The following is a 60820-nucleotide window of genomic DNA, read 5'->3' as shown; positions in this document are numbered from 1 at the left end:
CATATTGATGCTGTGTGTGGTATTTGGCCAGGACCGGGTTTAGGTTCCTTTCGTGCAAGAACAATACTAAAAGGGGTCGCCGGAGCTCGGTAACACTCTTAGCACATGGAGGACAGTGTCTGGGGAAGCTGACAGTGTGCACGCTGGGTCTCCAGTACACTGCATGCATTCAGGGCTATCAGACCTTCACATCAGCTCCAGTGTGGGGTGAAATTAAAAATATATATATTTGTCTAATTTAAAAAGAAAAATTCCTCATTGCTTTCATAGGACTTGAGAGTAAGATTTTTCCTTATTTAATGTATCTGGTATATAGACTTGAGAGCTTGTAGGGTTAATTAACATTTAATCTGAGTCTTACATCTGACAGAGGCTAAAGAATTTCAGTTATACTAGGTGGACAATACAATAGGAAAGCAAATTCTTCAAAAAAGGTTCAGATATTGTACACTGTGTTCATGAGAGCAACAAAATGATTTTTTTTTTAAATATATATTGGAGCTTCGAGAAGAGGACATACTGCTGAACACATGCATAGCATGCCTTGAATGAACTGCTTCCAAAGCTAAGTGCTGCAAATGTTGAAAGGTAATTTTCCCTGAATTATCAATAAATTATAGATTTTATTCTCATGACTTAGACTCTTTAGGTGTATTAATAATCTAAGAAGAAGTAATACACACAAATGTATTTGCTTAGACTCTTATAACATACATATTATATGTATGAAAATATGTAACATTTAATTTCTATATATTTCAAGTTTGGGGCAATCTTCTAGAATTACAATAGAATTATTCAAGAAACTCCGATTATGAGGAACTGTTTGAATACTAAACCTGATTCACCATCTGCACTGACAATATGAAGTGTCTGAATAATTGAAAGGAAAAAGAAAAAAGACAATATCCTTAACAAACATGCATTGTAATGGTATCATAGTATTAAAACTAACCCAAAAATCATTCAGCCCATGATGACAAAATGTAATTAATTGTTGTACAATTTATCAGATTATTTATGAAAGGAATCTTAAAAAAATCTCTAACAGTAATTCTTTTCATCCTGAGAATATTTTGTTTTATGCATGAGTGGAAGGTATGGCTGTGAGATATTTTGATGACAGTGTTATTGCAGAAGACTGAGCATTTAACAAACTTACCAAAAGGAACAGAATTGGAAAATGTGTCATTTGCTGAGTCTGTGTTAACGCACAGGATTTTTTCAGTCTATGGTATTCTATCAACAATATTTGACAATTTGCCTTTCTGATAGAGAAACTGGTTAACTTACTTCTCAAAGATATTAGGTATTTCCTACTGCACTGTTTCTGTGGCTTAGGACCTAGTTTTATAAGTCAAAGACTTAACCTTCCCCAGTGCTTCCAGGCTGAATGAGTGAGAAGTCCCAGAGTTGATATTTCAGTTTGGGAAGAATTTGCTGTTTTTCCCATAAGCACAGTTTTAAGCATTTTGTCAGTAAGTAGACCACAATAGTAAGTAGACCAAGTAAGCATGATCTATATCAATATATTTTGCAGGAAATCTGTGATGCTTTGAGAAATCCCTGGAAAAACTCTCCTTGCCTTTAGCAAATTGATGTAGTCATATTTGAATGGGATTCTAGAGATGCATCTGTCTACAAAGTTTATTATTATTATTGTCTGAGTAAATTTGAAAAAAGTTCTTGAGGACTCCATGTTTCATATGCACTTTACTCAATAGAAACGTTTCACTCGGCAAAACACAAAAGAGAACTTACTCTGGAGGTGTAGGGAAGAGAAACTCATCTTCTCTGAGGAGGGTTTGTTGCTGCCTCTTTGTGCTGAGGAGTTCTGCTGGAATCAGGCTTTACAAAGGAAGAGGTGACTTAGCACATTACGCAGCAGTTATGAATTTATTTGAATGTTTGGCACTTGGAAATGACACCAAAGACCGTATTACTAAATCACAGCCAAATACACAGGTGAAAATGTCAGTTTTGCTATCAGAATCAATCAAAACTTGTGAAAAACCTTCATTGGGAAAGAATCATACCATAGAACCATCATAGAATGGCCTGGGTTGAAAAGGATCTCAAAGATCATCTAGTTTCAACCCCCTAGCCGTGGGCAGGATTGCCAACCACTAGACCAGGCTGCCCAGAGCCACATCCAGCCTGGCCTTGAATGCCTCCAGGGATGGGGCATTTACAACCTCCTTGGGCAACCTGTTCCAGTGCGTCACTACCCCCTGTGTGAAAAACTTCCTTCTAATATCTAACTTAAATCTCCCCTATCCTAGTTTAAAACTATTCCCCCTTGTCCTATCACTATCAACCCATGTAAACAGTTGTTCCCCCTCCTGTTTATACGCTGCCTTCAAGTACTGGAAGGCCATAGTGACATCTCCCCAGAGCCTTCTCTTCTGTAAGCTAAACAAGCCCAGTTCCCTCAACCTTTCTTCATAGGAGAGGTGCTCCAGCCCTCTGATCATCTTCATGATCCTCCTCTGGACCCATTCCAGGAGCTCCATGTCTTTCTTGTGCTGGGGGCCCCAGGCCTGGACGCAGTACTCCAGATGGGGCCTAACAAGAGCTGAGCAGGGAGGGACAATCACCTCCCTCTCCCTGCTGACCACTCCTCTTAATGCAGCCCAGAACATAGTTGGCCTTCCAGGCAGCCAGCACACACTGCTGGCTCATGTCCAGCTTCTCATCCACCAGGACCCCCAAGTCCTTCTCTGCAGGGCTGCTCGCAAGGAGTTCTTCCCCCAGCCTGTATAAATACCTGGGATTGCCCCGGCCCAAGTGCAGCGCCTTGCACTTGGCCTTGTTGAACCTCATTAGGTTCTCATGGGCCCACTTGTCCAGCCTGTCCAGGTCCCTCTGGATGGCTTCCCTTCCCTCCAATGTATTGACTGCACCACTCAGCTTGGTGTTGTCTGCAAACTTGCTGAGGGTGCACTCGATGCCATCATCTATGTCATTGATGAAGAAGTTGAAGAGCACCGGTCCCAAGACCAACTCTTGGGCAACATCACTTGTGACCACCCTCCACCCTGACATAGAACCACTGATCACAACCCTTTGGCTGCCACCAGCCAATCCATCGAACAGTCCACCCTTCAAATCCATACCTCTCCAATTTAGAAAGAAGGATGTGGTGAGGTACCATGTCAAAGGCTTTGGAGAAGTCCAGGTAGATGACATCTGTTGCCCTTCCCCTGTCCACCAATGCTGTCACTCCATCATAGAAGGCAACCAGATTGGTCAGGCAAGATCTGCCCTTGGTGAAGCCATGCTGGCTGTCTCAGATCACCTCTTTGTCTCATATGTGCCTTAACATGGTAACCAGGAGAATCTGCTCCATGATCTTCCTAGGCACAGAGGTGAGGCTCACCAGCCTGTAGTTTCCCAGGTCATCCTTTCTCCCTTTCTTAAAAATGGGAGTAATGTTTCCCTTTTTCCAGTAACCGGGATTTCACTCAACAGCCATGATTTTTCAAATATGATGGAGAGTGGCTTGGCAACCACATCAGCCATCTCTCTCAGAACCCTGGGATGCATATCATCCAGTCCCACAGAGGTATATACATTCCATTTCATGAGGAGGTCTCAGACTTGTTCCACTGTTACAGTGGGACAGAATGCGCTCCTCTCACTCACACCAGGAGTTTCAGGGTCCCGGCAGACATGGGGAGCCTGACCACCAGTGAAGACTGAGGCAAATGTACCTATGTACCTGTAGAATCCATTCTTGTTATTTTTCACATCCCTTTCCAAGTTCAGCTCCATCTGTGCCTTGGCTTTCCTGATCCTATCTCTACACATGCGGACAACAGCTCTGCATTCTTTCCAGGCTACTCAACCCTGCTTCCACTTTCTGTGCATTTCTCTCCGTTCCCTCAGTTTAAGCTGCAGGTCCTTGCTCAGCCATATCGGTTGCCCTCCTCCTCTGCTCCATTTCTTCTACTGGGGAATGGAGAGCTCTTGTGCTCTCAGAAGGGTGTCCTTAAAGAGCTGCCAGCTGTGTTCTGTTCTTATGCCCTTAAGGACAGTTTACCAGAGGATCCTGTCCAGCAGTTCCTTGAACAGCCAGAATTTTGGTCTCCTGAAGCACAGGGTCCTGACTCTGCTTTCTGCCAGGCCTGCATCCCTCAAGATCACAAACTCCAGCAGGGCATAGTCACTACAGCCCAGGCTGCCTCCAATCTTAACCTCTCTAATGCTCTCCTCAGCACTGGTGAGCACCAGGTCTAGGTGGTTGAAATCCTCCATCAGGACAAGTGCTTGCAAGCGAGACACTTCCTGTAGCTGAAGCAAGAACGCCTCGTCAACAGGCTCCCCCTGGATCAGGTGGCCTGTTGTAGACCCCAGCCACTAGATGTTCTTTACTGGACCAGACCTTGATTGGTAAGCTTTCAACCTGATCATGGCTGTTGCTCATAGACAGCTCTTCGGAATCTATCCAATTCCTAACATAGAGGGCAGCACCCCCTCCCCACCTACCCTGTCTATCCCTTCTGAAGAGCCTGTAGCCCTCAATCACAGTATTCCAGTCATGAGATTTGTCCCACCATGTTTCCATAATAGCAATTAGTCATACTTGTCCAATTGCACCACAGTTTCTAACTCCTCCTGTTTATTTCCCATGCTGCATGCACTGGTATAGAGGCACTACTGCTGGGCCATTGGCCTTGTTGCCATCTTGGAGGAGCCCTCCCTAATACCTTCCGGACAAATCTGGGGCTTTCCCACTGTTTCCCAAGGTGACAGTGTTCCCTCGCTTTTCTCTGTCACCCAGTCATCCCCTTCCCCCATCATATCTAGTCTAAAGCCCTGCTAACCATCCCAGCCAGCTTGCTGCCCAGAATATTCTTGGCCTTTCTAGTCAGTCACATTCCGTCTGACATCAGCATTCCCCAGTTCTCAAAGCTAAGTCCCAAGTCATAGTGTCCAAACGCCTGAGTGCAACACCATTCGCAAAGCCATTCATTCAACCTGTCCGCCCTCCTCCTTTTATCTGGATCTCAGTCTCCAACTGAGAGGACAGAAGACCACACTACTTGAGCTCCTGATCCTTTCAGCAATTTCCCCAGAGCCCTTAAGTGCCTTTTGATCACCCTAGGTCTTCTTTTGCCTACCTCATCATTGCCAATGTGAAAAACTAGTAATGGGTAATAATCAGAGGGTCTTACCAGGCGAGTGATGTTCCTAGTAACATCTCTCAACTAGGCCCCAGGCGGGGAACACATCTCCCTATGGGATGGATCCAAGCGGCATATTGGGCCCTTGGTTCCCCACAGAAGGGGGTCCCCTATGATGACAGCTCTTTTTTTTTTTCCTGTTTAATGATGTGGTGATACGGGGGGCAGTCCAACTTGCCCTGGGCAACCCCTCAGTTGTGGAGAGACCTTCATCCACATACTCATCCCCCTGTCCCTCCAGCTCGAGAGCCTCATACCTGTTACGCAAGGGCACCTGGAAAGGCGGGACAGGCTGAGAGGCCATCTGCTTGCTGCCCTGAACAGGGACTTCTTCCCATCCCTCTCAGTCCCTAAGGTCCCCTCCTCCGGTCCAACTGCTAGAGGGTAGATGATCCACCACTTCTTGTAGAGTGTCCCCCCGGTGCCTTTCCTGCAGGGATGGCAGAGGGTGACTCCACCAATCTATCTCCCTCTCACAGTTCCGGATGCTCCTCAACCTTTCCACCTCCTCCTCGAGCTCTGCCACCAGGCTGAGCAGATCATCCACTTGCTCTCAGCGCGCACAGGCGGTATCTCTGCTGCCCTCTTGAAGCAGTGACAGGCTCAGGCACTCTCTGCAGCCTGAGATCTGAACTTCTGCATGGACATACGTTCTTTCTGTCTGAGCCTCCGTGTTCCTCTTCGCAACAGCTTGCTGCTATGTGGAGACCATGGCAGCGTCTCGGTGCAACAAAAGAGCTATGACCTGTTAAGTGATCTGCCCTTCTCGAGTGTGGCAAGGTGCCACGCCCTGCCTACACCAACTGCCGCGCCATGCCCTTCTGATGAGCTACGTCCTTCTGATGCTCCACACCCTATTTGCCCATCCTGTTTGCCACGCGCCCTGGCTCCCGCCTTTGTACACACTGGCGGGTGCCGGCACTCCTCGCTCTGCCCACCTGCGTCAGAGCCACTGTGCTGCCGGGGGCGGGGCGGCTGGGAGGGCTGCCTCCTTTGTCGTGGAGCTCTTTTGTCGTGTTTTTTTTGCCGCAATTCAGACCCTCTAGGAATGGTCCCTTGGCGTGAGCCTCTGCTGTAAAGCTGATTGACTTGAGGTCAGGGAACTATTTTTGCATATTTGTTAAAAGAAAAGCAAGTTCCCTTTGCATATGTGTTATCTGTGGGGATGTTAAGTCTTTGAGAAAATGGATCTTGATAAATCCTTACGTTTCTGCTGTTAAGCAAATGCAAACAAAACTCAAAGATTTTAAGCTGTGTGGTTGCAGTACAGTATTTTGTAGAGGGTTAGACGTGCTGAAGCTGTTAGGAGTGATTTTGTACACACACTCAAAATCACATAGAAACAGAGACATGAGGTCTTGTGGCAGTGGCTTAAGGATCTTTGCCCAGTACAGTGGGAATACAAGAAAGAATATTCAGAGCAGAAGCTGCAGAGCAAGATAACCAGCATGAGAAGGGAAGGCTGAGATCTGTGGACATTTCCAGAAGAGGAAAAAACAAAGTAAAGTAAGCTGTGTGATGGCCATGTGATGACGACCCTGATTGGAGGAAGAGCACATGGCTAGGAACGACTGATGGCTCTGACTGGATAAGCGCCTGAGTGCACGGTTAAGAAGTGTTTGTGGAATGTTCTGTTGATGTGTAAAGGTGGGTGGGAAAGTTAAGTTAAAAGAGAAAACTTGTGAATGCGTATAAGAGATGTTAGAACCGATAATAAACGATTTGGATCGTTCACATCTGAGTCCGTGCCTCAGACGCCACACAGTACAGAGTCAACTTTACTGAAAAGAGAAATCAGGCAGAGTTTTAGTGTCCAAATTCACAAGTGAACTTGAAAACCACTGCTCAGGTGCTGCTTTAATTGCAACAACCCCTTACAGTCTTCCTTGAGCATTCACCAGCTTCATGCCTGCTTACTATCAGGATGTCTGTCTTGTAGGAGGTTGTCCTTGTGTCCCTCACATCCTCAATTCATGAACATTTGTGTTTTACATTAAACAATCATTAAGAAAAATAGAGGACTAGGGATAAAAGTGCACAACCAGCTCTGCAGAGAAAAAGTAGGAGAGAATATATATCATGAAAGAGCCGTTTTATTGGCAACACACTAGACCTCATTTAAAACTCTGGTATGAATCATCTCAGTGACCACATAATAGCTTTTATTGCCATCACAACTCAGATCTGGAAAACAAAGACTGGCATTTCCAAAACAAGTGTCCAACATCAGGTTTTTAAACTTACACTAGACAGAAGTGGCCTGACATTCAGCAGTTCCCTAAATCCCACTAAATTATGTTCTAGATTCAAATGCTACCCTTATTTTAGAGAAGCATCTTATTTGATTTCTATTCATGGATCCTTCTTTTTACTTTACATCTCTTTAGAGCTCCTTTTCTTCAGACCATCAGGCAACCAAACTCTTTGCCTTTTTCCTGCTGTAATGCTGTGCCAGCATTACATACTTTGTTATTCAAATTCTCTATGTCTCTCTGATTTAACTTCTGGTAGAGGATATAGTCTTTATAACAGGAAATACCTGCAGCAAAATTCATTTATATGAGGAAAATAACCAGAGCTCATACCTACTCAAAAATTCCGTACTTATTCAGACAGGCTTTTATGTGCTGAACTTATATTCTCTGGCACTAATGTTAATATTTAGGAGCTATTTAAATGCCTGCTATTAGTTGGAAATGGTGAGATTATTGGTGAAATAACAATGTGGAACAGCACAGTCCTTTTCCAGTTCCCAAACTTCTTGCTTTGGATTGTAGGCAGAGAAGTGCTAAATTAGTGGAACTAAAATTGGGCTAAATGTGAGAATAGTTTTTTGTTTTGCTTTAAATATATCATTAAGCATTCACATAATGGCACAGCACTCAGTGGAGTTCTCCATTGCCACTGCAGTCCATAACTTGCAGTTTTTGTCCTTAAGTGGAATGCAGAAGTCGAGAAGTTTATCTGATCCTTCTGTTGTTTTCTTCTTTAGCATCAGTGTGTGATTCACCCATCATATATAAAACAAATTTTTGTGATTTAATCCAATGTTTGTAAATAGTTTGGTTAAACTTGTACGCACTGACTACAGTAAGGTTTGCCTACAATGTTTCTGGAGTAGACTGTTCCTTTTTCAGCTTTATGCCTTGCTTTCTTCAATAAATCTTGCTGTGCGACATAGCCAGCTGCCCTGCTAGAAGCTGAACTCATGTCTTTGCAAAATGACAGAGGGAGCCATGCAGAGATATAGCCCCATGGCAGTTCCCACTCCCACTGCTGAGGCCAGGGGCCTTGTGCACGGGCACTGCTGCAGCGAGGTTTGCTGATCCCCTTTACCACCTCTCCTGATGGTGCTTATATCCCTTCAGCTTACACATGTTGAGTAGTGCAATGGTTAAAAATACTTTTTCTAGCTTTCTCCAAGCCTCAGATTACTGTTATTTTATGTTTTGCCCAGACTACAGGAACATGACTGTTTATTATCTTCAGATCATGGTTTCAAATTGATCTGTAACTCCAATAACCATTTTCCTTCGTACATTTGAAAGTTTGACTTTCTGCAGCAAGGCATGGCTTCTACAAATTCAGAGATGTGAATTGAGTCAGATGACCATGTGCTTTAGAAACATGTGCAGACCATGTAGGACCCTCCTTGTTCCACTTGAAGGGAGAGATGGGCAAATTAGAACCCCCCTTTGGTACCTGACATGGTGATGTAGCCACAGATATCAGGCCTAAGGCTCTCATTTCTAGTCTAGTGTTCAACAGAAAGAGCATGCTGGCAGCTGCCATGGACAACTTCCCAGCTCTGTGCATAGCAGAGGTCTGGGTAAGTGAAGGTGCCTGGCTGCCTCCCAGCGCAGATCATACCCTTGCAACATGGAGGTCAAGGCAGCCCATCTGGCTATGCTGGGACACATGAGCAGCAGAGGGAGGAACAAGAATGATTAAACATTGAAACATGAGGTCACACAACAGAGCAAGGTGTAAAAATAATAGAGATCCAAGTCTCATCAGTTCCCTCATGTATGGCAGAATGGATCCAATGAAGCAAACTAAGCAGTGGGAAAACAGAGGGACAGGCAGCTGTGTGAGATGTTGAGATCATGATCTGCTTACATGTATGAACCAAACTCATTAATTTCATCATTTTCAGCTGCTTGCTAGTGACAATCTAACATCTTCACCAGGGCTAGTAGCAGTGCAACCAGCGCTAACCTCCATTCTACAGCACCACTTCACTCTGGGAAAGACAGTGAAATACGGACCCAACATGGTGCTGTGGCAGAGGAATGGCAAGAGTACTGGGAAATTGTTTGTTATCTGAGGAAACATGATACTGTCATCCCACTTTGAAGCAGGCATTCATTCCCTAGACTTAATGAGCAAGTAGACTGCCATTCATGAACTGCAAAAGGAATTTTATTGATTGAAGAGTCTGACTGTGAGATCACAGTAACTCCATATAATTGTTTTGTTCAACCTAAGCTGCTTGTCTTGGATGTTGCTGTGGAATTACCACGTCACAGCTAGAATCAAGGTTTGAGCACCAGGTGAGAAGGTGTGGCTAAACACCTTAAACTGCTAAAACTGTCTTAGGAATTGTCACTGCCTTTCAGTTTTGACTTTGGATTCTATTTCAGACTTTTCCTGTTTACGATGATCACCCTGTAACTGGGTTCTTGCTGGCTATGTATAGCTATAATAAAAAGTTTTCACAGCTTAGACTGTACAGCTGAGTGAAGTATGAGGGGGTCACCCATATCCACTGAGGAACCCATTTTGTCCATAACAGTAAACCTACTAATTCAGAAAGAAAAAGCGTGATAGTTAGGAATGGACACTGTGAGCCAGAAATTAAGTTTTGTTCATATCATCTTTGCTCACCGCAGGATGAGTAATATAATAGTATTCTTGACAAAATGTTTATCTGCAGTTCTCTTGAGACTGTCACTGGTTGTTGGAAGGTGGGAGCCAATTTTCCTTCTTTATTTCCTGTTATTGCTTTATTGTGCCTGTACCCCAATTGAAGGTGATATAGATGGCCAGTCAGCTCTCAGGAGGCAAGGAGAATAGACCCAGTCTAGGTCTAAAATATGCAGTTTCTGTCCTTTCTTCTGATCAGTTCCCGTGTCGCTGTGAGCCAGCATGGGCTCATGAAAGGCAGGTGCTGCTTGACCAACCCGGTCTCCTTCTATGATCAAGTGACCTTCCTGGTGGATGAAGGAAAGGCTGTTGATGTTGTCTACCTTGATTTCAGCAAAGCCTTTGACACTGTCTCCCACAGTATTCTCCTGGAGAAGCTGGCAGCCCGTGGCTTGGATGGGAACAATCTTTGCTGGGTAAAGAACTGGCTGGAGGGCTAGGACCAGAGAGCAGTGTTAAAATGGAATCACATCCAGCTGGCGACTGGTCACGAGTGGTGTTCCCCAGGGGTCGGTGCTGGGGCCTGTCCTATTCAATATCTTTATTGATGCCCTGGATGAGGGGATTGAGTGCACCCTTGGTAAGTTTGCAGATGACACCAAGTTGGCAGGAAGTGTCAATTTGCCCGGGGGTAGCAAGGCCCTATAGAGAGATCTGAACAGGCTGGATCACTGGGCTGAAGCCAGTGGGATGAAATTCAACAAGACCAAGTGCTGGGTCCTGCACTTTGGCTGCAACAACTCCAGGCAATGCTACAGGCTTGGGGCAGAGTGGCTGGAAGACTGTGTAAAGGAAACAGACCTCGGGGTATTGGTCAATGTTTGGCTGAACGTGAGGCAGCAGTGTGCCCAGGTGGCCAAGAACGCCAATGGCATCCTGGCTTGTATCAGAAATAGTGTTGCCAACAGGAGCAGGGAAGTCACCATCCTTCTGTACTCAACCTTGGTGAGGCCACACCTTGAGTACTGTGTTCAGTTTTGGGCCCCTACAAGAAAGACACTGAGGCTCTGGAGGGTGTTCAGAGAATGGCAATGAAGCTGGTGAGGGGTCTGGAGCACAAACCTTATGCGGAGTGGCTGCAGGAGCTGGGACTGTTTGGCCTGCAGAAGAGGAGGCCTAGGGGAGACCTTACTGCTTGCTACAACTAAATGCAAGAAGACTGTAGTGAGGTGGGGTTTGGCCTCTTCTCCCATGTAACTAGCAGTAGGACTAGAGGGAATGGCCTCAAGTTGCACCAGGGGAGATTCAGGTTGGACGTTAGGAAAAACTTGGTCTCCGTAAGAGCGTTCAGGTGCTGGAACAGGTTGTCCACAGAGGTAGTGGAGTCACTGTCCCTGGAGGTGGCCAAGAAGTGTTTAGATGTTGTACTGAGGGATGTGGCTTAGTAGGAAATGTTGGTGGTAGGTGGATGCTTGGACTAGATGATCTTAGAGGCCTTTTCCAACCTTGGTGATTCTATGATTTGACCTTGCAGAAAGCTGGGCTTGATGTGAGCACAGGTGGAAACGTTTAGTGGTAAGATCTTTCACATGGTTAACCAATCTAGTATTTCCAGGCATTACTGGTCTAGGACTGACGTTAGGAGTGGGAATAAGATTTGGTATAAGGAAAGCTGATAAACCAGGTGGAGGCAGGTCCAGAAGCAGCTGCTGGGATAAATGATAGTTCGGCTGAATTTAAGTTTTAAACTAAATTTGGAGCCCGAGGGATATGAATAACTATGGTTGGTGCTAGGTCTGGGAGGGGGCCTAGTGCTAATCTGACTGGTGATAACAGGGCCCAGATGGCCAGCCTTCATGCTTTGGAATAAATAGATCACTTCATACCACATAAATGTCAGTTTTGGGTTAAAATTCAGACAGCTACGACGTGGTTCAGGTAATGCAGAGGCTATCGGCTACGTGGAAACTTGGTGCTTGAGAACATTAAAACCTGAAATCGGACAACATTAAGTCTCATGCCAGTTCTGCCTATTCAAGCTTGCCCCAAATAGCCCTTTACTCTACCATGGCAAAGGCAACAGATGCCTCATCTCTACCTGTGGACCTGGTGCTTGCAGAAGATGAGGGGTAAGTGTTATAAGAGCTGGATTTAGAGAGGGCTTAAGAGTTGGAACTCAAGGACTTTTGTCTTGATTGCTCAAACTTCTGGCTGAAAATTCCACCTATAATTTTTATGGGTCAGTTGAATTTGACCCCAGGGAGGCACTTTCTGTGGAGAAGTCATTCTGCATGATTAAAAAAAAACTGGAAGAGGGGCAAGGACAGCTCAAATGTATCCTATGAATTATTCTTGATTTTCAGGAAGTCTAGGCAGTTTGTCATTAAATGCGTTTTCTCATTCTAATTATTCTATATTATTACCTTGCCACCAGTTTAGTTAGAAAATGAGGTCAAACATGAACATTTTCAAGTTTAGGAGTTGAAGATCATATTACACAAAAATACTACTGAGAAAACAGGAAAAGTATGGTTCTTATACAGGGCTAAAAAGTAATTTAAAAGATAGAGTTAGCACTGGGGAAACCATAATTCTGCCATGAGATTTTCAGTTATTGTGAGCATCTGCATTCACAAAGCAATGCTGGTTCCTGTTCTAAAGTGCTGGCATAAAATTTTGCTTCCGTCTTTGCTCCACTGTTAGCCTGTCCTCATCCCTTCCCTTCTTTCCTTCTTTTTTTACTCTTCTTCCCTGCTCAGTATCTGTATTTTTTAAATTTTACCTAATGCTTTTGTTTCAAAAAGCACATCCCCATCAAATTTCAATTTGAAGCATTGCCCAAAATGCTATTAAAAAACATTTGCATGAATCTGTCATAATGCACAACTTTTTGTCCTTCAGAACCTGTATAATTTGCTGTGTGCATTCTCGGGAGCTAATCAGCCTTTAGATGCTAGACTTACAACAGTTCTTTAAGTCCTATTTACCTATAAACACTTATAGCCATCCACTTATATAAAGCAGGTTAAATGGATGCTTCAGGCTCTATTTGCCCTCTTGGGAAAGGGAGAGATCTTATATCCTGTGTAAATCAGAACAGAAGCATCCTTTGTCCTCGATATGTTGCAGTGGTTATGAGACCTCACAGCTTTTGTTTCTAGATGGTGGTCTCTGAAGCAGGGTGTGTGTACTCCAGAGAGTGCTGCAGATAATCCACTGTGGTATTGGAGGAAACGTTTTTGTTTTTGTTTTTACCATTCATGAACATTAAAATGTCATCCTTCTTTAATTTCTATTTTTCCTTGTGCTTTTATATATAATTATTATAATATGTAAGTATAGTACAGCATGTATACAACCTATAAATAAATATGGTGAGATTGTTTACTCATAAAATTGTTAATAAATTGGGGTATATGATCAATGTATGTTTTGAGAACCCTGCTCTAGAGCACTTAGTTCATTTTGAGCACTATGTGAATGTTTCTTTTGTTATCAGTAACATGCACATATAACCCTCTATGTAGGTCTAAATCTGTGGCATAAAATAGGAATCCAATCAGCTTTTTCTAGCAGTGCCTTGTTGTACAGCACTTGCATCATCCTTTGCAATTAAGACACAGTGGAAGCTGTGGGTTGGATGTTGTGACTCCTGCTGTCTCATAAGGATTTTCACAAAATACGCACAGAGCCTATTTGGTTTTGGTATTCAGCCTGTAAGTGGCTGAAGCAGCGACCTGGTCTTACACATGGTAGTGCTGAATGTGCAAGGACAGCTTCCCATCTTTTCTTTACATAATGCATCCCTAATGCTTCAACTTTGTGGCAACCTTAACCAGTTTCAGCACTGAAAATGAACTTTCCCAATTCAGTATATGTTACTCCTACAAGTTGCTTGTTTGTTTGTATGTTTGTTTCAAATTCTCATGGGAGACTTTTTCTGAAGGTGATGTGCTAGCACACATTAGCAAAATGCCGCAAGATGCAATGGCCATGAATAACATGCAGAATGCAGATGAAAAAGGTGGCAGTGGAGTTCTGAATGACAGTGGAAGATTTGTCCTTACAAGAGTTGCAGCAGCTCGTTTGAAAACAAGACACATTCACATCTTCCTGTTTTTATCTCTTTTCTCTTGTTCTCCGATGGCGGTCTGCATGGGACAAACTCTGTACTTCTGTTGCCTGTCTGCACAGTGCCAGCAACTCCATTCATTGCTGCAAAATTATGTTCTTCCCCTAACGCGCCCCAGCCCTACTTCAGCGGGGCTTGTTCCAGAGGAGCACTGCCACCTGACGGCCCTGCTTTGGTGCTGCACGGCGGTCCCTGCTGCTACCAAGCTTTTTCTCGAAGGAAGTGCCTAAGACTAAACATTTGCCTAGGGAGGTGGTAGTGCGTTTAGATGTTGCGTAGAGGGACATGGTTTAGTGAGAAATATTGGTGATAGGCAGGCAGTTGGACTGGATGATCTTGTAGGTCTTTTCCAACCTTGGTGATTCTATGATTAGACTTCATTTTTTCCTACATTCTTACGATTATGTTCTTCTGATGAATATCCTGTTTTTCTGAGCAGATGGCAGGAGAGTGGTCATTTGAATATCGGCAACATGAAAAACCCTTTTCATCCCTAATTGCTGTATTTCTAGCTTCTCCTTGGAGACAGGATGCTGGAATCATTTGCTCTGCTCTTGCTTCTTCCTTCTCTGGGCCTTCTGCAGTGTCACTCAGTCATTCAGAGAGGTACAGGGTGGCAGCATTAAGCCTCTCAGCACTTGTGCCAAGTTTTTTGGATGGCTGTTGACAATTACCAAATGCCACACTGTTGTTTCAGGTGGCGGATTGGACAGATACTACTTACAAAGGCTGCAGTCATGTATTTCATCTGTCAAGAGCATGCTGTTAGACTGCGTGCTTCCAACAGTGGTTTGAGTAACTCTGTCTCAGCCTCCCCACTGGAAGCTGTGGATTCCAACACTTCCAGCACCCTGACTGGCGCAGGAGGCTGCCCTTCCACTCAGGACTCTGCTGCCACTTGAAACTCAATGGCCATCAAAGAAAATGTAACAGATAAACAGAGCTAGACTGAAACAATGTTGGGCTTGAGACCTGTAGAAGGTAATTCTCAAGTTTTGCATACCTGTATCTTGCAAAACCATACGGAAATGTTTGTACTGGTTTTAAACTTGCTAGGTATGAAGCTCTGCAAAACTCGTGGTCCTTTGAAAAGTGGAACATATCTATCTTGTTTGATCCTTTTAAAACTTGAGTTTAATAAACTTTTCAGTGTCTCATGGGATAAGGGCATCGAGCTCACACCTCTTCCTAGGTCTAGAGTGTAAGGGGAGCAGGGAAACACTGCTATTTGCAATGGGAAGGTGCCACCTCCATTTAAAAAGAAGAGGTCCTAGCTAAGGACCACTGCAGAGTTCACAGCTCAGCTAGAGACAACGTCTCACATGGATGCAAGATCTTGGCTGGGCATCACAGGGTCTTCGAGCCAGTCAAGGCTCCTCTGATATGCTCAGAGAAGCAGGGGCCTACAGCTCCTGCTGAGTTTGAGCTGTGACTGTGTGTTTTTTCTCTTCTTCAAGCACTGACTACTAATTTGTTGCTTTACAAAAAGAATATAGTAACATTTTGTTTCCTTAAAAAAAACAGGAATGAGACCACAGGACAGTGTGGAAAGTATTTGATGGACAGTGGGCATATTTATTAGAACACGCTCGAGTAATCCCTGGAGTGTCCTTGGAGGCCTGAGATGAGGAACAGCTGCTGTGTTGCAAGGTCAAACATCTACACCTCCAGGTTGTGCTTTACAGGACTGCTAACCACTATCTAACTGCAAGAATGCCTATGTGATGATATCCGCTGTCCAATTAGCAGTGTTGTAGCGCGCGACGCCTACCTGATGCTCTATAAATGTTGTAGTCGAATTGCAATAAATTAAGCACTACGCGATAACCATATTGGTACAGCGGGTGACTTCAGCGTGTGCGTTGCAACAGGACAGCTCCTTTACTTCTTGTTCAGATTTGTCTCGGACAGTAAGAGATTGCAATACGAGGGCTATTTTGTCAGAGTCAGTGTTGCCTTCATTTGTGTCCATACTACTATCCTCAGCCTTGCAGAAATGGGTTCAACCAGCAGCCTCTGCCATTCTTATCAGGTTCCTAGGGTGACAGCATCATACTCCCCCAGGGTTTGGGCCATGGCTTCCTGTTAAGTTGCCTAAAAAACAGAGATGTATTTGAATATTCACTAATTCAGCTGGAGGAGCAGGCAGTGCTTATGGAATAAGTTTGCACTGAGCCCAGCATAAATATTTGAAACTAGATGATCTTTGAAGTCCTTTTCAACCCAGGCCATTCTATGATTCTATGATTATGACTGTATATATATGAACATATATAACAAGTGGTGCACAAGCAATTACTCATCACTCTCAACCAATGCCCAACTAGCCCCCTGAGCAGCAGAAGAAACGATGAACTCCCACCACCTTCAAAATTCCTTCTGCTTGATGTTCCGTCCCAGCTCCTTGGGCCTTTTGCTGCAATGGCCTTGGCTCTGTGCAACATTGCTTAGCAACAACTATAAGTAGTGGTGTGCTATCAACATTGTTTTTCTCCTAGAACCAAAACATAGCATCATACCAGGAACTCTAAAGAAAACAATTCAATCCCAGCTGACATTAAAACAGCATTCCTAATCCAGTCACAGATGGCAGGGAGCAGGAGGGGAATGGAGTGGAGAAGGAGGCCTGCCTCACAGTTGCAGCTGCCCCTGCGGAGCTGAATCCAGGGTGAAACATGTGCGTCACTGTGGGAATATAAGAAAGACTATTCAGAGCAGAAGCTGTGGAGCAAGATAAACAGCATGAGAAAGCAAGGCTGAGAACGAAGGACATCTCTGGAATACACGGGAGAAAGTAACTACAGCTTAGCAACAATTGTCAGGGATTGTAACCATTTATGTCCAACATGATTGTGAACTGCTTGATCTGCATATGTATCTTCAGGGTATAGAGAACAGTGGGAAATGACCCAGTTAAGCCAGCGCAGGTATAAAAGCCTGTAGACATGGATAATAAATGATTTTGCTATACAACTTCATCAGAGTCCATGACCTGATTGCCAGACCTCACTCCATTCCTCGTACTCTAAAGCAAATGAGGATCCAGCATGTCTGGAAACTGGAGGATTAGCAAGTTGAAATATACTTCCCAAAGAGAGTGAGCAATCAAAAGCTTGACTCTAGCATTGCCACCTGTGCCAGTTTCCCACCACCCTCGACACATACTGCATTTTTATTATCGACCTTATGCTGTGTGAAGAACTGGCACTGAGAACTGCACCAGCAGATTTGAAAAGCAAATGCTGCTGTTTAGCCTACACCCATTCATGCTGACATGAGTCATGAAACTAAATTCTAAAGCAGGCTGAAAAATTACCCTTCCCATTTCAACCGTATGTATGTACTCATGCACAGGTGAATTTAGTATTAACACACATTGTTTGATCAGAACAAAAGCATGCAAGGTGAGGAAGAAGTTATACAGTATGTTCATCAGTCCGGCCTGATGACGTCTTTTCTGTGTTGCGCTGCTGCATGTGAGCTCCAGCTGTAGATCAGACCAGGTCCCTGTGTACAAAGACAGAACACAATGGCGACACATCCAAGACTGTATTCTCAAAGGAAAGGTTTTTGCTACTACTGCCACTGGTAAAGTGAGGCTACTTGCAGCAATGATGGGAAACTGAGAAAAAAATCTAACTATAGATCGGGACTTCATCACTATCCATAGCTATATATATCTACTGCTATGTATGAGTTAACTGAAAAAGATTAAGCTGCTGTTTATTCACCTTATCACCAAATGGATTCTGAATAGTGATCTGAAGAGGAGGTTTCTTTCTACTTCCCTCTCACTCCCATTTCAAAGTCATACCACCTCACAGTGGAGATCAAGCTGCGTGGGCTGAACTTTCTTGCTATTTATCCGGAGCTGACCCAGTGTGTGCTTGGCATCTCCCCTCTCTCCCCTGTGTAGTCTGCAGTTGTGTCATCAAAGAAGTATCAAGTAAGCAGCACGAGAGGGAAAATACAGAGAAGGTTATAAGGGCAGTTACTTGTTTTGAAAGTGCTTCTTTTTCCTATTTGCTCCTTCTGTCTCAGACTGTGTAAATTCCTGACATAATCAGCCAGCGGGAAACACAGGTTTCCTTTCTGGACCAGGATAATCTCTTTTCCTCAATCTTCTCTGCTTGCCTCTTTATATCACAAAACAACTATACTGATTAGCTGATGCTTAATCAGAATTTAGAAGCTGTGGCAAATGATGCAAGCTATGGATAGAATTAATTTTAAAAATGTAGAGGTTAGAAGTCATTTTAAATATCTTTGCTGCCTGTACTTTTTTCATGTAACAGAATACAGTTTGTAAAGAACAACAGAGAATAACTGTCAACAATCAATCTCCTTTATTGGCCACATATTTCATAGGCTTACACGATAGAAGACTCTTGTGAACATCGTGCTGCATTTCTCTATCATTCTCTACAGTCTATATCTCACCAACAATAGTTTCTGATCAGATCCCCTCACACTGCAAATAAAGCTGGAAAGGCCAACCACTGTAATTTCATAAAAGACTGGTTATTGTGATGGTAAACACCTGTGATTATATGGAAACTCTGTACAAAAGTAAAATTACTAAAGCCAAACAAATGCTCAAGTCAGACCCTCACAGCTGATCCTTCTGTGCTACCATTCATATAAATTGTGCAACAGGATCTGAAAAAACTGAGCAGATTTCTCTTTGGGGTGAAGTGACATAACTAGTTATTTAACCTGGCAATGAGAGATGCAAGGACACTAATGATACAGAGTCTGCCCTAGGACCAGGGTCTGAGCAGAGAATTTGACCTTTTCCAACGTGTTCTACCTCTGGCAATTCCTCTTGTATTTTTAGGTTGCCTGTTTAAATATAGAAAGGCTACTTTTTTCCATTTGATTGTTGTACTGAGAAATCATATCATGTAACCATGGCATTATGTTGATAAAAACTCTTCCTGCAAAATGAAAAGTGAAAATACTATCTCTACCATTTGATTACCTTGGTACGGAGTGCACTGAAACTTCTTCTGGTTTTCAGCAGTTTTTGAATCTTGTAAATGTAGACTTGCAATGATTATTTAACATATTTCTACCTTATACATTTTATAAGATGGGAAGTGATAGCATGAGTAGTTGAAGTTAGCATACTCTTTACTCCATTTAGAAGGTAGAATCTTGTGGATAAATAACAAAGTTTTAAAAATGAGAATAAGAATTACAATTCAACATTTATTTTTCAGATGCATGTATACTTTCTTTTCAGCACCTACTGTCTCCATGTTACATGCTTTGTCAGCTTACAGAGAAGTCCAAATGGGCTCTCGGAAGAGCCAGCCTCACAGTACAACACTGAGAGTGCTCTCTCACTGCTTCCACGGGAGGGCAGTGTACAAGCACCGCTTGGAAATCCCTCACAGCAGCGTTTATATTGATATCGGCTTTCCATTTCAACTGGCAAAGTAATTTAACACATGATATCAAGTTAATCCCATTGTGTAGCTAATATACTAGGCATTAATTTTTATTTGATTTGTACTCATAATTACATTCCTTTTAAGCTTATGCCTTCTGGTATATTTCACCTGTGTCCACAGATGTGATGTGCTTTGCTACTGCAGTCATAATAAATACTCTGGGATGCTGGCCCAGCATGCCAAATTCAAGTAAGAGAAAAGAACTGAAGCAAAAAAAGAAGAAAGATTGATTGCCTGGATATAAATCCACCTGGGAATTCCCTGCATGACACTCTCCCTTGCCTGAAGCTCTGTACGTACTGCTGTAGTTTCTCTGGTCCACTTCTTGCAGCAAATGATGACCAGCCTTATGCATCCCCTTCACAGTGTCCCAGTCCCACTCACCATGGCATAGTGAGATAGACGCACCATTTGTTAGCTATCACCCTGTGACTGTTAGATCTGACTCTCATACCACCCACATGAAAAGAAATTTCCACGTCTGCCAGACTTCTGCACAAGTGTCTGTGTCTCCCTTTCCCAGGTGGACACTCTTACTTCAGGGGAAAAAAAAGCCTTTCTGAAAGCCCTTTATTCCCATTGCCCTTTCGGCTGTCACTTGAAACTACAAGAGGCAAACTTGGTAATAAAGGACCAGGGAATTACTGTATGTCTTATTCTCAACATAATAATAATATGTTTAAAAATGTTGTGGATTTGCACAATTACAGCTCTAGATCAGCTGTGAGCCATGCCTAGTTGGATGTCATTGTTCACAAATAAGACCATGTTTTCTTCCATACAGAACTGACAGTTTCAGCAATGTTTAATCAACCAGCACTGACCTTTCTTCCCAAATGACAAAAATTCGTTTTCAATAAATGTTTAACTACTGATTTCTAGAGGAAAAGTTCAAAACACGTACAGACTACTTTTAATCCTATACTAGTTTTTTAGTTACCACAGAGTATGGTTGCTGCAGGAATTATCATGTGTTTTAGGATATAAAAATAATTGTTCTGCAGTCCAACAGTCTTCTGACACTTGCATTCTCTCTTTTTTTTTTTTTTTTTTTCCCACTTTGCTTCTGTTATTTACACTGGGTTCTGAGGGAACTGGTGGATGAAGTTGCCAAGCCACTGTCCATCATATTTGAAAGGTCATGGCAGTCTGGTGAAGTTCCCACTGACTGGAAAAGGGGAAACATAGCCCCCATTTTCAAGAAGGGGAAAAAAAAGATGATCTATGGAAATACAGCCAGTCAGTGTCACCTCTGTGCCTGGCAAGATCATGGAGCAGATTCTCCTGAAAGGCCTTTACGGAAACATTGTACGGAATTCCATTACACAGAAAATAAAGATGATGTCATCAGTGGTAACCAACATAGCTTCACCAAGGGCAAGTAATGCCTGACAAAGTTGGTGGCCTTTTATGACGGAGTTACAGCATTAGTGGATAAAGGAAGAGCAACTGACATCCTCTACCTGGACTTGTGCAAAGCATTTGACACTGTCCTGCATGACATCCTGATCAACAAATTGGAGAAAAATATATTTGATGGATGGACCACTCAGTGCATAAGGAATTGGCTGGATGGTCACACTCAGAGAGTTGTGGTCAATGGCTCAGTGTCCAAGTGGAAACCAGTGATGAGTGGCGTTCCTCAGGGATCAGTATTGGGACCGGTGTTATTTAACATCTTTTTAGCCGACATGGACAGTGGGATCAAGTGCACCCTCAGCAAGTTTGCAGACAACACCAAGCTGAGTGGTGCAGTTGACATACTAGAGGGAAAGGATACTATCCAGAGCTTGAGAGGTGGGCCCATGTCAACCTCATGAAGTTCAACAAGGCTAAGTGCCAGGTCCAGCATCTGGGTTGGGGCAATCTCAAGCACAGATACACGTTGAGCAGAGAATGGCTTGAGAGCAGCCCTGAGGAGAAGGATTTGGAGGTGTCAATTGATGAGAGATTCAACATGAGCCATCAATGTGCACTTGCAGCCCAGAAAGCCAACCGTATCCTGGGTTGCATCAGGAGAAGTGTGACCAGCAGGTCAAGGGAGGTGATTCTCCCCCTCTACTCTGCTCTTGTGAGACCCCACCTGGAGTATTGCGTCCAGTTCTGAGGCTCCCAACACAAGAAGGACATCAAGCTGTTGGAGAGGGTCCAGAGGAGGGCCATGAAGATGATCAGAGGGCTGGAGCAAGACCCCTATGAGGACAGGCTGAGAGAGCTGGGGTTCTTCAGCCTGGAGAAGAGAGGGCTCCAAGGAGACCTTATTGCGGCCTTCCTGTATCTGAAGGGGGCCTACAGGAAAGCTGGGGAGGGACTTTTTATAAGGGCAGGTAGCGACAGGATGAGGGGAAAAGGTTTTAAACTGGAAGAGGGCAGATTTAGACTAGATATTAGGAAGAAATTATTTACTGTGAGGGTGGTTTGAGCAACCTGGTCTAGAGGGAGGTATCCCTGACTATAGCAGGGGGGTTGGAATCAGATGATCTTAAAGGTCCCTTACAACTCAAACCATTCTATGATTCTATGATCTTTTGGCATTGCATTAAGATGTCTGAAAATACTGACAAAGAGGCAAGAATTATGCCCATACTACGGCACTAGTAAAATTACTAAGTTCTCTTTTACCAAGTGCATATTTGAGAATTGATCAGAATCATCTCAGGATATATTCATGTTGTTGTCTAGGTGGTGCAGAAAAACTGAGCCATATGTCTTCTCTAGATAGCCAGTTCTCATAGAAGGGAACAAACTGTACAGAGCAGATTCTGTCTGAAAAGTTGTGTGAATGTTAGACTTACAGTGCTTTACATTAACACTAACTTTACATTCTCACAACTAGTCTCTCCTTGACTACTAGATATTAGTTATTTAACAAGAATTCCACTTTCTACATGATAAAGAATCCCAGAAATGACCCATGTATGGGCATACTCTAGGACCATGGACATGAAAACATGTTCCCTTGATTTCATAGATCATAGAATCAGTGAATGGCTTAGGTTGGAAGGGATCTTAAATATCGTTGATAGCTCTAACCCCCCGGCATGGGCAGGGCTGCCACCTACCAGATCAGGCTGCCCAGGAACCCCTCCAGCCTGCCCTTGGATATCTCCAGGGATGAGGCATCCACAGCTTCTCTGGGCAGACTGCGCCAATGCCTCACTTCAAAAAATTATGAACATGATATAACTGCAAAAAATAATTAAGTTACCTCTCCACAGTGGAAATGCACGTCTGGATGGACCACTATGAAACCAGCACTCTTTCAAATGACTCTCTCAATTCACAGTTTGCTTGTTTCTACCTGACTTCCATGGTAGGAATGGAAGAGAAAACTCTTGTCACAGTCACCTCACCACCACCAACAGGGCAAAGGTTTCTCTCAGAACTAGAAGAGATCTTCCTGAGAACTGTAAAGATGGTGAAACCATAGGTTGCAACTGTTCTGATCAGACCACTGCTATTTTATACAGAAGTATAGCTCTTCTTACTGGTTAGGTTAGGTTAGGTTACTGGTATATTTGTTAGGGTCTTCACAATTAAGGTCACAGATCAACACTTCTCCGTTTTGTTTCCTATTTCCACGCTCTTCTGGCCTACTTGTTTCTACACAGTTTAAGTCCTCTCATCCAAACTTTGCAGGATGCTTGCTATTAATTGTTCTCAAACATCTGGACAGATGGATGTAAAGAGCTAATAATAATGTTTTATAAAACTTCCAAAATCCACCAGCATCTCCAAGAAACATCTTTGTGATTCTAGTCTGGAATGTGAAGTACTGAATCATCCCATTCTGAAGAGAACAACACCTTTGTAAATCTATGGCTTTTAGGCCTGCCTGTAATGCTGGGCATGTCTGAATTAGGCCAAAGCTGTGCGCACCTAAAGTAATAGATGTTTATGCATACCGCTGGTGTAGGAAAGGTATAGATAGAAGAAAGCATACATGCACGTGAAGATGTGCCCTGCCTTTTGTAGTACCTGGAATTATTTCATCCTGTGGCTTCAGTTTTACCATCTAAGTCTGTGCCCTTCCAAATCATGGATAATCATAACTAGTGTAAGTAATCACAATTTCTTGGACTCATCTCTTTAGATAATGTAAATATCAAATTATGGGCAATAGAGGAACTCTACGCTGCAACAAGTGGATCACTCACATCAATGTTTGTATTTTTCAGATTAAATGTGAGAAAGGTTGTGCCTGGGCTCAACTGTTGAGCAAGCTGGGTTTAGTGTGTGCATTTTTCTGATCAAATAAGCAGCGAAATGTATTGTTTGGTTTTACTGCACAGTTCAGAAGGCTGTAACCAGAAGCAGTGAGATTCAGGAGGGTCTCAGTTCCTGGGGTTGTTTTGCAACAATACTTCATAGAATCACAGCACGCCCCGAGTTGGAAGGGACCCACACAGATCATCAAGACCAACTCCTGGTCCCACACAGGACCACCCAAAATCCAAACCTTATGTCTGAGAGCGGTGACCAAACGCCCCCTGAGCTCCTGCAGCCTGGGGCCGCTACTCCCGCGGGGCTGCCCCGCTAACAGCAGCTCACTCTGACGTGCAGCACTTACCCCAGAACACGACGGGCCGCGGTCGGCCCCGGGGGGCGGAGCGGGGGGTGGGCGGAGCGGGGGGCGGGCGGAGGGGCGCGGTCTCGAGCTCGGGTGTAGATGCAGAGACGGTGGCGGGATCGCGGTGCTTCTCGACCTGCGTGGGCAGCATGACGGACCGCTCGGCCTTCGACACCAATGTCATCACCATGACCCGCTTCGTGATGGAGGAGGGCCGGCGGGCGAAAGGCACCGGGGAGTTCACGCAGCTCCTCAACTCTCTTTGCACCGCCGTCAAGGCCATTTCCACTGCCGTGCGCAAGGCGGGCATCGCCAACCTGTGAGTGACACCGCCTGCCCCGAGCAGGGGTCGGGGCTGCCGGCCGGGCTGTGCGGGAGGTGGGATGGCCTTAAAACATCGGGATGCACTGCCGTCCCGCAGGCTCTTCCCGCCTTCCTCCAGGGACTGCGGCAGCATCTCGGACAGCATCTCCTCCCAGGAGGAGTGGGCTGTGTTACTTGCTTCTCGGTCCCTTTAGCAGATCCTGCTGCTGATGGAGGCACGCAGACCTTCACCAACCAGGCGTGGGTGTCTTGAACCGGAAAACCAAAGGAGCAGGCTGAAAGGCAAAGTCTAGTGAAGTAGAAGCGGGATTGTTGCTCACTGTAGTCAGCCACTCAGTATCAGAGCACTGCTTTGTGCTATGTGGCGCCTCATCAAGCTGTGTTAATTTTTTTTTCCCCATCGCATTGTAGCAATGTGAGTTTGTGAGGATTTGAAAGCCTTCCTCAGGAGCAGGCTGTGGCAGCCAGCAGAGCTGACACCAAGGAGCGTTGCTCCAAGAGCGTTGAGAGGAAATCAGAGCTCACAAGGTGTTAAAAGAAAAGCAAAACTATTGTAGATAACTACTCCTCTCACTGATATAAATCACTGTATTGTCGATATAAACTGCTTCAGTGATTAATGAAAGATGTAGCAGTACCGTGCTACATACACACTATGTAGTGGAAAACATATTACAGATGCAGGTAATGCAGAGTAGTATTTATTACAAAACATATTTTTACTGTCAGAGAGCTGAAAAGTCTGGTGAAGTTAATAAAATAGAAGCAATGCCAGGAGACAATGAGGATATTCCACTTTACACATTTTTGAACTATTTTGCTCTGTTTTGACTTCTGCTTTTATATGATTGCCATGGCTTTCTCACTGTTACATGCTATCCCCTTCCAGCACCTGCTCTGCTGACCACTGAGGACCAGCATTTCCCACCTGTGCCCTCGTTTGTTATGGCAGAGGTCCCATTCCTCATGTCTCCCTTTGCTGCTGTGCTGAGTTGCCACAGGCTCCATGTTTGTGCCCTGCGTCCCCTGCAGGCTGCACGCTGGGCACATCCTCTCCCAGCCCCCAGAACTTTGGTTACTTTCTGTAGCTGCTGTGAATACATGGAGTGTACTCCCTGCCTTCCTCTCCCAAGTTAGAATCGGAAGTACAACACTGTCTAGAAACACTTTCACATTCGCCAAAAAAACATTCAAGGTGCCGTAGCAGAAACAGGTGTGGACAGACACATGGAGAGACATGGCATGTCTTTTTCTTTGTCTCCTGCATACAGCACATTGCTGCATTCCGAAGTTCAGAATTATTGCAAAAAAACTGAATTACCAGTATTCAAACCTATCAGTATAAGATGGCTGAAGTACATAAGAGAAATCTCAGTGTGTGCAGAGCTGGGTCTTGTTTTTCTCTGCTGAGAGCTGAACTTCCTGTTCTCTCTTCTGAACGCTTTCAATATCGCCTATCACAAGGTCACCCAGTACTTCCTGATTCCAGACAGGGTAGTTCAGATTAGCTGTCAGGGCTTTATTTGTGTTGTGCCTGTGTTTCTCAGTTTTATTCCCAAAGAAATATTTGTTACTTAGAGTGAAAAGCTGAAAACATTGAACCGTAAAATTGTTGATTTGTGTGTTAGCAAAGTGTTTGTTTCGGAATTTGCACATGGAACTGCTAACCAAGAGCAAACTACATTGAGAAGTTGTAACGTAAGTAGCACAGTCAGATTTACTTGTTAAGTATAAAGTTTCTAGCAAAATCTTAGCTTTTACAGTAAGCGGCTGTGACAGTGGAAATAGGATGGAGGGTCAACATTTAGGTTTTATAGTTAATATAAAGGAATGCAGTTTTGTAATTCAGCCTTCACAGCCTGCTCTGGCTATATTTGTCTATAATTCAGGGACTACTGAAAGATGATTCCCTATTTTGTGTACGTCAGTGCCTTCTAGTTTTTTCATGATACAAGTAATATTAGCAGGTCTCAGCAAGGATCCATCGGACAGCAAAAAAAAACAGGTGCAAAAACCTGAGAGATCACCTGTCAGTACTGTTTGCTCTGCGGGATCTTGTACAAACACAATCTTGTCAGAAAAGGGGTGCTTTGGAAGCTGCAGTGCCCTCCTCTGACTGGACGCTCTCTCCTTGCCTTGCTTTAGGTATGGGATCGCTGGTTCTACCAATGTGACAGGAGATCAGGTGAAGAAGCTGGACATCCTTTCCAATGATTTGGTGATTAACATGCTCAAGTCATCCTTCAGCACATGTGTTATTGTGTCAGAAGAAAACAAGGATGCTGTAATAGTGGAAGCTGACAGAAGGGTTGGTAGCTTTAAAAATTTTCAGTACTCAATTTCAGGTCAATCTTTACAATTGTATCTTTTCAAATGTGGGAAATCGAAACTGAGTTAAAAATTTCAGAGAACATGTACTTTTCCATATATACAAATACAATCAGTTTTCAGTTAATTTGTTTTGTAGGTGCGTGTGTTCTTCTGTCCCGCATTTGTCCTGTCTGCTATTTCTGTTCCCAAGATTGGATTTTTATGTTTGTTTTCTCCATTGTTCCCCTCCACCTTCTTTCTTCCCCCACTTTTTCCTAATTGCGGAGGAAGTGATATTCATGTTTATTCCTCCTGATCTCTGGAGCTGTGCTCTGAGTCCATCCAGCGCTTCTGTAAAGGAGCTTTATCAGTAAAGCACTGAGTACCTGCTTCTTGCAGATCAGATCTTGAATTCTCCAGGTTAGGCAAATTCTCTCAGAGGCCCTGAAAATAAGATGTTGCAATGACACAAAAAATCATTTTGACTTTTTGGTCTTACTTATGTTTCCTAGTCTGCATATACTTCTTGAATGATGGTAATTCCTTTTTTTGCTGGCCGATATTCCCGTGTACAAAAAAAAAAAATCTGAGCAAAAAGTTTAGAGAAAAGAAACAATAAATATAATTTAGAAAGTAGGACATTTGTTTTGTCGAAGCAGTTGTCTCTTTCCTTCTTTGCTGAGAATCTTTTGAAATTGATTGTGTTGGCATTGGGTGAATTTTAGATCTGCTTTAGATCTGAATAAATGTGATTACAGAGCCTCACAGATCACAGAGCAAGGCCCAATGTTAGTGCCTTTTTTAAACAAAATGTGATCTAATACGGTGCTTTTATCAGAATTCCTACCCATGTGATAGCATAGTATAGCATTTCTGGGTTTAAAAAGGTTTCTGGCATACAGGATTGAATTGAATGAAAAGCAAATATGCCAACACAGTTAATACGCATGATTATTAGTGATTGTGGAGAGGATAAGGGAAAAATGAACTATATAAAAAGTACAGTGGAATCAGCTGTTTTCCCTGTCCTGGCAGATTCCTTTGTCTGCAAGAATCCTTAATACAGCCATAGGCAGAAACCACTTCTTTATGAAGGAACGAGCACCCAGCCCACAGGGTAAAACCAGGAACTGGCTGCAGTAATTTCTGAGGTCCTGTCCATTTCTGAGCAGAGGACTTTCTTAAGCTGTTTAAAGTGGAATATACAGTAAAATATATACTTTCTGAATGTCAGTTGTTAAAGTAATTTTTGATCCCTCTAATTTTAGCTCTTAATAAAAAAAAATAGATCTTGTCTTTTTCCTTAAAATTCGGCATGCAGTCTCATTAGAGATGAGAAAATGTAGCCCAAATAGTAGATATTAGAGGATGTCTATCAAAATGGATGAGCATTAACTTGATATATGAAGCTAAACTAATCACGTAGCTTTTAAATTAAAAAAAAAATTAAATACAAAAACCAGCTTTGCTGTTTCATCTTCTGTTACTTACTTCAAGGATTCCCCAGATTCTACTGTGGCACAAATCACAGTTGTAATCAAGATTGAAATCCAAGTCAGAGTTCTTCCAGTTACAGAATTCCTTCATAATCTATAAAAGCATTATAATTTATATCAATTTGGAAATGTCTGAGAACACTTATCTACTGAATACTTTCATTTGTAGGAGGTAGGCAAATAATGTCACTAATCTTACTGCTCCCCGTTTTATATTTTTAGGGTAAATACATAGTCTGCATAGATCCTCTGGATGGATCATCTAACATTGACTGTCTTGTTTCCATTGGGACCATCTTTGGCATCTATAGAAAGGTAAAATGCTTCCCATAGGATAAAAAAAATTATTATTGTGCACCTTTGGATTAAATATAATTTTATATGAAAATTTAATAAAATCTGTCTAAACTCGTTTGTGAAAGAGACTTTCCAGGACTGACTGTAAGTTATATCTGCTCTTTCAGATGCTTTTATGAAAGATTTGTAAGGGATTTGCATCACTATATTAGCAGATGAACATTAGAAGAACATGGAAGCCTTGCTGATATTTAATTAGTCAGCTAGAGGAGTCACCCCTTGCAAACATAGCTGGTATTAGATTCATAAATAATTTTCTTGAGACAAAATACCATGTGATTGTTATCTACATGGGAAATGTGCTTTCAGGTTTTCTTTTTCTCTGTACTAATAGTTATGTTAGCCTGAGGACAGGCTTTAAATGCAAGCCAGAGCTGAAATATGGCATGTGCATTTGAGTGTCTAATTCACTCTGAAAGGCAGAAACCTTGTCTGCAAAGCCTGAAATACTGGACTTACATCTCACAAGATGGGGGAAACAGTAAGTCAGATAAAAACACACCCAACTGTCTGTTTTAATCATCTTGTTTATGTTCTCACACACCTCAAAGTAACTATTTTCAACTTCAATTTTTGATGAAGCAGAGGAAAATAAAACAACCCTAGGCATTTTGCTCAGCTGTAAACTCCATAAGTCATGTTTATTGCTTGCTTTTCAACTATGCCTTGGAGTTTTGCTTCTAGCTGTGTTCATCATCACCTACAAGGAGGTGCACAGCTTTATATTATCACCTTAATCCTTTCCTGATTCCTGCATTCCAACAAGGCTTATATAAGAGCATTTCTAGATGAATGTGTTTGTCTCTTCCATATAATTTGTGCATTATATGTAATGCATACAATAATAAAACACATCCATTAGGAATCCTAGTTGTAGGCCATGCAAGCATTTGTGCTATTTGTTGCATGGATATGCAGTAGATTATCCCTATCTCAGAGTCCAGTTATATTATATACCAGATTAAAAAAATGAAGTAATTTTTTGTGCTCCTTATTCTAGATATCCCCTGATGAACCTACTGGGAAAGATGCTTTACAACCAGGGCGTAATCTTGTGGCAGCGGGTTATGCTCTCTATGGAAGTGCCACAATGCTGGTACTGGCCACTTCTGCTGGAGGTGTCAACTGTTTTATGCTTGATCCGGTGAGGATGTCTTCTGCTTGCGTATTAGTTAGGGATAACAGGTACTGTCTGTAAGACACATTTGTCCGTCCAAATGGTCAAAGGAGCAATTTTCAAATTAAAGCTGATGTGGAAAAATGAAGTATGTTCCATTGCCTGTCAAAACTAAGATCAAGAGATTTTTCATTCCACCTGCCTGCTGCAGTCAGTGATTCAGCAACGGGAAGACAGTCAAGTCAGTGAAGCAAATATGCAGCACGTGTGTCAAATAATGTGGTATTTAAAATAAGCTACTTTCTGCAATGCAGAATGCAGCTGAGTTTCTTTTTTATGTCTTTTTTCTTAATGCTAGGGCCTTGGTAAACTGTTGAAGCAGAGATCCTTAACTTTCTTCTATGTTTTCAGATCTTACCATTATGAGTAAAAGAGTAAGTGATGTGTGTGAATGTGTTAGACATTGTAGAACGCATTGATGTATAAGTTTTAAAATCAAAGATATATTGACCACAGCAAACCACCTTCTGCTATAATAACCTGTCTTTGTGTTATGAGTTAACCAGTAAGTGGTACCTGCCTGCATTAAGGTTTTAGAACCTGCAGTGGTCAAGAAGCTGGAAATATAATGTGATGCTCCCTGTGAAGTAAGAGCTTAATTAGCTGCATGTGTTTTTGTTTATATTCAGATAGGAGACTTAGCTTTGAGCATGTGTGAAAGTTATTTTGTTTGCTTTTAGCACTAACATAGAAATTTACATCAGTAAAAACTAAACAGCTCGGCCCTTGGTGACAGAGACTGAATCTCTTGACTTCAGGCTTCTAGTTAGCCCAAGCTAGGACAAACTGGAATATATTAATATCTGTTTGAAAACATTTGCACATTGCTTCAGCTGGCATTCTCAGTTTCTGAACTCTTCATAGCCATTCCTTTGTTATGAGTCTAGCAAAAGTATGGGGAGCTAAATGAATTTACAGGCAACAGCGTTACTTTTTGTATAGAAAACTGAGAGAGAACTGGGAATGGTAGTATAAAGAAGCTTGCATGACACCAGGATTCCTGCTCTAAACTGCATCTAAACAGCAAACACCTTCTTCAGAGGTATTGAATCATTAAAGAAAGTAGCAGCTCTAGTAATTATTTCCTAAACTATGTATATGATTGGCTTTCACTTTGTAAATGAATGAGAAAACAACATCAACAAATTATTTTCTTTCTTATTTTTAGGCAATTGGAGAATTCATTTTGGTTGATAGGGACGTGAAAATCAAAAAGAAGGGGAATATCTACAGTCTCAATGAAGGCTATGCTAAATACTTTGATTCTGCAGTCACTGAGTATCTCAAGAAGAAGAAATTCCCTGAGGTAAAAAATCCAGTTTCAAAGAAGCTTTCTGACGACAAGCTACACTTAGCAATTCCTACTTTACCATCGGTCACTTTCTCATGTATGAAGTTCCAGAGCTGTTTTTTTCTTTATCTATTTAAAATGTATCCATGTGTGTAGGACTGCTAGTTAGAGCAGCAGATGATGTGATTGAATATTGCACTGCCCTTCAGTATTGCACTCCACCACTGCCTTTTCTTCCTTTTCTTCTTTCTTTTTTAAATTTTTCTATCCTAGCCAGGGGCCTGAGTAACTGTTTTGAGGTTAAAACCGGGCATTTAGTGGTAAAGTAGAGAGGAAGTCTCATCCAGTGATGAAGAAACATTTTCTACAGGCATGTTAGGTTGCAGCTGCCCCACTGCAGTGTCTGATTAGACGGAGAAGCTGAGCAGGGATGTTGGCCTTGTGCTCAATGATAACATTGGCTGTGTCCCCAGGGGCCTCTCATGTGAGAAGTTCATGTTGTTTCAAGGTCTGCTTTGTGGTCATGCAGCTCCCTGGTATTGGAAGGCCTGAAGCTCTGAAGAGTACCCACAAAAGCATGTCCATTCTCATGCCTTCCTTCTGTTCTCACTACAGTTATTAGGTGGATAACAGTGTCAACATGTAGTATTGTTAAGTGTTGATCTCCATTCTTGGCTCCCTGAACTTGCTTTGAACAAAGACTGGTATTCTCCTCTGGTGACTTGCAGGGTTAAGGTGCTGTTTATCAAGATACTAAAATGATACTAAAAGATACTATCTGCAGTGTGTTGAGGAACAAATTTTAGTAGTCAAATGTCAACTTTTTGTTGACAAAAGTGCTGTAAAAACTGAAGCAAAAGGGTTAAAATAATTACTAAGGATCACTTCTTTTGCTTTTTTGAAGTTTTTTTCTTTCTCATTACAATAGAATAAAAACCCAAAACCAGTTCCCACCGCTTGATCTTTGCTACTAGAAATGCAGTGTTTTCCAAAGGTTAGAGCACTGACAGAGAGCTGGGCAGCATACTCTGTTGCTGGCACCACCACTCATCTATTCTGAAATCTTCTGTCCTTTTCCTTGGATTTTCCCAATTAGAAAATGAGAAAGACACTGAATTTTTAACCTAAGCTACTTGGAATACTATGAATTGCAGTGTGGAGGCGTTAGATGTTACAACCACTAAGAAGAAGGAAAAAAAAGACTAACCCGATGTGCTCAAAAGTTACATTTATTTGAATGTCTTTCTATAGGATGGCAGTTCACCATATGGTGGAAGGTACATAGGATCTATGGTGGCTGATGTACATCGCACACTGGTGTATGGAGGAATCTTTCTGTATCCTGCTAACTCCAAAAGTCCCAAAGGGAAGGTAAATCTGCATGAGTCCAATTACAGGGGGTGTTGCATTACACTGATATTTCACTCTCATGGAACAGTGTTTTGATTCCAGAATGTAATTCTTACAACTTGGTAGCTTGTATCTCTAATATGCACAGATGACCCAGTCTTTGCACACTATTCCAGGAGACAGCAACCTGTTGTCAGACACCAATTTAGGGCTGCTTCTAGCCTGTGTCAACTGTACTGATTTTTCTTTATATTCAAACATATATAGATTGTGAATCATTAGCAGGAACGCGTTAGGGAATGTTCTATTTAAGCAGTCATACCATCTCTGCCCAAACCATGGTGTCCCCAGCTAAGTGAAAAATTACAAAGCAAAATAAATGGCTCACGCTATGCTGAGATTCCTATCACAATCTGAGATATCAGAAGCTTAAATGTAATGTGCTCCTTAAGAGAAGCTTTGCTGTACAGAAAAATCTCTGCTTCTTGCTCTTAGTGGTGCTGCTTCATCTGGAGGAACCAAGCCTGGCTGCCTCTGCAGGGCAACAGGCAGTCCCTTGTGGAAAAGCATGCTTTTAGAGGCTGACAGGGTGACTATTTATTCAGCAAAGACCTTTCATCTGTTTTGTAACTGTCCATAAATTATTGCTTCAGGTTGCAGATAAGATGCAGTTACTCATTAGAGAAACCTAATGGCATACTCAGGGCCAGTGTTTTTCTTGCTACCTGATCTGCTGCCTTGTTAAAGGCTGTGTCTTACATATGAGCTTTATCTCTGTGTAAAGAGCACAATGCAAACATGAACTATGGAGAAAGCACTCAAACCAAGCAAATCCAGCATTCTTTCTGCTTTATTTACAGGAAAAATCTGCACAATTCTGGAGTCAAGTGTTGATTGGCTTTAAATCAATTGCCAAGTAGTTATGTTTAGTGATTGTCAGCACTGTCTGGGTTGACCATTGCCATTTTGATTCTTGTCTTACAGCTGAGACTGCTCTATGAATGCAATCCTATGGCTTTTGTTATTGAGAAAGCTGGGGGAATAGCAACAACAGGGCATCAGTCAATACTAGATATAGTGCCTGAGGATATCCACCAAAGAGTGCCTGTTGTCTTGGGATCTCCCGATGATGTGAAGGAGTACCTGGAAATAGTCAAAAAGCATGCAGCCAAGTGAAGTAGGCCTGCTGCAGTCACTGTGCAGTTGGGAAGGAATGCCTTAAAGCGAAACCAAAGAACACACTGCAAGTCTGAACTGTCAGACCTTCGTAAGAAGAAAGGGGATAAGCCACAGTTTCAGAAGATTTTTTTAAAGTGCAATTGTACTGTACAACAAAAGGCATTAAAAGATTGTATTAAAGGAAGCATTAAAAGAAAAGCGAGAGGAAAATGTGTTTGTTCTCTTCATTGATTTTTTTTAATTATACAGAAGTCACTGATGCTACAAGAAAATATTGTGCTATGTTAATTGATACTTAACTTTCTCAAACAAATGATACTATCACCAGAATATCTTACTTTGTCCTATTCTAAAAATCTTACAGCCTCTTACACCGAGTGACCCTTTTTCGACCACTCCATAATTCTTTGACAAGTTTAAAGGCTAACATGGATAATTTCACACACTGTTTCTAGGCCCTACAAGTACTTCGCTGTGGACTTATCCTAACCAAGAGTTAATATTTGTGAAATATGTACATCAGGGTATGGTAACTCTGACAAATCCTGTTAATACTGCCAGTTAGTGCTCTGTCAGATCCAGGTACATAAGGATGGGAAATGGAAAATGAGACATTTTGTAGAGGGATTTTGAATTGCAGAAAGAGCATGTGCAGCTTGGTACCATTCTGTTGTGATGGTATGGCTATCATTGCCAGAAATTAATCTGGTTGTTTGGTAAGAAAAAGAACATCTCTGTTACTAGCAACCCTCACCTGATCTTCTTTGCGTTATTTTGAGAATGTGCATTACCACAGAAGGAAAGAATTCTGCTGTGTAAGCAGAAGTAAATTGTGAGGATTCCCACAAAGCATGCCGACATTTAATGTGCTGATTCAGAGCATGCTGCTGGGAACACAACATGGGTGCTCGGGAGCTAGATGGACTGTCCACCTGTCCAGGTCTCCAAATGTCTTATAGGGTCTGGACAGTCCTGACTATCCGCTCTTAGCTCTTGCTCTGCCTGTCCTCCAGCTTCCAGTGTTGTAAAGATGTGTGCCTGGCCCTGAGCAGCACGAAGCCCTCTGCAGGCCATGCTGCAGTGTGGAATACAAGGAGGCAGTCAGCTGGGAGAGGGCTTGGGTCCATGTGGCCAGGCAAGTGGGACAGCTGGACTGCTGCCTGCCAAGTCACTCCTGTGACCCAGGCTTTTCTCCACAGGCTGTCTTGCTCATGCTAGGGCCAGCGCTGCTCCCTCTGCCTGCTCAGGTTGGACACCAGCCACTTTCATTGAAGAGATAAAATGTAGTCTTTGCATCTGTTTTATCTTCGTGATTTCAAAAGGAAGAGGGAGTCTCTCTCCTTTTTGGATGAATGAAGGTGCTGGGAGTGGGTGGAGATGCTACCTCCATGCTGAAACACTTCCTGGGGGAACCACATGGCCCTTTCTCCTGCATTTCTCTGTTTACTGGCTCTAGCACATATCCCTTAGCACTTTAAGAGGCCCCTAGCTCACCAAACCATCCATAGCAGGCATGGTGCTAGGAAGGACCTACCCCTCTGATGTTCTGGACACTGCCCCTAGAGCAAAGCATGTGACTGTTTCTGCAGTGCATAACTTATTTAATATTTAATTTTATTTAGACCTTTAAGTTTTTAATTCAATTTGTTCTCAGAGCCATAAATATAATACACTAATTAGAAGAATTTTTTTTTTTTTTCTGGCTTTCTGCACACCAGTCTGGACTACAGTACCTCACCAGCCCACTGCACAACTTTTAGGACAGACAGCACCTAACAGCAATCCATTACATCCAGCTATAGTAACTCCTCAGCTGTATTCTGCCCTCAGCCCCTTCAAGAATCCTTGGGCTGCATACATCTATTTTTAAGACAACATACTGGCAACAGGGAAAGGTTATAGAAAGAAAAGCAATACTGCCTCTGTTTACCACAACATTTTCCAGTGTTTTGTGTTTTTTTTTTCCTCTCTGGGTTGACATTTTGTAGTGAGTGTTTTTCATCCTGAGAGTTGTTTCTTACTGTCTGTAATATATGCACCCATGATAGGAAGAGCTCCTGTGCAGCCACTTATGGAGAGAACTCCTCCATCAGCTCACCCCCAGATCCTTTTCAGGGTTATTCGGGTGTATCAGAACTGTGCAGAAGGGCTTGCCTTGGCAGGGCATCCATCTTCAGCTCTTGCACTACCTCTTGCCCTGCTCAGATGCTGAACTGTGGCATTTGGTGAAAGGTCACCAGCTCTAATTTCAGCCAGCACCATCCAAGCAACTAACATTTATGAGCAGTTAGAAGAGGTGTCACCTTTACGGTACAGGGATAGCCTATACACCAGTGGCAGTGGGAATCAACCTCAAGGGCTCCTGTGTAATCACTGTATTAGGAGACAAATCACAGATCTGTCAAATTAAGCTGCTTTTTTTTTTTTGTTAGTATCCTTTCTGTCCTATTCCACTTTATTGACTGGCTTATAGTCATCACACATTTTTAAAACGATCTTATTTGTTTCTCTTCCACCTATTAAATAATAATATTTTGTATAGCTTAACTGTAGGGTTTGGGGTTTTTTTGTTTGTTTGTTTGTTTGTTTTTTATCATTTAGAGGATTCTCCACAGTATTTATCACAAGTTTATTTTGACCAAGATCAACCAGGGTGAAGATTTCCTCCTGCCCAGTCTTTTGTCACTGACAAAATTTATTCATTTATTTCTCTTCTTACTCCACTGTTGGCTGTAATGTTTCTGGTAAGCTTGGTTGTAGAGTTGGTGTTTGTTACATACTTACATAAGTACATTTCTTACTGAAGGAGTGTTGTTCAAGCGGTACCCTAAGGCATTGTGCTCTGTACTTACTAAGAACTACCCACTACCTGTAGAAAGCATTTGAGAAGTTTTCAGTAAAAAAAAAAAGAACGAAAGAGGGAAACAATGACCTCTGAGCACCCATTGAACTGCTAACTCCAAAACAAACGTTAGAAGCGGTTCTGAACTTTGTCTTTTTGATCAGTGTACAAGATCACTTGGAATCAATAGCAAAGAATGTCTACACGTGATGTTTTTTACAAATGTTAGAAGCCATAGTACACACACGCCCATGCCCTCGACAAATCTTATTTGCTGAGTTGATTAGTTGCCTCAGTGGTACACAGCAAGGAGATTTTGCATTAAGAGCATTTTAGAACTCCTCATGCTGAGAGCCACTAGGATGATGAAATAACTTGCAGAATGCAAGTATGGTTGTATTTTAAACCAGCAGATCTGTTTACACATCATTCAAAGCTTCACCATGAGCTACCCTACAGCTCTGTAAATATGTTATTTTTTGGTTTTGTTCTAAGTCTCTTGAAATTTCTTTCAGGGCTCCTGTCCTGGCAAAAAGTGTTCTGGAATATTTGTCCTGTGATATGAATGGTCTCACAGACTTTTAACTAGATCACAGAAAATAGAAAATGTTCCAGATGATTTTCATTTTCTACCTTCTTGCCATGGAGAACGGAGTGGAAAATCTGCCTGTTACTCCATCTGAGGAGCCTTGCTCACCTCCCCCTTACCCTGAGAGTTGCCCAGTGACAGGGCAAGAGGCAGTGGGCACAAACTGGAACACTGTTAATTTCCATCTGAACATGAAGAAAAACTTCTTCACTGTGCAGTGACAGAGCACTGGCACACACTCCCCAGAGAGGCTGTGGAGTCTTCTTTGGAGATCTTCAAAAGCTGCTGGGATGCAATCCTGCACAACCTGCTCTGCGCGTGCCTGCCTGAGCAGGGGCTGGAGCCAGTGACCTCCAAAGTAGAAAATCTTTGCATTCAGATGCATCACACATAGGGAAAGAGAGAATTTTAGGAAAATCATGAGGAATTATGAAGTGTAAAAAAGGGAATGCAAAGGGATGTCAGAACTCTTGGCCTAGAGCTGCAGCTCCTACAAACAAAAATAAGGCTAAATACAAGTTCTGTTGATTAAATAAATTTCTTCTTTCCTGGCATGATTCTAGCCCAGTAATTTGCTTTCAGTGATTGATAAAAATTAATCTCATTGAAACTTTCTGCTTTAACTTCAGATTTTCTAATTTTGTTGTGGGCTTTCCAGACCCTTATCTTAAAAATAAGAGAGTGCTACCAATAAGTAAAATGAAGACTACAACATGTGATTGCTCTGATTACCTCCTGTGAGTGGGAGAACAGAGCTACAATTGAGATCTGTAATTCCAGTGTTCCAGATGATAGCATGTGCCTAACTCACTGCATTTCTATTCGCCTTCATGCAAGTGCCATGTGTTCCAGGTTTATTGCTTACAAGGAATTGATGGCAGAATTATCTGTAGTGTAATCGCAAAGTGAGACATATCTACATTTGCATAGAATCACAGAACCACAGAACTGTGATAGAGACAAGATAAAATCAGATAAGTATCATTTGTAGATTAAGGAAGGGACAATTACTCAGGAAGCATTGAAGCCATAACTCACTCGGTACTTTTCATTCATGTAAACAGTATAACATTAGAAGCAACCTAGCTGAGAATTAAAATGGGACTGGAGCTGCAATAAAAAAAAAAAAAGCACCTTTAATAGATGCATGTTTGGATGCTCAGTGCTCTCATTCTATAGTTCATCATGCAAAACATCTTGGAGTACCCAAGCCTTAGCCCTGGTTGAACCATTTTACATGTATATTGGATTAATTTCCAAACCTCTGTGCTAGGTCGTTAAATGGCCTTCTGGCTTCAGACACAGAGCAGTATCTTGCTCTGGGAAGTGCCATGCAGCCTGGTCCCCATGCCAGCATTGTGGAGGGCCCAGAAGGGATGGCCAGGCAGGGGACAAGGTGATGAGAGGGCACCCAATTGTCACCCCTCTGTTTCTGGCACTCTACAAATTGTGCAGGGCTTGTCCTGCCTTGCAACTCTGAGCCTGCTGCTGCAGGAGGACTGTGTTCAGCCACGAGGCTAGTCAGAGCCTTTGCTAAGAGCAGCCAGTGCACCACAAGGGTGTGTTTTGACAGCTGTGAGCCAGGAAGGGGGGTGTGCAGAGGGCAGCGGAGCAGTGGCTGCCTGCAGGAGAATGGAGCCAGCCTGGACACAGCTATTCTGGGACCCCATCACATGGTCCCCAGAACATTTGAATAAACTATGACTGGCAGCACAGCCAGGAGCTTCCCCTCAAAATAAACCAGCTGCTGGGTATCTCCACACGGCTAGAAAGCACCCAGTCCAGCCAAGAAGATAGGAGCACTGGTATCCAGCAAAAATGTCGGACAAAACCCCCTTTGAAACAGACATGCTGACTCTCACACGGTTCGTCATGGAGAAGGGACGGCGAGTCAAGGGAGCCACCGGGGAGCTGACACAGCTGCTCAACTCCATGCTGACTGCCATAAAGGCCATTTCCTCTGCAGTCAGAAAGGCAGGCCTTGCCCACATGTGAGTCCTACTTAGATGTATGAGGAGGAGGGGGAGGTGGAGAGGGAGCTGCTTGCACCGAGAGGCTGGGAAGAGGGCAGTGTTGTCCAAGTGACTGCAGGAAGGAGGTCAGGGCATGGGTTGCTAGGACTGGTAAGCAGCAGATCTCTCTTTTTGGAGCACTTTAACATCAAGTGCAAGATAAACACTTAGACTGGCTTCCCTTCTGCAGTATGGTTCAGGACTTTGCTGTTCTCTTCATTATACCCTGTAAATGTTGGCACTGATGTATTTCTAAATTTACTGTGAATGTGCCAAACATCGCACTGCACTGTTTCTACTGGCAGTTGAGCACAGTGCTGAGCAGTGCCAGCCAGGGCTTCTTCTGTGTTGGGACAATAGTGTTCTGCCTGACTGCAGCGTAAGTGAAGTTCTAAAACAACAGCTCTGTGAGAAGCACTGTCGCATGTGGGTATGTTCCCTTTCTTCCTTCAGTACTATCAGGGTTATAGGTGTGGAGTCCTAAAAGGTCCTATGTGAAAAACAAATGGAATAATTTGGCATGTAGTCATTTAGAAAATCAAATAAAGATTTGCCTTAGCAAAACCTGGAATTAATTGAGTTGCTCTTCACACAGCCAGGTGAGACTGACCTCAGTGTCAGCCTTTTAACACTGATCGCTCAGAAGCAGCTCAGGTAGCTGGAAAGTCCTAATAAAATTCTGTATTTAAAATATGCAATTATTGTTTATGTATTGAAATACATATTTGCATACATACCTGTGTACATATGTATGCATGAATGCATAAAGAAGACAGGGAAGACAGCCGTGTAAGAAAGACGATGTTTGTTTGTAATTTATCCCTTTTTTTTTTTTTTTTTCCCTGTGGTAACACCACAGCATAAAACACCCTGGGGTTTTTGTACTTCTGCTGAGTCCTCAGTGATCTCTGCCAACCAAAAATTCAGTGTCTCAGTACTGCCACAGTCACTTTACAGGTATGGACTGTAATTTGTAGAGAGGACACAAGGTACGCTGAACGTCAGCAGCAGCCTCAGGCTCCGCTGCTGTTTCAATGGTAAACTATACTTTGCCTCCATTTGGTGAATCTTAGCTGTTCTGCCTCCCTGACTTAGAGGAAGTATTGCTTTTACCTAATTTCTATGTTTCAGTATACAGTTTCTATATGGAGAGAACCACTGTTTGATAGGCTAGAAGTGGAATAGTCCCCTTGCACACAGGACACACAGATACAGTCTCAGTGCTACAGGAGTCTCCCTTTAGAAGGCAAACATCCATTATATCAATAAGTAAATGGCTATTTCTACTAACAAAAATTTTCATGTAACGACAAAGAAATATTTAAAATATCCAAACACATGGATGAGTGACATGTATCATTCAAATTGCTGTGACTAGCCATGAAATTCTGGAAATTTCTGTTGCAAACTTTCAATGACAGTGACTGGCTTCCATCCATCTGCATTTGTGCCTTCGTCTCATAAGCGAGACCTGGGATCTTTTCATTAGAGAAAAATGCAGCTAGAGAGCTCTTATTTTTACTTCCTTCTCCAAACAGGAGAATGTGAAGTGACTTCTTTGATGTCAGATAGCTCAGCATGAGTTTTTAACAAATTTGTCTTTCAAAGCTGAAGGACTTTACAAAGCTACAAACACGGTAATTGGAGACTGGATGCTTAGCATGCCCAGAAAATCACATTCCTTTCTAGTGCCTCAAACTCAGCATTCTAAAATGGTAATACCTGAAATGCTCAATACTTCTGGAAAGATCAGGCAGCTTTTGGCTTTGAATGAGAGAAAAAACCTTTCCCTACCAGCTAATGCTTGATGCTGACCTATGCCACAGGGATTAATTAATAGCCCTTTCCGCCCTCCTTTTTTCTTTTTCATAGCGAATAAAAATGCTGTCTAGATTTCCTTCATATTTCTGAGCTGCCCTGACCCAACACATCAGGTTAAAAGAGTTCTTTTTGTTTCAGACATAGATATAAAATCCAGACAGACATATGTATTACTATTTTCTGCATAATCAGCACACTGATAAAATCAGGATGTAGAATGAAAGCATCATCCTAACCTAGCCAACAATTGTTGCATAAAATGGGTGAATAAACTGACTAAATCTAGAGGCATGGCTTTGAGTAGGGAATGGTCTGGAATTTTTTCTGAAGCTTCTGGTTTTGGGGCTGGATGGAGATTGAAGGATGGAGGGCTCTCGGGAGCTCTGCGCAGCGATGAGAGCAGCAGGTGGGACCAATGGTGAAAGTCCCTTCTCCATTCCCAAAGCTGCTGCTGGCCCTTCCTGGGGCTCCAGGCAAGCCTGGCACCTGCCAGTGGAGCTGTGGGCTCTGCTCCTGGCTTCAAGAGCGTCCAGAGGGGCGAAAAGGGGCCCCAGTGAGGCCCCAGAACGATCCTATCACCTTTTTCCCTTGTTCACACACAGTTTCTAGCAACAGCAACCACCTCCCAATGCACCCTGATGGTTTGAATCCCAAGGTTAGAGGGAAGGTGAGAGGACAGAGCTACCCTAACCCGTGATTCTCTGAAAATCCCCTGGAGACATTTTCCCTTCTCCCCAGGTTCGGCATAGCAGGCACTGTGAACGTGACTGGGGACGAGGTGAAGAAGCTGGACGTCTTGTCCAACTCCCTGGTGATCAACATGCTGCAGTCCTCCTACAGCACCTGCGTGCTGGTGACGGAGGAGAACAAGGAGGCGCTCATCACCCCCAAGGAGAAGCGGGTGAGTGCTGCGGGAGCCGGGCGGCGGCAGGGGGCACTCGTGCTTAGGGAAGAGGGCCGGGCCAGCGCCCTCGTGGAAAGTCGGGAGCGTCTGCGGCGCTGCTGCTTTGCGTCACTGACTCGGACGAACGGCGCGTTTTCAGCAGCGGAAGGAGCTGTGGAGGGAAAAGTTGTTATTAAAGCTTGGAGCAGGGGGAAATAATTATTTCAGAGTTGTTAACGCACCTAACTTCCAGATCCGTGTGTATACTACATTCCCTGGGCGCCGGTGTTACAGTTTTGGATTACATTAGTATCTCGGTGAGATAAAGTGAATTGGAAGGCTGAGGCCGGCAGGGCTGGGTTTTGCATTACAGGGCTAGAGGGGGCACCTGGCTGCCTCACAGGGCTCCCCCAGGAGGGATCCTATTGTTGCTCATGCTCACATAGCCGACCCCTTCCTCATGTTTTTCTTTCTTCTGTCCTCAAACCGCATGTTATCAACAAGTCCTTTGATTCCAAATGTAACAGAACAAAGCAGCACTCAGGCAAGTATGTACTCAGGCAAGCTGCTGGCTTCCAGAATGGCTTGTCTCCTCTGCCTTCAGACTTCTCACATGACCTGGAAACAGAGGACTGCTCTTTCTGTCGGCAGACTTTGTGCTGTGTGAGCAGAAGTCCGCTCTCTCCTGTTTCCCTGGCAGGGGAGGTGTGGTGCTGCAGGGCCATCTGAGTCCGCGGGCCAGCCCTCTCTGCTGGGCCTTGTATGTCTGGAGGGCTGCATGCAGACATGGATGTGGGAGTCACTAAGTGAAGGGAAATAGCAGCACGAGACAACTGGACAACACAACATTTAATGCTTCCCTTGCCCTTTCTGTTTCAGGGTAAATACGTGGTGTGCTTCGACCCTCTAGATGGCTCATCTAATATAGACTGCTTGGCACCCATAGGAACAATATTTGCTATCTACAAAAAGGTAAGAGAACAAACAAAGCACGTGGCAGATTTCTCTTGGCAAAAGCAAAATGGCTTGGATGTATCAAGGTGTATCAACCTGCTCAGTTTCCCTCCTTGATACTTTATGTGTCTTTGGGCTCATCATAGCTTTGCAAAGAGCAGAAGAGGTAGAACATGAGGTTCACCCATGCTGAATTGAATTCACCCGTTCCTGAATTCCCTGGAAGGGGACTCTTAGACGTTGCTGGCTAACAGCACTTTTCTCTTCCACACACGCTGGCACCTAAATAAGACCCTCCCACCAACAGGCAGTGGGGTAGCTCACCTCGCTGCAGGAGGGCTGAGGGCTGTCGCATGTCTACCAGTTAGTGTTTATCATACTAGATCCTGAGCAGTGTGGGCTGAGGCCCTGCCTGGGCCCTATCACTGCTAGTGCTGCAGTAGCCTCCTGGTGCACGTTTCCATGCTGGTTGCAGATGGGTGTTTATGCACATGCTAGCATTGGAGGACACCTGAGGCCAGAGGAAGCTGTCACGTACAGCTGCCGGAGCCTGGCCAACAGGTCCCCTTCCACAGAGTTGCACAGAGTGGTAACTGCGCAGCCAATTAATAAATGCTAATAGCTACAGTCATACTGAGTCTTGTGACTCGACTGCTAATCTCCCAGCAGTTGGTGTTTTGCTTAAAGACTGAGCTCACAGTCATATGACTACAAGAGACCCTCAGCCATCATTATTTTGAAGAAACATTTGCAGTTCTCATGACTGCAAAGAAATGCTTGCAGGCTCAGACACTACGCTTCAAAAGTATAAAGATGTGCTTTTAAAATCCTCTCTTGCATTTTAACTCATCATTTTCCAGACAATCTTTATCTTTTACATTTATGGTAGACAAAGCCACCATTGCCATTGAGCACACATGTGCTGATAAACCAAATAGTTGTGGCACAGCCTGAACGGAGTCATGGCACATCCAGAGTGCTGGCATATGACTGACTGTGATATCCCTGAATTCTGAAACAACATGTTGTCTATGGCTTGAGGGACTACCTTCAGTGCTTCTAACATGCCCCTTTCTGTAGGAAAGACCTTAGCAATCCATGCCACATGTCCTGATGGCATGCAAAGGGACCCTCAGTCTTTCCACGTATTCCTGTAAAGACAGCTAAAAATACTGTAGTGCTTTCCTACTTTAAGGTAGGCAGTAGCTGTGGAGGGCACTGTGTCACAAACGCTAAACATTAGCTTTCTGTTCAGAAGCGTTTTTAAGTTGCTCTGCAAAAATACAAAAGCAAGTGCTCCATGTGATTCATACAGCATGGCAGGTTGAAATACAGACCCGACTTCTCTGTAAGCTTTAGCTCACCTGATGAGACATGTGAGAACTGTGGGCTGCCCAACCTTCCTTAGGGTTCAGTGGCAGAACAGAAACATTTCCTAAAGAACTTGAGTCCTTTCCAAACACTAAGGTTTTCAATTAATTTTCTGATCATTCTGTATTTGTTGTTATTTCTGTTAACGGTTAATTCATTTGTTGTAAATACCTACGTTCCTGGTTGTTTGTTTTTTTTTTCATGCGGGTAGATATATTTTAGAACTTCAGAAAGAAAAAATTTGTTTGATATAAATTCTTCATATCCAAATGAAAATACTGCTGCTGTGATGAAACACAGTTCTTTGGTTACAGGAAAAAAGTATAATGTCAGAAAATGTTAGAAACAGCACTGCATCTGTGGACTTCCACTGGATAATTGTTGGATGTTAGAATGCTGTTTCTAAAGTAGATGGTAATTAATGTGCCTTTCTCTCAGATAAGACAATTTTACAGCAACGTTATTAACTTCAGTTCCATTTAACTTTTTAAAATAAGTGAATAATAATAAGAGCTTTATTAATTATTACTGGAGGATTGTTTATCCCATGGAATGAGAATCATTTAATAAAGAAACTGTAAATTTTTTTCAATCTGTTTAAAGCACATGAAGGCTGTTTTGGAAAAGCTAGAATAATTCTAATTCCAGTGGATGACTCTTAGCACCTCTGATATTTAGTGCCTGCAAGGCAACTGCAAGTTCTCAGTCAACTGCACTGCTGTTATTCCCACATTAACACTTTAATTCCATTCCCAAAGGCACACACTCCTGAAAAATTAGCTTGAGGATATTAGAACTGAACTATTCGCTTGAGGATTATCAGCACTCTTCTATAAAGACTAGACTTGGCCAATACATTTCAAAACTGAAAATGATTACCTATTGCTGCTCCTGATTGAGGGCCACCAATGCATTTGTTTCTTAGAGAAACCACCAAGAAATAAGTTCCATCTTAGATTTATTTCATTTTCCACCTGGGTTTTACTTTCTGAAGTGGGCATGTTATTGTTAAAATAACCAGAAAATTCAGAATAGTGGAGCTAAAGGGTGCACTCAGAATAAGCCAGGCGAGGAGTAAGACCTTGGCAGTCATTTTACTGTCTCTGAGGTGCTCTTACCTGGTGGAGTGTCAGGATGTGGTGATAGTACGTACTTTTCCCTGGATTCCTTCTGTATTTTTTCGTGCTACAGACCTAACAATACAATTCCCAATTGACTGTCAACATACAGACTATGAAGCTCTACTTCTTTGTTGAATTTTAATTTGTAGCAGTGCCCCATGCATCAGATGGCTTTTCTTCCCCTCCTCCATTGTCATGCGGACAATGCCTTCCTTGCTCCTCCTTGCCCCCTCCCACTTCATGTTGCCCCTCATGGGGAAGGTGTAAAGATTCAGGGCAAATGTGTATTCATTAAACACGTGATATGAATGGAAACCTGGAAACCTGGCTTCCCAAAGCTGCTCCCTGTGCTGCTGTGGGCAAATCATGTATTTTGGTAAATCTTACATGTAAAAAAATTTAGACTCAGATATCATCTAGGGTACCTGTGCAGCCAGACTCTATCTTTCATCTGCTTCATGACAACAAAGAGCTAAAATGGCTGTGTAAAAGCTTGTAATAGCTAGTAAAAGACAATCTCTATTTCACTCATTTGCATAAAGTCTTACAAAGAAATTTTGTTACCTCCATCTCATAGTCAAAACACAGTAGAAAGGAAATCTATCTGTGCACCAGAAAGAAGTGAAAATATTCATCCGCTGTCAGAGTCAGTGTAAATCCCTGGTTTGTTCCACAGTGCATGGCACTTGGCAGGACAAAGCTCCTGCAGTGCTAGCAAGGAAATACCAGCTGATCACTAACTTTTTTACATTCCAGCAAGCTCTGCAAAATATTTGTTTGAGACTAAACTTTTTTCTTCCTTCTGGAAGCTGTTTATACACCGTGTTCTATAAAACACATATCTTCATGTATTTATACAAAATGGTATTTTTTTAATGAGGAAAGCATACAAAAAATACTATAAAAAAACATAGTATGTTTGCAGCTAGTTGTGTAAATGTATGTTTAATTCTGCATTTAAGGTTGCAAACAATCCATCTACTATAGGCAACAAATGTCAGTAATGTTGAGATGTATGTGCCAGAGGGATATAGTTTTGAAAGAGAAGATGCTATGAAGGTTGTAATAGTTGGTTCTTAAAAAGAATTGTTTAGCAGATGATTAACAGCTAGTCAACAAGTAAACAGTCAGTATTCCTAGCTCTGATACATACAGACAGACTTTTAAACTTCATTACATGCATGTAACCTTTCTGAATAAGCAGTTTAGCACAGAATATTTCTAAAGGACTGCATACCAGGTATATTTTTACATTATATTTCATGAAGATCTAATTGGCAACTAGTTATTTTCTCCAGAGAAGATTTGACAAAATAGTATTAAAAATAATTGTGAACAAAATATAGCTCCAAGATCTGTAAAATAAAGTAACAAATTCTTTCAACCAAAGTCTTCCAGTTGAAAATAAAAACATTCTGATGAGAAATCATTGTCCTCAGATATTTGAAAGAAGTACTTCTGATGTCACATGTCTGCCTGCTCTCCTATAGGTGGTGTTATCCTATGGTTAACAGGATTCCCAGGTTACCCCAACACTTTGACTTTGCTGGGACCCTCTAAGAGTTTCTTGCCAGAGCAGAAAATTTTTCTTTTTGTTGGTGTGGGAGGTTGTTTTTCCTTGGAAATAGCTCTAATAGACATTCTTGATTTTGTAAATAATACAATTGATATTTATCAAATATTTTATTTTCTGCACAAAACATTCTCCAGTGGTTTTTATATTTTAACGAGATATTTTGGGCTAGGCCTGCTGTTTCTATTTAGTTGCTACTCAATCTAATTAAGCCCATGCAACCACTGAGAAACTGTATGAATTTGGAATGATAAAATGCTAAATCAGGACCTCAGTAAAGGGTCTGAGCAGATTCTCATTTTAATTCCCAGCGAACCAATATCAAAACTTCCATAGAAACTCCACCACAAATGAGAAGCTCTTTAAGAAACATCAATATCAACCATTCTTACCTATGTTGTAGTCAGGAAGAGCAGGCTGGAGTCAGCCTTCCCACATGCTTTCGCCAGTCTCTCCTAAACTGTGGCTGAGGCACACCCCTGGAGCTGGCTAGAAATTTTTGTGCCTGGTTTGCTTGGCATGTTCTTCTTCAGTAATAACTGCAGTACCAAATGGTAATATGAGAGATGGAAACTGTTGCCAGATTAAAAGCCTGAAGTAAAATGCCATGTGAAAGTTCTGTGCAGTTACGTATGCAAACCTACATATGCACACACATTACTTACGCAAAGATGTTTATTCTGTTATATGTATATATGAGCACTTATATTGTCACTTCAGTTACCTATCTCTTCCTCAGCAGAGACAAAGGCATGATCTTGGCTTCACTGCCTTGCAGCATCTGCCCTTTTACTCTGCCTTAATGGAAGCAATTTCTCTGCAGTGCAGGGTATGCAGTATTAATTATCACACTCACCTCATGACTGACTCCTTCAGTCTGATATCAGTATGATTGCTTATGGTTAAGTTTACTGAAAATTAGTAGCTTTGTTCTGTCTCACATTTATGATGATCTTGAGTTAATATACTAGGCTGCATTGCTCAGGTATCAGTTTTGTGGCAGATATCATACTGATTGCATTACATGCATGAAATGACAAATTCACACTGCCCTGTCCGAGCACACACATTTACTTGTACTGAACTTGCCTTGAGCTAGTGAGAACAGTCTCTATTTTGATTGCTTCAAAGGGTAAGACACAAAAAGGAAATCTACTCCAAGCTGTTATTTCAGTGTTGTTTTTATTGTTTCTTACAAGAATTCAACCTCCAGTCCAATGGTAATTTTTCCTTAGGAGACAGATGATGAGCCCTCTGAAAAAGATGCTTTGCAGCCTGGGCGCAAAATTGTTGCTGCAGGCTATGCCCTGTACGGCAGCGCTACGCTGGTCGCCCTCTCCACCGGGCAAGGAGTGGACTGCTTCATGCTGGATCCGGTACAGTTCTGGTGTTAATAACATTGCTACAGTCTTTTAGAGCTTCCCGTGGTTGGGTCTGCTCTCTTTTGTTGCTCGTTTTGTCTGTAACCTAGGTAATCTATGCTGTTCTCTTTTCACCCTCATCCTGGAGCATCCCACTGCCATCTTACTCGTGCTTAGTAATTTGTGAGTATGTTGGTTCACTGCCTCTGCTTGATTTCTTTGTTCTGAGAGTTAGATTTTAAGTTAAACAACATCTGGGACCCTGTTCGTTCAAACCAGACTGCTGGTTTGCACAGAGAAACGCTTCAAAAGATTCACTCCAAACAGTATCTTTGCCTCAACTTGAAGGATTCCTGCTATTTTCTTGGTTTTGCTTCTTGTCTGCTATAGAACCTCAACATCTTCAGTGTTTTGTCTGGGGCAGGGACCATTTGTTGATAGAGGTTAAGTGGAGTGATGCCTGAATTCCTTAGTGCAAAGTAGTTTTATGGCTAAGTCCTCCAGGCTGCATACCTAGCAATTTGCAAAAGCCATACTGTCACCACCTGATCAGACTTGTGCTGCCCATTGCTGCTCAGCCCTACAAATGTTGCTGGAAGAATGGAGGAGACTGCTTGTTTGAAAAACTGGTTTTAGATTTAGGCAATGATATAGGAATTGTTTTTAATAAAATGGTGCATTATAATCAAAGCTCTTCTTAATCTTTGCAAATAAGCTCTATCCAAGCAGGAAGAACTGGGATCTGAATAGATCTGATCTGGTTGGAGATAGATAGGGTAAAGGTGGAGGCCGCGCTCCAACTGCAGGCAGCAGCATCTGGGAGGAACTGACCACATTCACTTTAAGATATTTACACAAGACAGTCAAGGGGAGTTCAAAAAACAAAGGAGAGCATAATTTATTCATTTGTAACCTCATGATCTGTGGATGCTAACGTTCTATATGTTTCAGGTTTGGGTGGTGTTGCTAACTAAGCTAGCTAATGAAGGCATACTGCTTTTTGTTTATGCTACCAATGAAACAAGTTTTCATTAACTTTAAACAGATTCTGTGCTTTCTGCTCTGTTTGAATAGTGTGAAGTTGTATACAAGTCTAGTGCTGAAAGGGCCAAGCTGTGTTAGTATTTCTGCTGTCACTACTGTGACAGCTGTTATGGGAAGCCAACAAAACATTCTGCTGCTTGCTTGTAACTGATCTCCCCTGTCCTTCCGTAGGCCCTCGGAGAATTTATCCTGGTTGATAGAGATGTTAAAATCAAGAAGAAAGGGAAGATTTACAGTCTCAATGAAGGTTATGCAAAGTATTTTGATCCTGCAATGACAGAATACTTAAAGAAGAAGAAATTCCCTGAGGTAAGAAAATATTAGCACTGTACTCAATATACTGTTTGCTGGCCAGTACTGCCTTGCATACAGTCCAGAGTAATGGGAAGGGATTTGAAGACATCTCTGAATTTAGCCTCTTGTAAACATTTGATCCCATTTTTGGGTATGTATCGTATGCGTTGGCTTCTAGTACCCTGACAAGTTTTGTAACTTATACTTCAGAAAGTAAACTCATAGCCTGTTCACTACTGCCTGGGGGAAAGTGTGTTGTAAATGAAAACTCTCTAAAAAAACCCCAAAAAACCAAAAACAAAATAGCTCAGAAACCATGCAAGGAAAATGTGGGCATGCCCTTGTTTTCTATCATGAATAAATATGCAGCTCAGTCATTTATGCAGCAGGACATAATGGAGTTAGATTCCACTCACAGAAGGGGTTACCAGGCATCTAGGTGGGATCACTGTCATTTTCCTGTACATGCCTGCATCTGGGAAATGTGCCATAACTCTTACACTGTCTATATGCATCATATAGAGCATGAAAATACTTACAGGAGAAGGGTTAAGGCACAGTTTCACCACCCTCTTACACTGTATCCTTCAGAGGGAGAAAACTGAGAATGTCTTTTTCCTGATGAACATTATCATGAGAAAATGCAGCTCTCTATGGCCAGTGCTAGGAGGACTCAATACAGTCTCTCAGTGGGGAAATCTAAAAGCTATCTGACAAGCATAGCTATGTACCCAGTAAGTCATAATAAAATACCGTGAAGTGTCATCACTCAGAATTGAATTTGTCTAGTAAGATGATTTTAATGCTTTCCTGTTAGAAAAGCTCCCTGGATTATTTTTTTTTAAGCTATTAGTTGTCAAGAATTCTTGCACAGAGCTTATGTAAAAGTCCATGTATCCATTAGAAAGCTACAGAGTGCCATACCAGGGAAGATTTCAAGACATAGTATTCTGAGAAGTTCCTGCTGAGCTGAAAGTCTAGATTTACTACATTGAATATAGTGGCAATGCTGATGTCTTACCAAAGCCTCTTTCCCATGTTACTCAGATTGTCACTACAGAGGGAATCACCTCACATCATCTTGTATATATTCACTGAGATTATTTTGAAATGTGAAAGTTTCAGAGTTATGAGAGAAGTGGAAGCCCAGTTTATGACTTTTGTACTTCCTGAAATGGCCAAGCTGGGGAAGAGAAAGCTATCTGTTGTCATTCTGCTCACTCTGTGCTGAGATATGTCTTCACTGTAATGCACTGGCAATGGATTTATTTATTTGTGTTTTTGCAAACCAGTCAAGTGTTTAAAAAACAAAACAAACAAAAAAGCCCACATTAAATAATCAATGCCAAGAATCATAGAATCACAGAATCACGGAATAATAGATTCAAAGAATCATAGAATCATAAAACCGTAGAATCACAGAATGACTTTGAGTTGTAAGGGGTCTTAAAGTCCATCTTGTTCCAACCCCCTGCCATGGCAATGTTGCCAGCCACTAGATCAGGGTCCCCAGGGCCCCATCCAGCCTGGTCTGGAACACCTCCAGGGATGAATCAGCCACAACTTCTCTGGGCAGCCTGTGCCAGGGCCTCACCAACCCCTACATAAAGAATTTCCTCCTAACATCTAACCTAAATGTCTCCCCTTTTATTGTAAAGCCATCCCCTCTTGTCTTGTCTACCCGTGTAAAAAGTCAGTCCACTTTTGCTTGTAAGCTCCCCTGAAGTACTGGAAGGTTGCAGTGATGTCCCCCTGGGAGGCTTCTCTTCTCCAAGCTAAACAAACCCAACTCCCTCAATCTTTCTCTATAGGAGAGGTGCTCCAGCCCGTTGGTTTTCTTTGTGGCCATTCTCTGGACCTATTCCAACAGCACCACATCTTCCTTGTGCTGAGGGCCCCAGGTCTGGATGCAGTACTCCAGGTGGGGTCTCACAAGGGTCAGAGCAAAAGGAGACAATCCCCTCTCTCTCCCTGCTGGCCACCCGTCTTCTGATGCAGCTCAGGATACCGTTGGTCTTCCAGGCTGCAAGTGCACACTGCTGGCTCATGTCCAGCTTTTTGTCCACCAGAACTCCCAAGACCTTCTCATCAGGGCTGCTCTCAATGAGTTTTTCTCCCAGTCTGTACACATACCCAGGATCACCCTGACCAAAGTGCAACACCTTGCTCTTGGCCTTGTTGAACCTCCTTAAGTTCATGTGGGCCCACTTTGGAAGCTTTTCCTTTGGATGGCATCCCTTCCTTTGCCAACTGCACCACTCAGCTTGGTGTCAGCAGCAAACTTGCTGAGAGTGCACTCAGTCCCACTGTCCACATGTAATTGATAAAGATACTGAGGATGGGTCCCAGGATGGATGTCTGGAGGACACCACTCATCACCAGCCTCCATGTGGACATTGAGCTGTTAACCACAACCCTCTGGTTGTGACTGTTCAACTAATTCTTTATCCACTGAATAGTCTAGACTTCAAATCCTTATTTCTTCAATTTAGAGATAATGATTTAGTGAAGGACTGTGTCAAGGGCCTTGCACAAGTCCAGGTAGACTACATCAGTTACCCTTCCTTTGTCCACTGGTGCCATCACTCCAGGACTGGTCAGGGACAATCTGCCCTTGGGGAAAGAGTGCCAGCTATCTTGGATCACCTCTTCATTTTATGTGTGTCTTAACATCTTTTCCTGGAAGATATGTTCCACAATCTTCCTAGGCACAGACACGAGGCTCACTGGCCCATAGTTCCCCTGGTTTTCCTTCCTCTCTTTCATAAAAGTGTGAGTGATGTTTCCGTTTTTCCAGTCATTGGGGACTTCATCTGACAGCCATGATTTTTCAAATATGATGGAGAGTGGCTTGGCAACCACATTCGCCAGTTCTTTAGGACACTGGGATGTACGTTTTCCAGTCCCATAGACTTGTACACATTCATTCTCATGAGGCAGTCTTGGACTTCTGCTGCTCTTACAGTGGGAGGGATTTTTCTTCCCTGACCCTCACTGAGAGGCTCAGGGTCATGAAAGGTGTGGGAAGCCTGAATGACAGTGAAGACTGAGGCAAAGAACTCATTGAGTTGTCCCTCTCTCCATGTCTGTTGAAGTCCTGAAGTTCAGGTCCTGACTCCAAGTCACAAGGCTAGCTGCCTGAAAGGGGTCAATGCACTGATATTATGGCCACAATGCACAAATGATTCCACAAGCTCCTGCTACAGCCCAGCTAGAGCTACATTTGTGATGCACCCTCCGCACAGCACCCAACTGGAGCATTACACGGATTTGATCTGGGTCTCTCTTTCATCAGCACACAAAAGGACAGGGGGGAGTATCTACTGGACATACACTGCATGAAGGTCTGTGACTTGAGGGAGGACTGACTGTCTTCTGCTGTGCTGGGTTTGGGAGACATCACAACTAGGAGGACCACTCTCACTCTATGGCCTTCTGGCCACTTTAAGCCAAGAGGTTAAGCAACAATATCAGCCCTTATAACTTTCTCATGCTTTTTTTCTCATTTGATCCATCCTGTTTTCCCTCTGCACTGCATAATGGGCACCACTATGCTAGAAATTGTTTTTGCACAAATTCCTTTCCAGTCTTTTCATCCAGTAGTGGTTTTAGGGCCATAGCACCTAGTTGGCACTGATTGCCTGATAGAACTCTAAAACGTTCTGTGACCATTTCCTGACTTTGTTATTCCACTTCATTTTTATCTTAACTTAGAATCATAGAAGAGCTTAGGTTGGAAGAGACCATCCAGTTCCAACCGCCTGCCACGGGCAGGGTTACCACCATGAGATCAGGCTGATTGGGGCCCCATCCAACCTGACCTTGAACACCTCCAGGGATGGAGCATCCACAGTTCCTCTGGGCAGCCTGTGCCAATGCCTCACCATCTTCATATTAAATAATTTCTTCTTTGTAACTAATCTGAACCTAACCTCTTTTGGTTTAAGGCTGTTAACTCTTGTCCTGTCACTGTACTCCCACGTAAAGAGTCCTTCCCCATCTTTCCTGTAGGCTTCCTTTAAGTACTGGAAAAATGTCAGAAAGCCTGACGGTAGCCTTATCCTCTCTAGGTTAAACAACCCCATCATTCACAGCCTTTCTTCATGGGAGAGGTTCTCCAATCCTTCCTGCAACCATGTGAAGTTGAGTCTTATTGCAGCTGTTGACTGAGAGTCATGCTATGGAGACCCCTTGGTTAAGGACTCATCTTAGCAATGCCATCAAAAACTTACCATCAAGTACAGAAAGCATTCTTCTGCCAGCCAGTCCAGCTGTGTACAAGTTATGTAAAAAAAGCTAAGAAAAGCACCATATTTTTGTCACCATAAATGTATGTAGAGGAGAGCATGCAGTCTATCGCTGCTGTAGTCTAGAAAAGATTTTTGCCACTCCACTCTCCTATTTGTCATACATATGCAAGAAAAACATAATCTTGAGCTGCTGCTGCAGAGGAACATTGTTTTCAGATATTTGTAGAATAAAGAAGTGAGAAAGTGTCTTCCATCACACTGTGAAGAGAAAAAATCACAAGACCTGTCTATTATGAGCCACATTTTTTTCCCAGTTAAAGCAAAAAAAGCAATGCTAAGGATGAAACCAAGAGCAATCACAAGCTTCCTCAAATGCCACAAATTCAGGTGAAGGGAACATCAAAGTTCTCCATCTTTTTCATTAGCATAAGCTGTAACATTGCAAAGTTCCCACTGGACAAACACACTGCTTGGCACTATTCAAATCTTCGGTTGAGTTTCCCTTAGTATTCATGCTGTTATTTTGTTTGAGAAGAAAGCCTGGGTGATATGCCAACAATTATGCAACACCTACTAACTTTCTCATTTGTAAGAAAAATATATGATTAACCAAGCTGGAGAAACAAGAAGTAACATGTCTAGTAACTAAAAGGATTGTTTATTCCTCCTGAGCAGGTAGCTGGATGCTAAGGGAAATGGAAATTTTGTTTCAGTCTGTGGTTCAAGTGTTTGCTGTACCAGAATGGAGTGATTTCTCTTCTCTGTTTTTCTGAATACAATCTCAGCTCTGTGTTTCTAGAAGATGAATTTCTGTCAGGGTAAGAAGCAATGCAAATGCTCAGTGGACTCACATTAGCCTCACTTTACATTGCCCAGGTACACATAAATTGTGTAAATGACCTGCACGTGAACAGGAGATCCAGCATATCCCAAAAGTGTCTGATGCTTTGTGCACAGGGTGGCTCAGTTGTGAAGCTCATGCTTATTAAGTTGTGTGCTTATGGGCTGAAAACTCCTTATCTGATAGTGTCATAAAAGCAGTTCAAAGCATGGCCTGCTTGTGACCAGTATCCTATGACTTTTTCTAATGTCTAACAAACTTTTCTTGGAGTCCTCTTCTGAAACTTTGTAAAACTCTTCCTTTGTTTCTTTGTCTTTTAAGAGAAATTTAGATTGTAATCATGTATTTCCATGAAAAGTGTATTTTCCAAAACTACATTTGGTCTCTCTTAATCACCTCTAAAGGTGTTTTTGTCTGACCTCAGATTTTTATAGCTGCAAAGTCACAAGTGTGAACGACTGTGAGGTAGAGAGGCTATTGTTTGAAGTCAGAAGATGTGATTGTTTGAGTATAGGCCATGCAAATTTAGGGATTGAATACTTGAAATCATTGTTCAGTTGTGCCTAGAAGTAGTATGACCAAGAGCCAGGCTTAAGCAAAATCTAATACAAAAGCTCCAAGCTGTGTCTTACCCACTGAGTCTTTTTTTATTGTTTATACAAGAAAGACTTTTGGGAAGTAGCACAAGAACAGCTGAACAAGGATTATGACTTAGGCTGGAACAGTTCTCTATTCCTGTTTTACTACCAGCTGTAACAAACATCTAAGTCTCTCACATTGACACTTAGAACTCAAGTTTCTAGTGTTGTATTGCCTTATACTGTGTAAATTCATGAGAATCTGTTCCCATTTTAAGAGATGGTGAACATCAAAACTTCACAGCTGCGTAGAACAGTTAGATAAAGTGATTGCAAAATAAGAAATGTTTTCCTTTATCTATATTTTCCCCTCCTACTTCTCCTTTTCCTCTCACTTGAATGTTTTTCTCTCCTAGGTGACCTCATGATTTTGCTGGCTAACTTGTGACATCTGGGTTCTTGGAGCTGGCATTGCTAAACAAGTTCTCACTTTATATGTTTCTCTAAAACTAGTACTCATTGTAGAAAGCACTGAGATATTTTATTAGGCAACTGATCCAGAAAAAGCATGCAGAGGTCTTTTCAAACTTCTAGCATTTTAACATGTATATACTGTATATACACTGATTTTCTAGGGGAGGCCAAAATTCCACCCCTGCTTTGTTGAAGACAGAGTGAGAGATACGAAAAGACCATCAGACTTCTTGGCATATGAGCTTTCAGAAAACTTTTATTTATTTTATGTCTGCATCATGTATTTCTCCTTTGCAAATGTAGCATGATGCTTCATTTTTCTTCTGGTGGAGCTTATTTCTTTTATTTGTGCAAGTCACCTTGCTTTTCTTCTGAATTTTCTATCTTACTGTTTTTATGGCCAGAAAACCTGAAACTGGTGTGAATATCTCCCTTATTGCTCTCACAAAAATGAGCAGAAATGTCAATTTCTGTTCTGAGAGTAAGGAAAACTACATTCATGAATAAATTCCTGTTATTTCCCGGTCTAAGCTCCACAGTGAATGCTGTGACCAGCTTCACAACTTGAAAATAAGCTAGAAGTAAAAGGCTGAGAGTCCTCTGGGAACTGTCTAGACTTGTAGTGAAAAGTGATATTCATCCTCATGCCCCAGCTTAGGTACCTGTGACAGATCAGAAGTCAAATGGGTACCTTGTTCTGATAACGTGAGGAAGCTCTCACTATCTTTTTTCACCACTTACTTTTTCACAGGATAGCAGTTGATACCAAGTTGTTTTGCACTTAAATTACAGACAGCCTAGTTTCCACACTATGAATACAGCTCTTTAAAGCACTTATTTTAGAATCTCCTCGCTAGGTCTCACAAAATCTGATTTTCAGGCTGGTGTAGGCCTTTACAGTGTCAATAAGCAACAGATTATTTAAGTCACTTTGATACCTGGTTTATAATAAAATGACTTTTTCTTGTGCTACTAGCTGTCTAGCCTTGTAGATATAATGCTTTATTTGTATGTTTTTCAGGATGGAAGTTCCCCATATGGTGCTAGGTACGTGGGCTCCATGGTAGCTGATGTTCACCGAACATTGATGTATGGTGGGATCTTCATGTATCCTGCCAATCAGAAGAGTCCTAAAGGAAAGGTAAGTCATTTGACTTCTTCTCTGGTAATCTTAGTCAAATGAATACCTCTGGATTTCCTGGAGATGCAAAGGAATCGTTTAATATACAAACAGATAAAAATGTCCCATCTGTGGAGAGTATTGTTAATGGACATGATGGTCAGCAATCCAATTTAATTGAGAAGTTTAGACAATTGTCAACTTAGGCAAGAAATGTTTCTTTCTGTTTTTATATTACAGACTGATCAACGTTTTTCACTAAAATCAAAGGCTTTACTCGTTTTTCTAATGAAAATAACTTCATTATGATAGAAGTCACTGAGATTCCTGTCCATAGCTAGCCAATAAAATGTTGATCAAAGGGAAACCTCTGCCCTTTTTGCTGGCAACTAGAGTCCAGAGGGGATATGCTGAACCCTCCAAGGTTTTGTTCTGTGCTAGACAGCTGAGCTTGCCTGCCTACTGTTTCCAGAGGTACTGAATTTACTATCACTAGCCTTGAAAACACAGGTTTCTACTAACTGAGCAAAAACTCTGTCAGTGGAAGGTGAGATTTGTGTGCTTTTAGATAAACATTCTGTGCAAATATCCCATTTGGATACCTGTACAGAGCACACTGTGTTTTAATGCAGTGCAATGCAACGCAGTGAGTTCATTAATGTGCTGGATCATGGACCATAGACAACCTCAGCTTTTCTCCTGCAGCATCAGATAACTTTATTATCAAATTTCTAAACAAAAGTACTTTAAAAGCAGTCTGTGTATATAGCTGACCTGTGGACTACAAGTAACCTGCAGGTCGTATTTAGAAAATGGGTAGTTCAATGTGTAATAGATTAGTCACAGAGTTCTGACTCCAAGACCTTCTTTCTCCCATGTCAACACCAGAGTTAAAGCCTTATATTTGATTGCATTTATATCCTTGGTTGGCATGTGCAAGAATTTACCTTCTTAAAACTACTTGCTCTATCTCTTATGCTCATGTCAGAGTGTACTGGTGTCTACAGTTCGTTAGTGACAGGGGACTACTTGTTGCATCCTTGTGAATGTGTATGTACCAGAAGAGCAGCAGATCCTAGAGATCTGGGAAATGAGGATAACAGGAAAATAACAGAATACACAACAGAAGAGATCTGCATGTCTGTCCAGGCAAATTTGATTTAAATATATGATACAGCAATTACACTATTGTCTGAAGGAAAACCATTTTTGGTTTTTGGTCACAATGAAGAAACACAAAACTCAACACATGGTTCCACACTGGTACTGCTGCTGTTTTCTGCCTCTTTCAAAAGCTGGCCATGCACTAAGGAGAACAATGAAGGCTGTTGGACCCATGTTACCTGCTAGATGGGGTTCTTGTACCAGAAACAGCATTTCCGTGGGCTTTAAAGCTTAGAATGATGGTAATATGTGTTACTTAGGTTTGCGATGTGTCAGCGTTTTATTTCAAACACAGTGATAAAGGGAATATGGGTAGCAAAGTCCTGTGTCCAACCCATTTCTTTGCCTCTCTCTACAGTTGCATTCTGTAACACTTCCTTTTCTCCAGAAAACATTGTCTTCTGCACATGGGAAAAGTCTTTTAAATATAATATGAAGTAACAGTGTAGTACAGGAGTAACTCAGAATGTCAGTGAAACAGTCAGCTAAAACTACAGAGGCAATGTCTGTTAAAAAATAACTAGTTGTCATTTATGTCCTTATGAATACACAGTATTTTGGCATATGTCCTAAATAAGTTTGCATTTAACTGGAACACGAGTGTAACAATGTGAACAAATACTATGGCCTACTTGTCTCTGTACTAAAAGTGAAAATTCGCTTTAAAAATTAGTTACTTTTGAAAACAGAGTTACTGTCTGTGTGAATTGAAGCTACCAGTACCTAATCGCATTTCTGAAGAGCTGCAACCAAAACCTGAAATTTGAGACTGGGAGCATCAAGTTTCAAACTCCAAAATATCCTGACCAAACACAACGTGATTACCCCACGCTCTGAGGTAACAAATAAAGCCTACACATTAGAAGAGTCTTTGGCTTTCCTTCCGCAGTAATATTACCTTAGATGGCTGTAGTGTTTCACTCATGTCTGTGGGCTCAGCAGCTACTTTTTACATCTTTGACAAAACACAGCTTCACTGATGATGCACAGGAGCATGTCAGCTTGGGAACTATGGTGCTGATGTGTGGATGTAGGGTCAAAATATGAAGTGTGAAGGGAGATGAAAGGAGGAAAGAAGAAAAGACTGATGAGAGAGAAACATTGCTACTCAACAGGCACTTCACAGGTTACATTCTCGTAATGTACCTTTGATGTAATTACATCAACACCCCAAAAAGAGTTACATGTTCCCTCTTTCTTTCTAGCTCCGACTTCTCTATGAGTGCAACCCTATGGCCTTCATCATCGAGCAGGCAGGTGGGATAGCGACTACAGGGACAGAGGCGGTGCTGGATGTGAAACCTGAGGGCATTCACCAGAGAGTTCCTCTCATTCTCGGTTCTCCAGATGATGTGCATGAGTATCTTGCTTGTGTACAGAAACACCAGAAGAGCAGCTAAAAGCGTTTCCACTTCTGACCTTGCTCATCTGTCTTTAGTGTGCAGTAAAAATATTCCTTTCAAGTTGATGGACTCTAGCATTTCAACACCCACCTCTCTGTGAATGTCCCACTGAATGAGAGCAAGAGAAATAGTGAGAATGGCTGATGGGAAAAGCAAATGTTTCATTTCTCCATGCAGACAAGTGTAAAAATTCTTTCATTCTGATTTATGCAATGCAAATGTAGAAACAGAAGCCTAATTAATAAACAGAAGCTACATACTTTACATAACATTAACAAAAATAAGGGAATGGTGTCAGAATTCCCATTTGATCTGAAGCTAGACATCTGACACTACATGGTGGCATTGTTTGAGACATGATTTTCATACCAACATTTACAATACCATTATCTGGATTTTCTTATTCTGGATTTTTTTTTTTAATTTCGTTGGTCCTGAGATGACCAAAAGTCTTGTGCTGTTTGAAACAGTGTTTTCAAGCTCCAAATGATATATGTAGTAAGTAATTAATAAAGATGAAAAAGTAGTGACATTGCTAAGGAATGTCAGTTTTTACATGAATGGGAAGATGTCTGATGTTATGTACATGTACATGTAACCTTCATTGGCACAAATTAAAATAAACCATTGCCGCAAATGTGACACTGGAATCATACCTATTCTCCATTTATCCGTAGTCCACTGCAACAGAAAGTGAGTTATTGCCTCAAAGCCATTGGTGCACCTCCATTTTCCTTTACTTTGAAGGGTTCTCATTTCAGATTCACATTTGCCCTGTTATACACCTTACCATTCCTACCCAACTCTACTGGTGCCCTACCACCAGGTCTCTGATTGACAGTGCCAAAGGAGATGTGGAATGAACTCTGAAACTAGCAAGCATTCATTCAGCAATGAGAAAAAAAAATTCTTAATTAAAAGAAATATGTAATTATGTTAAGCAAAAAGAGAGTGAAACCAGATATTTAGGTCACTTCAAGTGTTAGGCACACTGATTCCTTTATAACCCCTGTCTCCTGCAGGTCTCATCAGATGGACATTTCTTTTGATCATCTTATCTTAAGCAATTCCTGCCCCATCTGCTCATTTCCTGCTCCATGCCCCCAGCCATGCCCAGACAAAGTTTTATTAGGAACTCACCGTGAACTACATTAGGACATGGACAGAAGTTAAAAATACTCCTGACAAGGAATCTCTGTGGTTATTTTTAAACTTACAGGTATATTCTATTACTCATAGAGAAGTCTCATATTGAATAAATGGAGGTGTAAAATTAGACGGAATGGGTATTTACCTCCAGGCATTGTTATCACAGAGGCTTGGATGTGATTTCAGTACTGCCTCAGCACACTCTCTACAGGTCTTTATCTATCTGTAAAGCTGTAGCAGTGTCACCCACCTAGGATCAGCAGGTACACCATGTACTTGTTA

The 60820-nt window shown here is 42.3% G+C and overlaps 2 protein-coding genes across 2 annotated transcripts; both read left to right on the top strand.

Moving 5' to 3' along the window:
* On the top strand, positions 24271-33904 carry LOC110390078 (fructose-1,6-bisphosphatase 1). The gene is made up of 7 exons (XM_021381254.1): positions 24271-24529; positions 26680-26842; positions 28563-28655; positions 29698-29841; positions 31043-31180; positions 32417-32536; positions 33500-33904. The coding sequence occupies exons 1-7, from the start codon at positions 24360-24362 to the stop codon at positions 33689-33691; spliced, it is 1020 nt and encodes a 339-aa protein (XP_021236929.1). The 5' UTR covers positions 24271-24359; the 3' UTR covers positions 33692-33904.
* LOC110390208 (fructose-1,6-bisphosphatase isozyme 2) lies at positions 38897-60032 on the top strand. Its single transcript, XM_021381447.1, has 7 exons — positions 38897-39116; positions 41697-41859; positions 42721-42813; positions 48096-48236; positions 49437-49574; positions 56724-56843; positions 59192-60032. Exons 1-7 carry the CDS (start codon positions 38944-38946, stop codon positions 59384-59386), a joined length of 1023 nt encoding a protein of 340 aa, XP_021237122.1. The 5' UTR covers positions 38897-38943; the 3' UTR covers positions 59387-60032.

This window comes from Numida meleagris, chromosome Z (assembly GCF_002078875.1).
Source record: "Numida meleagris isolate 19003 breed g44 Domestic line chromosome Z, NumMel1.0, whole genome shotgun sequence".
Classification (NCBI taxonomy): Eukaryota; Metazoa; Chordata; class Aves; order Galliformes; family Numididae; genus Numida; species Numida meleagris.
Note: the sequence above shows the minus strand (reverse complement) of the source record. Positions and strands in the feature narration are given on the sequence as shown.

Excerpts from the sequence above, each read along its gene's own strand:
- LOC110390078 (XM_021381254.1), top strand. The coding sequence starts at position 24,360 with ATGACGGACCGCTCGGCCTTCGACACCAATGTCATCACCATGACCCGC. Across the intron at positions 31,181-32,416 it reads AGAAGAAGAAATTCCCTGAG|GATGGCAGTTCACCATATGG; the intron begins GTAAAAAATCCA and ends GTCTTTCTATAG. Across the intron at positions 32,537-33,499 it reads CCAAAAGTCCCAAAGGGAAG|CTGAGACTGCTCTATGAATG; the intron begins GTAAATCTGCAT and ends CTTGTCTTACAG.
- LOC110390208 (XM_021381447.1), top strand. The coding sequence starts at position 38,944 with ATGTCGGACAAAACCCCCTTTGAAACAGACATGCTGACTCTCACACGG. Across the intron at positions 41,860-42,720 it reads TCACCCCCAAGGAGAAGCGG|GGTAAATACGTGGTGTGCTT; the intron begins GTGAGTGCTGCG and ends TTTCTGTTTCAG. Across the intron at positions 48,237-49,436 it reads ACTGCTTCATGCTGGATCCG|GCCCTCGGAGAATTTATCCT; the intron begins GTACAGTTCTGG and ends GTCCTTCCGTAG.